General features: G+C 40.1%; 3 protein-coding genes across 12 annotated transcripts in view; 1 reads left to right on the top strand and 2 right to left on the bottom strand.

Moving 5' to 3' along the window:
* The window catches only part of Atg4a (autophagy related 4A, cysteine peptidase), a 210350-nt gene extending 202763 nt beyond the window's left edge, over positions 1–7587 (bottom strand). For 4 of the 6 annotated variants that reach the window (NM_174875.5, NM_001379682.1, NM_001379684.1 and 1 more), the window contains exon 1: positions 4461–4525. In NM_174875.5, coding sequence (NP_777364.3) covers positions 4461–4470 — 10 coding nt within the window. In that variant the 5' untranslated portion in view covers positions 4471–4525. Of the gene's footprint in view, positions 1–4460; positions 4650–7421 lie in introns of those variants that run through there. The other 2 variants (NM_001379681.1, XM_017318600.2) reach the window with 2 other exon arrangements.
* On the top strand, positions 4721–13007 carry Psmd10 (proteasome (prosome, macropain) 26S subunit, non-ATPase, 10). Of its 2 annotated transcripts, none has more exons than NM_001164177.1 (5): positions 4721–4878; positions 7534–7632; positions 8881–9027; positions 9119–9206; positions 12123–13007. In NM_001164177.1, the coding sequence occupies exons 1-5, from the start codon at positions 4765–4767 to the stop codon at positions 12128–12130; spliced, it is 456 nt and encodes a 151-aa protein (NP_001157649.1). In that variant the 5' UTR covers positions 4721–4764; the 3' UTR covers positions 12131–13007. The 2 variants fall into 2 exon arrangements, with proteins under 2 accessions (NP_001157649.1, NP_058579.2); NM_016883.4 differs by having other exon boundaries at positions 9119–9285.
* An 8952-nt stretch (positions 13008–21959) lies between these two features.
* Positions 21960–53824, bottom strand: Vsig1 (V-set and immunoglobulin domain containing 1). 4 transcript variants are annotated; one of them, NM_001359143.1, is made up of 8 exons: positions 53706–53824; positions 45081–45247; positions 41811–41918; positions 34911–35109; positions 28812–28967; positions 28306–28425; positions 25027–25165; positions 21960–23766 (listed from the first exon to the last, which is right to left on the bottom strand). In NM_001359143.1, exons 1-8 carry the CDS (start codon positions 53755–53757, stop codon positions 23376–23378), a joined length of 1332 nt encoding a protein of 443 aa, NP_001346072.1. In that variant the 5' UTR covers positions 53758–53824; the 3' UTR covers positions 21960–23375. The 4 variants fall into 4 exon arrangements, with proteins under 4 accessions (NP_001346072.1, NP_084457.2, NP_080379.1 ...); NM_030181.3 differs by lacking the exon at positions 41811–41918; XM_006528631.4 differs by lacking the exons at positions 41811–41918; positions 45081–45247; positions 53706–53824 and adding exons at positions 35375–35489; positions 38183–38266 and having other exon boundaries at positions 23207–23766.
* Between the last annotated feature and the right edge of the window lie 18265 nt (positions 53825–72089).

Genomic DNA, 72089 nt, shown 5'->3' with positions numbered 1-72089 from the left:
GTTAAATACCTAATAAAAAATGGAAAAAAAAAAAAAGAAAATGTAGGTATTTAAAACAAGCTTTTGGTGGTAGTAGCATAACTCTGTAAATCCTGATAATCATTACATTGTGGACTTAAAAATTACAAGAAAATTTACAAGAAAAAAATCAAGTAGTAGTTATCAAGAACAGTGACTGGGGAATAGGAGCAACCACAAAGGAGCATGTGAGAATATAGGGGAAGTGTGGGATATTACATATCTTGACTTTGGTGTTGGTTACACAACAGTGTGTATTTATAGCCAAGCACATTGAAATCGATTTAATACCTGAACACAATGAGATTTATTCTATACCAATTATACCATAACTGCCTCGTAAGAAAAGTTAAAATGGAAACAGTATCTCCAGTCACACACAAATTTACAACATATATATATATTTTTTTAGCTCATGCTGCAATTCCAGCCATAGATTTATACCTTTAAAACAAGTGGAAAGGTTATTTCTGTAGTCCAAGATCCATTTCCCTGTGCGGTTGAGGATCTTTCACCTAACCTTCTGATGGAAGTGATTAACCTGCAAACATCTCCCAAAGCAAACATATCAAGCAACAAATATGTTCAGTGGTAATCCTATGCTCTTGTACACTGGTCTGATCATAAGAAAAACAGACCTTTTAAAAACTACAACGTCCCTAACAAGTGCATTTCAAAACTACCAAGATCAGCAAGACAAATAAAATCTGAGAAACTGTCACAAGCCAAAGGCTTCTAAAGAGACAGGAATACTATGTGATTCACACTGTCTTGGATGGGACACTGCCCACAGGTAAATTAATGAACCTGGAACAAAGTGTGGGCGAACAGTCAATTAAAATAGACCAGTGTGTACTTATTCATTGTGATCACCATGGAAGAGTGCATTAAAATGGCAACTCAACTAATGCTGCTGGCACATGTGAAAAGAATTGATCTTCGCTAACTCGAAATGAATGCAAAAGAGAAAACAAAATTTCCAGAGGAAAACATGAGGAAAAAAAATCATTGAAATCTTACATATTACAGTCTTAGCTAGGTACAACACACACACACACAAAAGAGGAAAAAGAATAAATTTGAATTCATCAAATATCACAATGTGAGTGAGGCCTAGTGACTGACTCCAGGAATAGTAATGTGTGGGAGCTTGAAGCAAGGGAATTCCAAGCCTGGGCTACACAGTGAATTATAGACCAGGCTGGACTACAGAATGATACCTTGTCTTGGAAAAAAAAAATCAAAACCATCCCCTTCAAAACACATACCACCATGACAACAAAAAAGCTGAGCACTGTGGCCCACCCTGTAATAGCCACTTGGGAGGCAGAAGCAGGACAATTGCAAGTCTGAGACTAGCTTGGGATACATAGTGGGAACACGTCTCAACAACTGGAATAACACAAAGGAAAATAAAACAAAGCAAAAGGGCGGAAGACAGACTATGCCTGGGAGTATTTGTACATTATATACCTGACGGACTTGGATTTAGACTATGGAAATAGTTGTTACAACTCATCAACTAAACAACAACCCAATTTTAAAATGAAAAAACAAAAAACCACAGAAGCAGGTCCTTGGGTATAAAAGATACACCAACAGCTTACAAGCACATAAAACATGTTTGCTACACCCAGCCACTCCTTATGGAAAGAAACGATGAAATTATACTATATTATTTCATACCAATTTAAATGGCTATAATTGTCAAAGGCAAGACATACACCAAAAATTCCAGCATTTGGGAGGCTGAAGCAGGAGGCTTGTGAGTTTAAAGCCATCCTAGACCTTATACAAAGATCCTAAAATAAAATAACAAGAAAAGCACAGTCGCTAACAAATGTGCAGGAGGATGGGTTGCAATGAGAAGCCTCATACACAAGACTGCTTCTTCTGCTTTGGAAAAAAGTTTTGTAATTTCTTAAACTATTAAACATAAATTATCCTATTACCCAGGAATTCCACTTTCAGGTAACTACAACAAAAGAAGAAAACAAATGTTCACATAAAGATGTTTACATCAATGTTATAAGCAGCATTAGTCATAATAGCCAACAACTAGAAAAAATACTAAATTTCTATCAGTTGGTGAGCAGATAACCAAAAATGTATTACCATAAAGTGTAATATTATTAGGCAACAAAAGTAAGTACTTACATGCACAAGACTATGGTTAAGTCTCAAAACTATTAGGGTGAGTGAAAGAAACCAGACTCAAAAGACCACATATTACATTATTTCAATTAAGTATAATGTTCAGAATAGGCAATTTTATATAGACAAGGAATATATTAGCGGCTGCCTGGGCAGGAGATAAAGATTAACAGTAAATGGGCATGAGGTCTTACTTGAAGGTCAAAACATTCTATAACTGATTTGTTGTGATAGTCACATAAACCTGAAAATTTACTAATAACCAATTACATATCTAAACAGGTGTATTTTATTTAGTTAAGTTTAGTTTAGCTTAACTTAGTTTTGTTTTGGTGCTGAGGATTGAACGTAAGGCCTTGTGCATGTGAGGCAAATGCTCTACTACTGGGCATCCCTAGCCCCAGTTGAATTTTATGGTATGTAAGTTATCACAATCAAATTGTTAACATAGGGAGAAAATGTGAAACTGGGTAGAAAATATGTGGGAATTCTGTACTATCTTTGGAACATTTGTTTTGAAACAGGGGCTTGCTAGATGTACCCCTGGCTCTCCTAGAACTTGCTGTGTAGACCAGGCTGGCCTCAAACTCAAAGATCTGCTGCCTCTGCTTCCCAAGAACTAGGGTTAAAGGTGTGAGTCACTGCACTGGACTTTGCAATTTTTCTATAAATCTAAAACCTTTATGGAAAAATTATTACATTGATTTAAATCAAAATCAGAATTTATGGCTTTCCAGATGGTTCCATAAGTAAGCCCAATGTCCTGTGGTAAATCCCCAGGCCCAACATGCTTGAAGGAGAGAATCAACTCCCAATAGTGTTCTCTGACTTCCACACTCATGCCAGGCATCATGTATGTAAGTGTACACACACACACACACACACACACACACACACACACACGGAGGGAGGGAAGGAGGGAGGGAGGGAGGGAGGGAGAAGAGAGAAGAGGAAAGGAGAGGAGAGGAGAGGAGAGAAACCAACACTCTTAGAAGCTGAATCAGGTCACACACAATCAATAAGATGCAATAAAATAATTAGTATTTAAAAGAATATGTTCCTGGATTATCAATATTTGGACATAACTTACTGCATGAAAACATATTTTCAAAGAGTTTTCTAAAGATTAAAAAGAACATTTGGAATAAATTTTAATGATAGAAAATAGCAACTTTAAACATCAGCTAAGCAAACAGTACTTCCCTCAAAGAATTCCGTTCTCTTAGTATTTCTGTGTTAAAAATAAATTTCACTGGGGTCTGGAAAGATGGCTCAGGGTTTAAGAGCACTGGTTGCTCTTCCAGAAGACCTGAGTTCAATTCTCAGTACACACATGGCAACTCACACTGTCTAACTCAGATCTCAGAGGATCCAACATTCACACGGTGTACAGACACACATGCAGGCAGAAAACACACTCACACAAAATTTTAAAAAGCTAAAAGCATTATATAAACACATACTCCACTATTATTATATCCCGAATTTCATCAATTAACATTTGTCATAACTTGTGTTCTCGAGTTGGTTTTATCATCTGTCCTGCAAAGCTTAAAATAACTATGATCTGGCGTTATATAAAAAGTTTGCTAAGCCCTGTTCTATACCATAACAAAGGAGACAAACTTCATCAGTCACTTTAAAAAATATATCTTTAACATTTTTCTAATGTCTTTTTTGATATTTTCTATAAAAGATAAGCCTTGCATCTCTTCTGCTGCAGCACTATTTGGAAATTCACCTTTAAAAAAAAATCCACATTGTTAGCTTAGCAATCTAGCAAAGTCTCGATGGTAATTGCCATTACCATGTTATTAAAGTGACAACATCATATACCCTGATATCCCTAAGGTGACCGCTGTTACTCACTGAGGTCTCTTAGGTATCTAGTGGCTCCTATGGCATCACACCCTGTCTTTAGCATCATTCTGGCACATCACCTCTGTATGGTGTAATGTATAACCTGTGTTGTAGCAGAGCCTTACTCTGATGCCACTCCGGAGAAATGCCAGAGTAACTAGCCTGTGCTTCTTTCCACTCCTTAAACAGTGGTAGGGAGGGGGAGGGTAGCTACAGTCAATGGTTCAAGCTCAGAGGTAGTACTCTGCTCCAACTCTGTCCCTTCCGCCTGCCACTGCAAGTGAGGGCCCCGAGGGACAAGATCTGTAGGATCCCAGAACTCTCTTGCGCTGCTACAGTTTTCATTTCATGTGGCCAACTTACTGGCCCACCAAAGACCACCCACCCTAGCTTTTTCACACAGTACTACCAGAAGCCGCTCCCATTACCTGACTCCATTCTCCAGCTGTCATCCTGGGCCAATTCCACCGGCAACTTGACTACGGCTTTCTCTAAGGATTCTGGGACTTGTAGTTCCACTTTGCTAGGACCCGGAACTGAGTGACTTCCAAAGACGCCTCCAGGCCTGGATCTGCTTTCAAACTGCAACTCCCAGAAGCTCCAGGCTATGGGCGGGGCTACAAGGAAAACAAAGATCAGTGATTGGAGAATTTCTAGTACTTTGATTGGTCGCCGGAACAGGAAATGCGAGTGGGCGGGGCTTGAGTTTCACGGAGGTCTTGGGAAGGCGAAATGGAGGGGTGTGTGTCTAACATAATGATCTGTAACCTGGCCTACAGTGGGAAGCTGGATGAGTTGAAGGAGCGCATTTTGGCTGATAAATCTCTGGCTACTAGAACTGATCAGGTAAACCAGCCCGAGGGCTTGTCGCCTAGCAGCGGGTGTCAACGAAGCCCTACATGGCTTCCGGGTCCTAACTTGGTGTGAGGCCACTTCTGCGCTCCTCCCGCCCACTCCTCCCTCTAGTAGCCTTGGGTTAAAACACGACTCCTGGTCCAACTGTAACCCCTCAGAGACTTTGGGACAGGGTGGGGAGGGGAAGCTAAGCTTGCTGAATTTCATATATTTCTAGAACACCCACCGCTTTTCTCAGAAATTTCCAGAGTTAAGAGACAGCGCGATGGAGATCTGTGAAAAAAGCTTGTTAGGTGGATTTTTCTTTAGTTGTAATCCCAGTCAGTGGCCCACGAGTAACCAAATGCCCTTTGTGTGTATGTCAGGAAGTTTGAGAGGAGCTGGGAATTTCAGTCAAGTCGGAAAAAAACAGGCATAAATGAAATAACGGTACATGTCTTATTACATATTTTAAATCCCCCAGAAAGAAGTTTACATCATTTCAGAACATAGAAGGAGAAGACATGATAGGAATAGTTGGGAAGGGCTTTGTATAGAAGGGGAGGTGATTTACACTGTGAAGAAAGAATGGGGTTCCATGTGGGGCGAGTGAACTGTGGCAAACAAAAGAGAATGGACATTGGGAAGTATTTCTGTTCAGATCAACTAAGTCTCAGGTTTTTATTGTGACTTTCCAAATCATAGGTTGCCTTCTGTGTTGAGAGGCAAGTGTTAAACATTAGTAAGACAGTACATCATACTTCAGAACTTCCATGTTGTCTCTTTTAGAAGAGAAATCGGAGAGACTGCTTTTTTTTGTCCTGGAATTTTCCTTTATTACTCAACAGTAGAATTCCCCTATGTTCACCGCGTTTGCTTTTGTGATGGTCTGGTGATGTGGTTTAAATTTAATAACGTGTATTAAGACTTAATCCACTAAAAATAAGGAGTCAGTGACATAAAAGAGACTGCTAATCAGGATTAAGAAGTTAAATACAACAACCAAATGCAATTAATTTATAGACTTTATTTGCATCCAGATGTAAACCACCTGGAAATGGGCTTATAGGAGACTATTGGTTTTAAGTGGGATAATTTTTTTTACTTTATGTAAATTTTTTGTTGTTATTTAAGATATGATCTCCCTATGTAATCCAGGCTGTCCTTCCAATGAAGATCCTCCTGTCCAGCCTCCCAAGTTCTGGAAGGTTTGCATTACCACCATGACAAAGAGTTAAGGAATGTCACTTTAAAAGGTCCAATAATGATCTTGTGCTTGTTTGTTTTACAAAAGTGATTTTATTTTTTAGGTGCTGAAATAATTAGAGGTGAACAGTCATGGCCTTTAGGATTCTGTTTTAAAGAAACCTCGGCAGGACTGCAGAGGTGGCCCAGTGGTTAGGAACACATACCTTCCTTTTTTCCCAACTTCCTGTAACTCCAGCTGCAGGGGGATTCATTGCATCTGGCCTCCCCACGCCCATGTGGTCACACGCACATACCCATCCACATGCACACAGTTCAAAGGGAAATAAAACGTTTGAAAAGAAAATTCAAGTAATAAAATCTAGAAGTAAATATGGCAAGATTTTGGTTGTTAAGGCTAAGGAATAGGGCATGTGATCGCTGTCATATCTCCTCTATTTTATGTGTATTTGAAATTTTCATAAAGTTGAACGGCTGACTGGGGACACTGACAGGGAAGGCTGTGGACACTTGTGGCTCCTTTCCTGGGTACCAACAGCATCTCCTCCCAAAGAGACACCTCCCTAAGTGTCATTTAAAGGCTGTATAAACACTCTTATACATACACTCTCATACACTCGCATTCACACTCATACACATACACACAATACACACATACATACAACCATCACTTTATATTTACTCAGGACTAAGAAGAACAGCAATAGGCACAAATAGGAACTGTCTTTAAGAATCATGATACTTAACTTAAAAAATAATAATTTTGTTGCACTGATTCTGTGGGGTGTGTTATAAAATACTCTCAACTATTTGTATAAACATTTCTCATTTCATTCACTGTAACCTTCATGTGTTCAGCACATATAGTGGCATATGCCTGTAAAACTAGCACATAGGAGGAACAGCATTGAGAATTTCAAGCTAATGTGGGCTACATAGCAAGATCAGAAACAAAACAGAAATTCACGTGTTCTCTGTAGAGCCTCTCACTTGAAGTCTGGTGGTAATAGAGATTTCATAGGCCCAGACCATGGGTAAATTGCATGACCCTGGATAAGTTGCTTATGTGAAGTAGTCTTAGTTTCTTGATGTGTTAAATGGGGGATAGTAGGCGCCATGTAGACTGGTGGGAGTCAAAAGAAATGGTGCACAGAAAAGTAGCACTGCTTCGCAAGGGCAGGCAAAAGCCTTGTGAGCCGCAAATCTCCATTTCTGCCCATGTATTGGAACCAAAGCCTTCATCCCTATCCTGCCCAGAACTTCTTATATTCGTGGATGGTATTCACCCCATGTTACTAATACCTTGGCTTCCCAAATGCTAGCAAGTAACATGGTTGAAGGTTACCTACCTGATGACCTGGTGCTCTCCATTTCGTACTATGGGTTTGCCAGCATCAGTATTTTTCCTGCCCATTTGTCTTGAACACTGTTGACAGCTTTGCTCTCCTGTTTCCCATCTAGGACAGCAGAACAGCTTTGCACTGGGCATGCTCAGCTGGCCATACAGAAATTGTTGAATTCTTGCTGCAACTTGGAGTGCCAGTGAATGATAAAGATGACGTGAGTACTAGGCAGCGTTGATAAGTTCTGGGTTATCTTTAGACTCCAGCCTTGTATTTACTGAAGCCTGAATATTAAGCTCATAAACAAAATTGTAAGGTTTATAAGGAAGACGTTACAATATGACCTTTGTGGATAGGCATGGGGTTAATGATGCCATTCTTTTAGACTGCTAATGAAACTATAATTCAGGGTGAGAATACAGGTCAGGGCTTATTACTGTGAAGTTTAAAAGACTAAACATTGAATGTTGAAATTGTTGGTGAATATTGCCAGAATAATAAAGGTTTAGGTGTATGTGTGTTACATAGAATCGTTTATTCTAATGATATTGGTTCTATTAAGGAGCTATAGAGATGGTTAAGAGTGCTTGCTGCTCTTGCAGAGGACCAAGGTTTGGTTCCAGTAGACATGTTGGGTGGCTCACAACCTCCTGTAATTCCTGCTTCAGAGGAGCTGACACCCCATGTTGGTCTATATGCATATATACATACATATATATATATATGTAAATCCTTTTAAAAAGATAAGGCTTACGGAAAACTGGGAATGGAACCTGTTTTATAGACACAGACTAATTTTCAGAGATATTTACTGAAGTAATGTTTATAAGAGAAAATAACGATTTTATGGAAAAATGATTGAATAGTGCATAGTGTACATACTTTGTAAGTTAATATTCACTCTGTCATTCCAAAGGATGACAGAAAAATTCCCACAATATAATGGGAAGTAGAAATTGTGGAAAACATACCTCGCAGAACTTCATATACTCTTGATTTTCATTTTTATTTTTAAAAGTTATTGTATGGGAGAAAATGGATTAGAATTAATCTAATATGCCATACCTGTGTTACAGGATTGTGGCTATTTTTAAATGACGTCCTTTGTTTTTATTGATGTATATGTATGAGTGCATGCCATCTCTGTGCAGCTGCCTGTGGAGGCCAGAAAAGGGCCTCAGCTCCCCAGAGACGGGCATTACAGAGCACTGTGAGCTGCCGCCTGAATGAAACACTGGTACTTTGGAAGAGCAGTAAGTGCTCTTCACCACCGAGCCGTGACTCCAGTTTAGTTTTTCTTTTCCGTACATTTTTGTTTCCAGCTTTTCCACAATGCTCAGTGTTGATTGGGAGGAGAGTTTTGTTAAATTATTCACTCTGTAACTCTGTAAACCTTGAATGCATGTGAATGCTCATACTTCTGTCCCTTTTTCACCGTGGCTTTTGTAAAAACTCACCTACACAGGCAGGTTGGTCTCCTCTTCATATTGCTGCCTCCGCTGGCCGGGATGAGATTGTAAAAGCCCTTCTGGTGAAAGGTGCACATGTGAATGCTGTCAATCAAAACGGCTGCACTCCACTCCATTATGCAGCTTCGAAGAATAGGCATGAGGTATGGGTCTCTCCCTGTGGTGGTTTCCTTTGAGTTTTAAACCTGAACAGAAAAACAGATTTCTGCATTGTTTTCTTGCTGTCCTTTCCAGATTGCTGTTATGTTACTAGAAGGTGGGGCTAACCCAGATGCGAAGGACCATTACGATGCTACAGCAATGCACCGGGCAGCAGCCAAGGGTAACTTGAAGATGGTTCACATCCTTCTGTTCTACAAAGCATCCACAAACATCCAAGACACTGAGGGTAACACTCCTCTGTAAGTGACAAGTAGCAGTCGTTTGCATTCTGATTATAAATGCAATACATGCTGAGAGCAAAAAAAAAAAAAACAAATTGAAAGGATACCAAAGCATAATGACAAGAATTAAAATTGCTATCATTTTGCCACCCAAAAAAATACTGATATTATATTAAAGTATTTCCTTCCATTTGTTTATATGCAGCTATGTATACGTAGCATATAATAGCAAAATTGAGGTCATATAAGTAATTTTCTGTTTGAATCTCATAGCACATTGTAAGCATTTTTCAATGTCATTGAATTCATTTAGAACATTTATGATTGCTACTTACAATCCCACTTTATGGATGTACCATGCCTTAATCATTCCTGATATTGGTCATTTAAACATCTTTGAGCTTTGGACTATTTTAACTAAGGACACATTGACATTGGCCAATTTATTTCAAAACCTTTGTACAGATTGTGGATTGTGAGCTTAGTTTAGAGTCCTAGAAATTGAATGATTGTTTCAAAACGAATACACATCTTTCAAGACAAATTGCTTCCAGAGGAGTTGGCCCATGTTCCCTCCCAACAGCATCTTGACAGTAGCTGTTACCTCCCCATCAGCACCAAAATTACCCTCATGTTGTACATTTCATGGTTCAAGACTTACATTTTTGCTACTGATTTTGAAATGTATTAATCCCTAAATTGTAAGTTTTGAAGTCTTTCTGTTCCCTTTTAGAAGAATTCATTCATTTTGTCAGAATTTTAAGTGTTCTTGACAGAGGAAAAATAGGATTTATACCATATCAGTTGAAAATATTTTCTCAGTTTGTCTCTTCATTCATGAGTTTTCAACTATCAGAAGTTATCAATTGCTACGTAGCCAAACCTATAATTTCCATCACATCTAGAAAGCTTTCTCTAATCTAAGACTCTTGGAAATCCACATAGGACTTATTGATGTGGATAACTTGAAACCAACTTTTACCTTGATATATTTTTTTTAACATACCTACTTTTCTCCTTTGTTGAATAATGACCACTTTGAATCAGAAATTCTGGGTCTTTTTTGTAGTTCAGAATAAGGTACAGCCTTTCCCCCTCTGACATTAAGACAGCCTTTTAAAGCATTGTTTTCAGGGGCTGAGCATGGTGGCACATACCTTTGATACCAGTACTGGGGAAGCAGAGAAAGGCAGATCTCTGAGAGTTCCAGCCAGCCTGGTCTATATTTCAGGCTAGCCAGGGCTCCATAGTAAGACCCTGTTTACAAAAACAAACAAACAAACCTGGCCAGCTGTGGTGGTGTATACCTTTCGTTCTGGCACTTGGAAGGCCAAGAGACAGACAGAGTTCAAGGCCAGCCTGGTCTACATAGTAAGCTCTTGTGGTAGCCAAGGGCAGATAGGGAGATCCTGACTTAAAACAAAAACAGTATTTTTTTTAATTAAAAATAGATTCTTCTTTCATACAATACATCCCAGCCGCAGTTTCCCCTCCTCGTCTCCCCACCTTCTCACCTCATCTTCTCTCCCCAAGATTCACCCTATCTCTGTTTCCTCTTCAGAAAAGAGCAGGCAGGCCTCTATGAGACAGTTACCAAACAGAACAAGGCAAGATACACTAAGACAAGGTGAAAACCCTCATATCGAGGCTGGACAAGGAGGAAAAAAGGAGGAAGAGAGTCCCAGATGCAAGCAAAAGAGTCAGAAAGACACCCACTCCCATTGTTAGGAGTCCAATAAAAAACCCAAGCTAAACAACCATAACATGTATGCAGAGGGCCTGGTACAGCCCTTTGCAGGCCCTGTAACTGAGTCTCTAGGAGCCCATCTGTGCCCTGCTTGTTGATTCAGAGGGTCATGTTCTGGTGGCCTCCGTCCCCTCTGCCTCCTGTAGTCCTTCCTCCCCTCTTCTGCAAACAAGTGGAGGAGCCTGATAGAGACCAAGAAAAGTATTATTTTCTTATTCTTTAAAAATATTTTCTATAGGCCCATGTGAGTTTTTAAAATGAATATTCTAACTATTTTCTCCATGACAACCACATTTGTCTGGAAATAAGTCTAGGGGTTGTATAGTATAGGGCCCTTGGCAGAAAGTGGGACTTAGGACACAGTGGATTCTGTTCTTCAGTATAGATGCTGCCATTTTCAACTACATTAACTACAAATATTAAGAAACTTAGCTTTTCTTCCTCATAATTTCCTCATCTGTAATAATATAGTAATAATGTCTCCCTCTCTGGATTACTATGATGTTTTAAAGAAAATGCTGTGTTAAGTGCCTAATAGTTTGCCTGTCAAACTGTATAAGTGACTGGCAGAGGTTAGTTTCTTTCATCAAGTGGTTAACCGTTGAACTCTCCCATCATAATGAGAACTTTAACCTGTGTGACAATTTTTACTATAAAACAGTGCTAATTATACCAGGATTTGTCAATGTAGATCCACCGATCAAGCGAGATCAATCTTTTCAATTATTTTTCTGCAAGTCGCATGAATTGTTATAGAGGCAGGACATAAATTGAAACATTGCTAAATTCTAACCCTGAGTTATTATTACCTGATGTATTTGGAGTAAATTACCATTAATCTCTGTTGAAAGAGGTAGTTGTGCCTTAGGCTAGCATGTAAGAGCCAATCATCTATTTTAATCGGACCAGGATTATGATTTATGATCTGGTATTGCATAGCTATTCTAGTTAACTTTAATTTACAATCTTTCTCATGCCAATTGAGTTCCCTTCCATGATTAAATAACTTTCCAGTATTAGCCCTGTCCAGTGATAAGCATTTTGGAATGGAAACTCGATTCTGTAGAAGTGGTAGTGACTAATTAATCTTTGCTATCCTCAATTTTAGACACTTAGCCTGTGATGAAGAGAGAGTGGAAGAGGCAAAATTTCTGGTGACTCAAGGAGCAAGTATTTACATTGAGAATAAAGAAGAAAAGACACCCCTGCAAGTGGCCAAAGGGGGCCTGGGTTTAATACTCAAGAGACTAGCAGAAAGTGAAGAGGCTTCTATGTAGTCTGTGTGCGGTCTGTGGTCCTCAGTGTCCGGAAAGTGTTGGACACATGAAGATGTTTCCTCACCTTCGTAACTTGATAATGTGTGGTGTTGCTCCTACTGAAGTACCGGGTCTATGCTTTCTACCCACTTTCCAGGGTTGAAAAACTGGTCAGCTTGTTCTACTGATGCCATTCATTAAATCTTGATTACTTTGGAGTAAGTGGTTGTGGCTGTCCTGTCTTGAGCGTCTTCCATGCACCTGCTGACCCACCGTGGACCGGAACAAGTTCAGAAATAGATTCCACTTGGGCCAGGTTGTTCTAGGGAGCTTTCCTCTGTGCAGTCAAACCAAATCCTGACCTGTTTTTTAAGTTCACTCAAGAGACCTATGCCAAACAGTTCTTTTTTTTCAACTACAAGGTTAATTTATTTTTGTTACAGGAGGAAGTTGTATATTTTAGAGGAGCAGGTTTTAAGTTGAATTGTATGTTCTTAAAATAATGAAGAACAAGAGTTTGTGTCCATGTATCTTTTTAACTAACTGTTCTCCTCTAAAATAAGACATATCATTTTTAAAAAAAGAAATAAAAAGTGTCTATAGTGACTCACCTTGTGTTGAAAAGAATTGTCAAACTTATTAAAGAGATGTATAACAAAAATTATATTTTGATTTGTATTTCAAGTACTACAGACCTGGATTTCAAGTATTACAAACAATAAACTGTTGAAAGAATCTCCCAATTTCTCATTCAAGTCAGTTACACATTCACTTAAATCTTAATATCTTGAGCTAAGATCTATTTCTCAGCTTGGGATAGTTCTGAAGTCAATAAAATTAATGGAGCTTAAACTGCAACTAAAATCCATCAAAAATAGTAATCTTTTGAATTGCTAAGTTAATGTAGAGTGTGGCAAAGTTAATAATTATAATCTTGGACTCTATTTAGAGAAGCATTTTATTTGATTAGTAGTCAGCAAATGCAGTCCAAATGACTCTTCAAATTAATTTTAGGTTTATGTTTGTGCCTGCAATTATTGCTTGAAAGATGCGATCCAAGTATATCCACACACTTCCGTGAATTTGGGGTTAAAGATTTAAATGCCTAGTAACTAAAGTGAGTTCTGTACATATGAGCTGTATCATTGTTATACAAAACTGCACATGAATATTCTCAGTGCTGATCTTTATTAGACTGAATCAGGGAAGGACTTTTTGAAATAAGAGTTTATTTAATGTTAGGGCTAGAATTGATGAGGAATTATTTATTGCTAGTGGTTTTCTTTGATTTTTTTATTTACATTTCAAATGTTATCTTCCCTTTCCCAGTTTCCCTCCCACCCCGAAAGCCGCTATCCCACCCTCCCGCCCCCTGCTTCTATGAGGGTGCTCCCTCACTCGTCCACCCACTCCAGTCTCCATGCCCTCGCATTCCCCTACGCTGGGGGCATCGAGCCTTCTCAGGACCAAGGGCCTCTCCTCCCATTGATGACCAACTAGGCCATCCTCTGCTCCATATGCGGCTGGAGCCATGGGTCCCTCCATGTGTACTCTTTAGTTGATGGTTTAGTCCCTGAGAGCTCTGGGGGGTACTGGCTAGTTTATACTGTTCTTCCTATGGGGTTGCAAACCCCTACAGCTCCTTCAGTCCTTTCTCTAGCTCCTCCTCCACTGGGGACCCTGAGCTCAGTCCAATGGTTGGCTGAGAGTATCCACCTCTGTATTTTTAAGGCAGAGCCTCTCAGGAGACAGCTATATCAGGTTCCTGTCAGCAAGCACTTGTTGGCATCCACCATAGTGTCTGGGTTTGGTGACTATATGGGATGGATTCTCAGGTGAGGCAGTCTCTGAATGGCCTTTCCTTCTGTCTCTGCTCCATGCTTTGTCTCCGTATTTCCTCCCACGGGTATTTTGTTCCATCTTCTAAGGACAGAAGCATCCACACTTTGGTGTTCCTTCTTGAGCTTCATGTGGTCTGTGAATTGTTTTGGGCTAATATCCACTTATCAGTGAGTGCATACCATGTGTGCTCTTTTGTGATTGGGTTACCTCACTCAGGATGATATTTTCTAGTTCCATTTGCCTAAGAATTTTATTAATTCATTGTTTTTAATAGCTGAGCAGTACTCCATTGTGTAGATGTACCACATTTTCTGTATCCATTCCTCTGTTGAGGGCATCTGGGTTCTTTCCAGCTTCTGGCTATTATAAATAATGCTGCTATGAACATAGTGGAGCATGTGTCCTTCTTACCGGTTGGAACATCAGAAGATGTATATACATTTTCTGTATATACATCTTAAATAAATGTGTGTGTATATATATATATATATATATATATACATCTTATTTTAGAGGAAAACATCAGAAGGATATATGCCCAGGAGAGGTATTGTGGGATCCTCCGGTAGTACTATGTCCAATTTTCTGAGGAACTGCCAGACTGATTTCCAGAGTGGTTGTACAAGCTTGCAGTCACACCAACAGTGGAGGAATGTTCCTATTTCTCCACGTCTTGCCAGCATCTGCTGTCACCTGAATTTTTGATCTTAGCCATTCTGACTGGTGTGAGATAGAATCTCAGGGTTGTTTTGATTTGCATTTCCCTGATGACTAAGGGTGTTGAACATTTCTTTAGGTGCTTCTTGGCAATTCGATATTCCTCAGTTGAGAATTTTTTGTTTAACTCTGTACCCCATTTTTAATAGGGTTTTTAATGGCTGAATAGTATTTCATTGTTTAAATGAACCAAATTAACTTTATCCATTCTGTTGACGGACATCTGGGTTCTTTCCAGCTTCTGGCTATTATAAATAAGGCTGCTATGAACATAGTGGAGCATGTGTCCTTATTACCAGTTGGAACATCTTCTGGGTATATGCCCAGGAGAGGAATTGCTGGATCTTCCAGTAGTACTATGTCCAATTTTCTGAGGAACCATCAGACTGATTTCCAGGGTGGTTGTACCATCTTGCAATCCCACCAGCAATGGAGGAGTGTTCCTCTTTCTCTACATCCTCACCAGCATCTGCTGTCACCTGAGTTTTTGATCTTAGCCACTCTGATGGAGAGAAGATGGAATCTCCTAAGTGGTTCTACATTCCCAGGTGCTGCCTGTACACCAGGTCAGAGAGGGCAGGGCAAAGTCCACAATGGATGGGGTCTGTAGTCTGCCCCTTCCCTCTTCCATGTCAGGCATCACTGTATGCTAGACAGAGGAAGGTGAAGGAGAGTCTGGGGGGAATAGAGTCCATAGGACTCCAGCCAAGCCTGGAATGCCAGGAGTATTACATCTCTTAGAACAGGAATAAAAAGGTTTGGGCAGTCAGTGTTGGGTAGGTGGCCAGGGTCCTGGGTGCCCATGTGGCTATGGCATCAGCCAGGGTAATGTCAGAAGCCAGCACTCTGATGTGAGCCTCTGTGAGCAAGGAGGAGCCTTGGCCAATCTGATAGGTCCAAGGTCCAAGAATGAGTGCTTCATGGGAGAGAGCCTTCCCTCAAGTGTTACACGTCAGTAAAAACAGCCAGTTTCTGAAGATCCTTGGTGAAATAAATTGTGCACTTTATTCCATGTGGACGGGGACTATATGAACCTTGGGGAGTGGAATGAGATTTGGGGGTGGGGTAAATTCATTTTACTAGCTGAGGCAAAGATGCTAGTGATGCTCAACTTACATGGGGAAGTATTCCAGGCACTGTGCAATGTAAGTCACTGCCATTGATTACCTAGTTGGGGATCATGGTTATGTGCCCAAAGTAGGCATAGAAACAGGGAGGGAGTTTAGCTTTACTCTTGCTATCTCAAATATCTGAGATGTCCAGGGTTTGAGCATGTTCCACCTTGCCAGGCCCATGCCCATTTTTCTGGTGGCATCAGCCACATGCCCTATACTCCTAGTTGTTTTGATTTTCATTTCCCTGATCACTGTTGAATATTTCTTTAAGTACTTCTCAATCATTAGAGATTCCTCTTTTGACAATTCTGTTTACCTCTGTATCCCATTTTTAATGGGTTATTTGGTTTATTGATGTCTAATTTCTTGGGTTCTTTATAAATTTTGGATATCAGCCCTCTATCAGAGGTTGGTGAAGACGCAGAAGTAAATCCACATACCTATGGACACTTTTTTTTTTTTTTACAAAGAAGCCAAAACTATACAATGCTTTAACAAAAAAAAAGTATCTTCAACAAATAGTGCTAGACAAACTGGGTATTTGCATATAAAAGAATCCAAATATATACATATTTATCACCCTGCACAAAACTCATGTCCAAGTGGATCAAAGGCCTCAACATGAAACTGAATACACTAAATCTGATAGAAGAGAAAGTGGTGAATAGCGTAGAATCTTTTAGCACTGGAAACAACTTCCTGAACAGAACACCAACAACTCAGGCACAAAGATCAACAATGAATAAAATGGGACCTCATGAAACTGAAAGGCTTCTGTAAGGACAAAACAGTAGCCTACAGAATAGTGGTTTTTAAAAATAGGATCAGAATGTACAGCCTTGTCTCATAAGGTCTGCTGGGGTAAAAGCCCTTTTCTTTTTTATATATTTTGAGATTTCTTCAAGAAACAGTACAGACTGAACCAAGCTTGAGGAAATAAGTAGTCTCTTAGATCAATAAATTATATAAGCTAGGATAGTAATGATTCTGATATTGATCAAATTGCTACCTGTTCCTTTAAGAAACAAAATAGCAACAAACTTCAATCAGGTCAGTAGGTCTTGTAATAGCAGAATGAACTGAGAGAAGATGATAGTTCAATTATGACATTAACACAAGAACATAATGTAGAAGAAATAGGTTAATGGAAACTGGAAACAAAATCTAAGATCTTATTTCTGTGTGTAGATGTACTTGTTTGAGTCTGAGCTTATCCATGTGAATGAAGTGCCTGCTGAAGCCAGAAGAGATATCATCACCTTCCCTAGAGCTGGGATTTGAGCTGTCTGACACGGGTGGTGTGAACTGAACTTGGGTCCTCTATAAGAGGACCTGCTGTTAACCACGGAGCCAACACTGCAGCCCTGAAACTGGAAGATTTTACATACTTAATTTTCTACTATAGAAAATTTAACATTTCAGTTAGGTTCTATATTTGAGGTCAGTTTTGTAGCTCATTGTGACAGGATGTCTTGGTTTATCTCTATGATCCCCAGTAGTTTTATTCCTTAATTCCTCAACTACACCAACTACAATGAATTCCTTACATGGCTATATCTGTTCTTGTCTGTTTTCATATTCTTTTATTTTTAAGCCCCCAAATCCTTCTGGTGGTATGTTTGCTGTAGTACAAAACACTTCTTTATTTGAGGGTTCAGGGGTTCAGCTTTACATTTCTATTGACTGCCTAAAATTGAAAGCAAAACTTGCTGTATTTTTCTGTGTTTAGATTTTTTTTCTCAAGTCCTTAAAGGGAAACATGATTCCCACAAAAGTTCCCCTGAAATGACAGTAATAAAAACCACTGAATCAATTGTCAGAAGATATAGTTCAACAGCAGTATACACTTTCTCTATTTTCTAAGATTTTAAAATTCTATTCTTACTATAATCTTTGAGAGAGAAATCTTCATTTCATAGATAAAACTTCCAGACCTATAGGAACAGCCAATCACAAAACCCAGTTTCCATGGAACCCAAATCATTTGTGAGTGAGTGTGTGTGTGTGTGTGTGTGTGTGTTTGTATTTGCTCGGGGGCACTTGAGCACGTGCACACGCACCTCTACTTTTCTTAATCACTGAAATTAGGTGTAACACCTACCTATCTATGCATTTTTACTCCTGTGTTTCTAACACGCAACTCCTAAAGCCCCTCTGGTTTCCTAAGTGCTAAAAGTGAAAAAGTACTTCATACATAGCTCCTACAGCCTCTTGAATTTCCTGGGTATGAGGAGCAACCTGTTCCAGTGATCAGATCTTGATGGCCTTCTGAACTTCAGGGTAAGTAGGGACTGTTCAACAGAATGGCCTAATTATGATCAAAATCTTGGAACTCTGCGTTCCACCTTTTTACAACTTCCCCTATCCCCTGGTACTGGACAGGAGGTTCACTTAAGTTTATGCATGAAGAGTCTACTTTAAAAACAACAAAAACAAAACAAAAAACCCTCTAAACTGTAGAGTTTGGCAAGCTTCCAAGTTGCTGAACACATTCACATTGAGGGGAATTACGGACCCTGACTGTGTAGAAACAGAAGACAGGAGACCCTATTGTACCCCACCCGAGGTACCTTTTTGGTTCGTTGTTCGTGTCTTTTGCAATGCCCTTTTCAATAAACCAGTAAATATAGTTCAAATGTTTCCATGAGTTCTGTGAGCCATCAGAAAAGCATATTGAGCCTCAGAAGGAAATGACGAACATTTCCAATTTGTGCCCAAGTCACATGGACGTGCTGATGACCTAGACAGTGATTTTTGAATGGTACCTGATAATAGAGAACTAGAGGACAGTTCTGTGGGAATGAGCCCTTGACATATGGGGTCTGTATCAACTCCAGTAATGGCAGTATTGAATTCAATAGTGGAAGACACAGTTGGTGTCAACGGCAAATTTCAGTATTGTTTGGTATGGAAAATTTGCTATCATAAGTTTTTCAAGCAGATATAATACTTTTTCCTTTATTGACGTATCTTTTAAAAATAACCTTTCCTGGAACCCTCATTATACTCTGCATCCTTGTATTTTAAACCATAAACCTTTATTTAAACCTTTAAAGTCCCTCAATAGGGTTATTGTCTGTTTGTTTCTTTTGATTCTTTTATGATGCCATGAAACTTATTTTCCAGTACTTATATACATTGCAATATAAACTTTGTATTTTTTCTGTTTTGTTTTTCAGACAGGGTTAAGCTATGTAGCCTTAGCTGCTCTGGGACTGATTATGTAATCCTAGGCTGGCCTTGAACTTCTGGCAATTGTCCTATCTCTCCTGAGTACTGGAATGAAATGCATACCCCGCCTTTAATCCCAGCATTTGAGAAGCAGAGGCAGGTGGATTTCTGAGTTCCAGGCCAGCCTGGTCTACAGAGCAAGTTCCAGGACAGCCAGGGCTACACAGAGAAACCCTGTCTTTAAAACCTTGGGCTTTAAGACCCTTATCCTAGCTGCCTGGACATTAGTATTCTGCTATCTGCCTTTGGAACAAGATGTAGAACTCTCAGCTCCTCCAGCCCCATGCCTGCCTGGATGCTGCCATGTTCCCCACCTTGATGATAATGGATTGAACCTCTGAACCTGTAAGCCAGCCCCCAATTAAATGTTGTCCTTATACCAGTTGCCTTGGTCATTGTGTCTCTTCATAGCAGTAAAACCCAAACTAAGACACATGTCTTCAGTGACTATTGTTGAGAGACAATGGGAGAAGTTGGAAGAACTAAAATACAGTCTCAATGGGCATGGCAGCACTTGCCTGTAAGCCCAGAAAGCTGAAATAGGAAGTTTATAAAATTGAGGTCAACCCCAGCTTCTTGATGAGACCTTATATTGAATCAACAAGATGGAGCTGCTTATACCAGCCCTTTCAAAAGGAAGGTGAAGAGATTATGGAACATGGTTCTTATGCATGGCTACCTAGCATTAACTAAATGTATTCTAACCTTGCTCCCTAGTTACATTCTGTTTATTTGTCAGACACAGACATCTTGTACCTCAAGACCAAAGTGTTAAGACAGAAAGTGGGGAATTATAACCAGCTTAATGGAACCAGGAATGAAGATATTCTATAGAGATACTTGTGTCACCCAATCTATCAGACTACTGAAATAATGGATGCCAAAGAAATGGGAATATCCCCAGGAATCTTATGCTGTAGGAAGAAAACGGGTCCAGCCAGAGAGAGAATGTTATCACCAAGAAGGAGATTTCACACAGTTCTAACAATTTAGCAGACCACCTTCAGGATGAGCCTGAAGCCCAATGATGAGTCAGTTGTAGGCAAGACTACATTTTCATAGAGAATGTTTTAAGTGTGTGTCTCTCTGTGTGTGTCCCTTTATTTAAATTTTAATCTCATTTCAAGACACTAAAGACAAACTTGGGGGATTCGTTGGATCTCTTTGTCCCTCTTCCCAAAGTAACTACATTGAATAAAACTTCTTTTTCTGCTTTCTATTCTTTAAAAAAAACAAAATACAAAAAACAGATGGCCTTGTCAGCCATCATTGGAAAGAGGGGCCCATCGGTCTTGCAAACTTTATATGTCTCAGTACAGGGAAACTCCAGGGCCAAGAAGTGGGAGTGGGTGGGTAGGGGAGTGGGAGGGAGGGTATGGGGGACTTTTGGGATAGCATTGGAAATGTAAATGAAGAAAATACCTAATTAAAAAACCCAAATACTTCTTGAGTGGATTAACTTATTGACCTGGGTGAGATCACTGGATAATGAAATTTCATATTCATCAGAGAATAGTTATAGAGAAGCCAGGGCTGAAAAGGCTAGGGTAGATGTAATTCCTGAGAACTGAATCTTGCCTCTATATCAACCACCCAAAGGCTCAGGGAACATATTAGAAGAAGGGAACAGAAAGGATGTAAGAGCCAGAAGTCAGAGAATACTGGAGTAAAATAGTGGCCTCTAGATATGATAAGACCACAGCACTCATGAACATACAGCTGTGGTTACCTGCATAAGACCTGTGTAAGAGCAATTCTGAAATCTGTCAACATTCTAGCATAAAAGGGAAAGGTTTATGAGCTCCCACCGTTAACTGAAGGTCTATTGATAGTTAATGGCTTCTTGGGAAGGAAGAGCCAGTTTTAAGGGTGTGGCTTCTGATGGGCTGACCATACTCCAGTGAATGGCCCCACACCCAGAAGTATATAAGCACCACAAAAATGGACTTGATGTGTTATTTTTAAGGGACATTAAGTTAAGAAGAGAGGTTATGTAAAGGTGGATCTGGAAAGCTTTTCTGAGGGAGTAAGATGGGATGAACACTACCCAAACATATTCTATGGAATCCCCAAATAATAAAAATACTGTATTAAAAAACGCAAATAAACTGCATGTTGACACCTTATGTGTGATAAGCATTTTCAATGGCTAGGGGTCCATGGTCTTCAGCTGACTCCCAAGGTGATCTGGGTTCTCAAAAATGTGAAAAAAAATCATTCATCCGACTATTCATCAGTATTCAAATAGAAGAGTTCTAGTAAAGACAGGGCTATTTAAATAGTGACCTCTTCCCTAGTCAACACTGCTCCATCAGAAATTTGGGAGTATAGTCATTGATTATCACAGGTCAATCCCTCTTCCTATGATTTACCCAATAATAGAGATGAACAAAAAATTTCAGCTACTTAGCTGTTATAGCAATTTTAGTATTAGTTTGCAGTTTCTAAAAATGAGGTCATTCCCAGGACCTTCAGAAATTTGCTTCCTTGTGCACATTAGGCACTAAGTATCATGGCACTGCATTATAGTTCCGCTATTAATGGAAACACTGATGGCTTCAAAAATCCCCAAGAGTGGCTACCAATTGACACATCAAAGAAAATACTCAAGTGAAGCTTGATATCTCTTTTCATGGCTTGGTGCAAGTAATAAATGTTAGTTAACTTCATTTCACCTTAAAATGTCTGTAGACTCTACCTCAATTGATAAATAGGCAGGATCTATGCAGAGAAAAGTTTTCAGTTAAGGGAATCCTTTATATAAATCCTGATGTGACAGAAATTCACTGAAAAATATTTACTTGAGAAGAAAGTCAGACACAAAAGTATATACTATAGGATAACATTTGTATAAAAGGTCAGGAAAAGAAAAAGCTAACATTTAGAAATGTAAAACAGATCAGTGGACATCTTGGTCCAGGGCACAATGGGATTATAAAAGGGAACAAAGAAGCACTTTGGGATGGTGGAAACCATCTACTTCTACATAGGTATGGTGGTTTCATGGGTGTATGCAACTGTCAAAACTCATCAAATTATACAGTTTAAATGGATAGAGCTTATAATGCATAAATTATATGACAATAAAATTACTTATTAAAGAATTTATCTTAGTAGTCACTAAATGAGATTTCATTAAGGATTATTTATTGAGCCTTAAAATTATATTTCATTTATGATTGATTACATATGTTTTAAAAAGTAAATCTCCATGTAAATTTCTTCAGAGTGGGATATCAGTGATATATGACCATGAAAAAGCATTTTAAAGTGAAGAAAGGATTTTATCAATGTATTTACTTACTGCTTATCATTTATTTAAGAGTGATATTTCCATTAACATGGACTACAGACACAGTAATACAGAGTATTTAAATGGCCAGTTTAGATTATCTAAAGTAGACCAAAGTGTTCATCTGGAAAACCATCCCAGTCTGGTGCCAAAACCACATAGCATCCGACAGTAATAACATCATAGCTTAGTCAAAGGTTTACTCTGAATCGCCTCCAATACCAACACTTTATGCTCACCAAAGAAAAGGTTTATTCTAAATTGTTTTCTTGTACACTATTTGGTAGTGAAAAAAAAAAGTTACAAAAATGCTATGCTCAAATGTTGCACGCTGAGGTGATTTATTAAAGACCTAATATGATAAATTATAAGACTTACTTAGTTTTAAATTATATGTACCAATTGATACATACCTTATTTGGAGGAAATTATTTTTTTTCTAATTTATGGGCCAATGGTGCCAACTTTTTTCTCAGTGGTAAATACAAAAGAAAATGAACAGGAAAGACAACCAATCATAAAATTAATATTCAATCAAATTAACCCTATCTTATGATATTTACAGGTGATCCATGACAAAAAAAATAACTATAAAATGCGTTATATACTTTTGCAAATATTCTTCCAAGTAAATTAGAAATAAACCACGTGTCTTGGCCTTGGCCTTTGTTATGTTACATATTAGTACAGTTTTAAGTAAGCCCTATACTAAAAAGGCAGAAATCACGGCATTTCTTCAGTAGTTGCCTTGATTTTTTTATTTTGGATTAATGGTTGGAATGAATACGTTGATAGATGAGGGTTGTCTATGATGGACGGACAAACTGGGGGCTGGTTAAGTCAACCAAATTTTAAAAGCCGGGAATGGGTTCTTTAGTGGGAATTGCCATACTAAATGCCGTGCCTATTTATGCCTTAACTGTATCCTCTCCCGCCTTGCTCAGAGGCTCAATTATTACTCCAGACTGGGGATCAGGCTCAAGCTCAGGTTCCGGCTCAGGCTCAGGCTTAGGCTCAGGCTCAGGCTCAGGCTCTGTCTCAGTCTCCGGGTCCAGCTCTGGGTGTGGTTGAATCTCTGCCTCAGGTGCTAGCACTGGCACTGAACCCTCTGGTTCAGGGTCAGGCTGTGTGGTAGTTTCCAGTGGAGGATTAGGCTCATATTCTGGCTCCAAGACTGCTGTAGTAGTAGGTTCGGTGTTGTGGCCAGCATGGATGGAAGATGGCAGAGTTCCTTCTAGCTGGACGCCATCAGCTGAAATTGCCTCACTTTGTTGGGGATGGTGTACCTTTGTCATTGGCCTATAAGAAAGAATCACCAGAAAAATATTAGGGAAGATTCACAGTGGAAAATTTCACATGAAGCCATACCCTGTAGCTTTAGTATCGAATAGGCCCTAGACCACTGGTTCTCAACCTTCCTAATACTGCGACACTTTTAATACAGTTCCTCATTTTGTGGTGACCTGCAACTATGAAATTATTTTAGTTTCTACTTCATAATTGTAATTTTACTACTGTTATGGATCATAATATAAAGAGTTTCGGAGATAGCCATTTGCTAAAGGGGTCACAACCCACAGGCTGAGAGCCATAGGTTTAGAACACCTTGCTCATTCTGATATTTTGACTTGCTGTCAGACCAGATGAATCTGTTCTGGAGTTTAGAAAGGATTGATTTCAGCATTATGAAAGTCCACGAGAGATCCACCATCATTTTAAAAGTAGAAAACTAAAATAAAGAAAAGGTCTGAGAAATTAATAAGGTATTTGAGGGTCAAATCCATGGCTCAGTTGTATCTCTATCTCCAACTTCTTAGTACTTGGCTCCTGATTCCTTTTTTGGAATCAAGAAGATGGGAAATCCAGGGAAGGGCACGCCAATTGATTATCTAATACCTAGTGGCTCATCCATGAATATTTGCACACTGGTGTCAGTATATGTACTTAGCAGGTTATATTTGGGAAGATATATGCATATAAATATACATATAGGCACACAATAACAATTAATGAAAGAAATAGGCCATGAATTTGAAAGAGAACGGGGAAGCATATATGGGAGGATTTGGTGGAAGAAAGGGAAGGGGAAAATGTTGTAATTATAATCTCACACAACTCAAAAGAAGTTTAAAAGGAAGAGGGAAGGGAGAGCAGGTAAATGAGCAACCAAATTCTGACTTCCCTGCGCCCTATGTACTTCTGCTTTTGTAGGTCTCCTGTTATAGTAAAATATTCACAATTGTGTCTATGATTGTGTTGGTATAAAAGTAAACATGTTAATATTACATCCTAAAACATTGTCTCTGACCTAAAAGGACTTTTTGTGATGAGTAAATTAGTTGATATCCGTACTTAGAACAGAGTCCAGCACACAGGGCTCAATAAACAGGCACCATCGTGCTTAAGGTACAAACAGTGAGAACAAGCAGATAGTTAACCTTGATAGGTCATGCTGAAAGGGGCACTTAGGGGGAGGTTAGCGGAAGCTCCATCCCAGGAATGCTTGCATTCAGGTTAAGACAACAATGGAGATGTGGCTGGAAGTCAAAAGGGGCTTACTCAAGTTCTGTGCTGGAATTTAAATTCTTCTGCTGCTTGGATTTAACTTTGTTCCTGGCAAAGTACACCACACAGATGATAACAGCAGCTCCTATCAGGGCACCGACCAAAGCTCCGATGATGATCCCAACTTCTGGATCTGGAGGGCACAGATAGATAGTAGGGAAATCAGAGCACATCTCCTTCTGACATGCATGCATTTGAGACTGGTGAGAACTACCTGGAAGATTCACAGAGCAAGAAAGTGACAGGCAGAGGTAGAGGTTAAAGAAATCCCCAGAATTCTGCTACTTAGGTTCCTGGTGATGGAAGAAGGGGCTGTGTAGTTTCACGTTGACATGTGTACAAGGGAAGAAAGCCATGGCCACTTGGCAGGCAGGTTTGTTTTTAGAGCAGTATTTAGGGAACAAAGTTTCCAGTGTACCATTTATGTGACCAGAGATATGTCATGGCAATCTGGTAACCAGAAACATGGTCTGTTACGGGAAAGAACATTGAAATAATCAGCGTTTCCAGGGCTAAGCGAAATCGAAGAGCTTCCCTAAAAAGCTTCTCTACACACTCCTTGCTCCTGAAGAGGCTGCCTGGGAAATGCTATGCCATCTGGATAAACAAGCCTCTGCTTTACTACATCAGTCTATGGAAAAGTTTAATGAGTATGAGACAATCCAGCTGAGCACCAGACCTTCAAGCCCAGAGGTGTTGTCCCTGACAGAACATGTCTGGTTCACAGACCAGACCATCCCTGTCGATTTCCCCTTAAGTAAGGGGCAGCAGTTTATATTTTGGAATGAAGAATAAAGTTTGTATTAAAAGTCCTTCAACTTCTTATAAATAAAGGAATCCATGTAGCCAGTCACAGCAGTGCAAGCTTGTGATCCTAGCACTCAAAAGACTGAGGCAGGAAAATCCTGAGTTCGAAACCAGCCTGGGCTATACACATAGAAAGACCTGTCTCAGAAATGCTAAGTGGAACAGCTATGTCACCAGCGCTCAGGGAACACTGCAGAAGAGGGGGTGGGAAGAGTGTTAAGAGACAGGATGGGGAGCTAAGGAGCAAAAAGATGTCTTCCAGATGTGACATAGCTACTGCACTCATGAACTCCCTGCAGCTGTGGTTATCTGCACAATAATCAAACAAGACTGAGCCCTTTACATTTCATCATGGGTGAATGAAAGACCCATGAGGCTCAACCCTTCCCTGGGAAACTACTGACAATCAGCAGTTGTTGGAGGAAAGAATGTCATTTGACTTCAGTGGCATACCCACTGATAAACTGAGGTTGCTCACGTAAATCATCTTCCACCAATGCTTAGGCAAGACACTCTAATTAAACTCAATAGGCCGCACACCTAAAGAAGACATCAAGGGAGAAGAGGGACGTGTTGGGAAAATGAATTCTAGTGGGAGAGAGAGGCGGTGAGAGAGGGGCACAGGGATGTGTGAAATTCATTATATAAATGGGTGAAAGTATAAGACAATAAAAATAAAAAAGGAACACACATGAATAATTTTAAATTTTAGATGACTCTAAACTTTTAATAAAACAACATTCTCTTCACCCACTCTGACCACTCTTGATATTTTCCAAAGCTGCTCTTGCCTCCATATTTCTATTATGCTTGCTCTCAGATGGCCTGCCTTTCTCCAACATTCATTATTCCTTTCTGAATTTCTATGCTCTCTTCATCTCCCACTGCATTCTCCTAATACAATTACAGCACAATTTTAATTAAATATTCAATTTATGAAAATTAAATACTGTTCACAACTCGGGAAACACCCGTACTATAATTCTTTGTTGGACAACATTTTAAAATGTCTCCCCCATTTTACAGAAACAATAGCCTTTGTTAGTACCTTTAAGTGCCAGCTCAGCTGCTCCAGATCTGTAGCCCTAAGTGTTCCCTTTTTTTTTTTTTTTTTTTTTTTGGTGTCCTATATATTCTGTGTAGACCTACCCTCTAGCATTTAGTACATAGAGTCTTTGTTTGCCCTCTAACTGAATGATGAGCTCCTTGAGTGAAAGACCTATTTTTTCTTAACCTCAGGCTCTTCATCAATTATGACCATCTATAGTAGATATCTAACAGGTGACTGAGAAGGAAGAGAGGGAAGTGGGCAGAGAAAGGAAAGGAGGCAAGAAGGAAGAGGAAAGGAAAGGAAGGGAGGGAGGGAGGGAGGGAGGGAGGGAGGGAGGGAGGGAGGGAGGGAGGCCAGGCAAATGCTGCAAAGAAGACTAGAGTACTAATCTTAAGTGGCCAAACATCTGCAAGGTGACTCTGGCTGTAGAAGGGCAGACAACAAATTGAGTGAGAAGTACTGAAAGACAACGGGGATGAAAGAGCTGAAAGTGAGAATGGAGGACAGACAACAAGGCTCTAGGAGTTATCAAGTGATCCCAAAGAGGCTTGACAAGACATCCCTCAGAAGGTTTTGTCCCAGAATTTGGCTTAATCTGTCAGTACCAGGGCTTAAGAGCCTGGATATCAGAGAGTAAATGAAGAGGAAGAGAGTTAGAGGCATCTCAGCTGTCATATAACGGGTGAAATAGAAGCTCACCAGAATTCTGATGTGCACTTTCTGATGGTAAAAACACACTGAACATTTTTCTCATACCTTGTTGCCTAGTTGTAATTCTTCTGAGACTTGTCTGTACAAAACATCTACCTATTTATTGATTGGATTATCCCTGGATTTTTTTTAAAGCTCTTCATATATTCTGGGTATCAATCCTCAATGGGCTAAATGGCTGGACAACATTTCTTTCCATTCTCTAGGCTGCACCTTATTTCAGTTCGTTATTTTCTGTACTGTACAAAAGCTTTTAAATTTTATACAAGAGCAAGTTCATTTATCTGTTCTTGCTATTATTTCCTAGGCTGCCGAAATCCTTGTCAGAAAGTGCTGCTTGCGCCTTATCTTCAAGTATTTCCCTGAGTTTTCTAGCAGCTGATCTTAAGCAGGAAGTCTGTAAGCTGTAAATTTGACAAAGATAACCAAAATGTTACATAAGAAAGAACATCCTAGACTGTTAGTAACACCACTGTTTTTATTTATCACACAAGAATGCCTACTTTCTAATGATTGTGATGCTTAAGTGAAGGATTTAGTGAAGATATTATGTAGATACTAGAGACTGGGATGGCCATTCATCATATCACCTTACCACTAAAGCACAGAAATCCCCAGGGAGGCGAGAAAGACTAGAGAGAGCTCCTAGTAAATGTGCTTGACTGACTCAAGGATAAAATACGGAAGCCATATGGTCAACTCACGTGAAGACGTTAAGTCAATTTCACAGGAACTATTGCCAAGACTGTTGATGGCAGTACACTGGTAATAACCTTGTTCAAAATTTGTTAGATTTCCAATAACTAAAACTCCAGTGGCCGTGTCTGTCAAAACCAAGAAACAGATGTTTAAGATCTCTTGTCATCTCAGTTTACATTGCTTAACTCCAACCTCCTTTCTTACATCGGGCCTCTCCTGATGGATAAGATCCAACTAAGTCTCTTGACATACTCTAAAAGTAGCCCAACAACACAGACCCTCCCCACTGACTACCTCTCAGATGAATTCCGCATTCAGAGAAATAGACATGCCACAATCATCATGTTAGGAGACAGGCATCATTTTAAGCACACCGCTAACCCACATACACACAAACACATACACACAGTGACATTAGGGGAAGAAATGTTTGAGCTCTTCAGACGAGCAGCGGACAGCACACACACCCAAACACCAGTCCAATCCAGAAGTTCTGAAAGAAACTACTCACTGAAACTTTCTTTTACTGGCACAATGGTGTTCCCCTCAATCTTATACCAGTAATACAAAGGAGACGGTGTTCCAAAGGCAGAAAGGCAAGACAAGGAAATAGGATGGCCTGCTTCTGGTCTTCCTTGGATGGTACAAAAGGGCTTGGAAGGTTTGACTGTAAGGCAAAGTCAAAGATTAAGATTCCTGCAAGAAAATGACAGTCCGTGACCATTGCAGTCACTTTCTCGCTTTTATGTCACAAACCAACAGAAGGTACATTTATTTATTCTGTTCAGTTTAGTCTTTAAAAAGGGTTTTTGGGGGGGGACAGTTTTCTAATTGTACCACCAGATGGGAGTAGAGCACTTCAGCTGCAAGGGCCATCTAGTCAGGAGCCCATTAAGATTCAAATAGTGTCTCTTCTGTCTGCTGCTTCCCCGGATTTATAACCATGCATTTCCTCATTGTATCCTAAAATATGCCTTTATTAAAACAGCCAAATGTAAGCAAACTCTGAGTAGAAACATAGCTTATGTTTTAAAAGCAGTCTTAACTGAAAACAGAGCCCTTTTGAGAAAATAAATTTTAAAATATTCCATCAACATTACATTCTCTATTCCTTTGTGAGGCACTTTTTCATGTATTCTCCTATAGGTGACCCAAACCTGCTGGGAGGTTTTGAATTTGTCTGTGTTTCTCCTCAGCAGAAGCCCATTTTGCATATGTGCTATACAATGCTGCAATCTTTCTGTCACTCAGCAAGCACTTAGCTATGTGCCTGCTATCTGTCTAGAACTGAACTAGGCATTGAAGATTCTAAGTTGATCACAGTTTTGAAATGGGGTTGAGGATCATGGGAGATGAGGTTACAGAACATTGCGGGCCTGCACCTCTGTATTATATGTGTTTTGCACTGGCAACAGTGAGACCATGGAAGGAGTTTAAGAAAGGTAGGAGTTCTCAGATATTAAGGGTTCCTGAGCCAAGTGAAACGCCATTCAAGAGGTATTAAGAAAATGGAGTCAAGAGGAGCTAGTGGCCAGCCAGTTACAGAGGATGACAAAGAAGGGAAGAGCTATGGTTAGTTCCAGGCTTCTGCCCCTGGGTCCCTGATCAGTGCTTCTGCTGAAGATAAAGAATTCAGGTGGAAGAATAAGTTTTAGAGGAAGGGATGAGAAAGAAGAGTGACACTGCAGGCTGTTTGCTACATGCTGACTTATTTATGTCAGCTATTGATGACAGCACTTGGATCGAGATGTTCTATAGACAGCTGGGAGTCACAATCTTCACATCCTCCTTACTTTGTGTCACTCACTCGGTCCCAAATGAAATGCACAGATAATGATCGTAAATTCTACACATTCCAATTAGCATTCATCCTTTGTTTTATGTTTGGTCAGTTAGTTGGTTGGTTGGTTTGTGGGTCTTTTGAGGCAAGGTCTCATGTAGCCTAAGATCACTTTGCTATGTGGCTGAAGATAAACCTTCAATTCATGATCATCTGGCCTCTACCTCTCAAGTGCTAGAATTGCAGACATATGTCACCATACCTAGCTCTTCTTCCTTATCTTAAATTAGATTATAAAAACTATCCTTCTAACGGTTAGAAGGACTCAAACTTCTGAAATTTACATTTTAAATGCTTCAGACTATTCATGCCTTTTGTTCTCGTTGGACACAGGATCACAGAGCTAGATTCAATACCCACAGTTTATTGTTCAAATTTCTCTGTTCTGATACAGAGGCTATAACATTTGGACCATTTTTTAAAACATATTAAGTCTAGTCATAGTTAAATGATGTGGTTAAATGGCCTACATTAATGCAGGTAAATCAAGTTTTTCCCATCTCAGAAAGCCAACTCTGCAACTTTACATGATAGATATTTGGGCAAGTTGCTTAATTGAAACTAAACCTCAGTTTGACTCATCTATAAAATATAAATAAGAAGCAGTCTAAGTTCTAGCTAGTGAAGTGAAATACCATAAACAGGTACTTGTACATGGAATTGGTGATGGCTGTGGATTAGACTAATTTTTGCTATTGAAATCAATCTTTTATAAGCTTCTGGTCTGGTAAGTTGTCTCAGACTTAAACCCTTGTTACACACAAAGAAGACAGATGTGTATAAACACAACTCTTCACACTGCTTCACTAGTCTTTGAAAACTACTCTTTTAGAATATTTTCTATTTATATTTCATTCTTCTCTTCCATAACAATGGCTTTCTGAGATAAGAAAAATTTGATTTACCTTAACCTAGGCCATTTAACCCTATCGTTCAACTATGATGAGGCTTAGTGTCTTAAAAAAATAGCCCCTGTATTAGAGCAAAGCAATCTGAACAATAAAATGTGGGTATTTCAACATTAAAAAGCCAGGCACTAGGACTAAATTATAGACAGCAACCTAGAATAACTGGCACTTGTTCATTGATCCCAAATTCAAACCCAGTTTAGGCCTCTTCTTTTCTCCTTCTATCTCTCTCTTTTTATTATTAACAAAACACTAGGTGACTCATTTTGAGACAAGTTGTAAACCTATATATCTTCTAAAACTACTGAATCAGAATTGAGCTGACATTTCATCCAGTTAAAGTCCCCCAAAGAGCTAGAATGTTTTATTGACAAAGCCATTGATCTACCCTTTGGCTTTATTGCTTTCATCAGAATTGGGATGGAAGGAAAAGGTTCATCTCAAAAGAAAAATGAAAGTGCTTCCATGTGTTCACAAAGCTCCTCTAAATTAATAATTTTCACGTGGCAAACTGCAGAATGGAGATGGTGTTCATCCCAAATGTACACATAATAATTATTCTGAGTTGATCTGGGAATTTTTCAGAGATTGATTTTCCAAAGTTGTCATAACTAATGGAAATCTCTTAAAGGAATGACCATCCACCAAACCACCTGCTTCTTTGTTCATGTCTGCTTTCTTTATGTGAATTGTAACCTGCCACTCCAGCCTGTGCTCTGCTGGACACACTCTTGTGTCCTTCCTAGGCCAGCACAAAAGTCTCTTCCTCTGATAAGCCTTCTCTAGCTCCCCTTCTGAAGTTACTCCCCACCCCACCCCTGTGCCACCACAGCTCTCCCTTCAAAACACCCATTGAAAGCTTTTTTGCAATCTGTCTCTTTCACTGGATTGGATTTCTGGAGGACGGCGACCCTATCTTTGACATCTTACTATTTCCATTGCTTAGAACAATAACTGAAACATGTTCTCAGGCTTTTAGAAATTCATGAATGCAAAGTAAATACACAGAATTTATAGCCATGTTGGGCAAGAAATGTCCCTCAAAGATGCATTGCTACACTATACCTACTGTCACAGCTGTTTACCAATGAACATATATACATTATGGGTATAGTCTAACATTTTGCATAACATACACAAGGGTGTAGTGTAACATTTAGAAAGGAGACCACAAATGGCACTATTAGGTGACAAGAAGGGATGGAATGCAGGCAATCTCCAAATCTCTCACATGAATCTCTAAAGAGAATATAAAGCTAACTACTTTCCTAGGTTCAACTCTCCTAGATATTTTTCTTTTTTGTACCAAATCAAGTTCATAATAATATAAATGACAGTGATAGGAGAAAGGCCTAAGCAAAGCCCCCTGGGTTTAGCATGGTCATTCTAACTTGAGTTTTCACTGGGCTTGGGCCTGGGCAAGTGTTTGTATGAATGGTTACCATAATCTACATATGTGGCACTTCTATTTGTGAGTTCATTATAATAAAGAGGTTTTTTTTTAATGTAGTGCTATAAAGAGCCATCTTCAATGGAGTATCATTAATTCTCCTGCCCAGCTGGTCTCTCTGACTCACCCATCTCTACTTCACCCAGGCCCAGTCAGGGTGTTGTTCATATGCAATGGGATTTGAGAACTGCAAACCAATTTTGAAATTTTAGAGATAATTTACTATCACTACTTCTGGAAGGTTGAAAATCATAGGATAATTTTTATTAATAAATATACAATATTTTACTGTTTTTAGATAAGGAAATCTTTAGATTGTTCAGCATCTTCAGTTTATGGATTCTGGCTGCTTCTAGAAAATAATGACAAAGTCATAGTAACGACCCACAGACTCATAGGGCAACAAACCAACCAAAATCTAGCTTAAGGTAGCCTTAGCTTGTGGAAATTCACTGGGAATCCTCTGAACTTCAAATTTAAGAAAATTAACCTTCCTGTGTAGCTTAGCTCAGGGCTATTTCCAAGCCTTTTCTTGACAATTGCTTCTGCTCAGATCACCACAGAGACATAGCAGCAACAGAAAATCATTAGAGGATTAATCCCTCAAATTACTTGAACATTAAAAGGCCCTTTAATCCCCGGCACCTAATTGAATTCTCATAATAAATCAGTAAAGGAGACAGACTTAAAACCTGTCTTACAGTGGCCAGGGAGTGATGGACTACATTGCGTGAGGTTACTGAGAACAGAGAAAGGCCTTCTAGAACCCAAGTTTTCTCATTTCCAGTCTCATGTTTTCTGGCATTTTTGCTTCACTATATTCCCCCATACCTGTGACTAATCTTCTGACCTGCAACATAAGCTGTTCTAGGAATGGGTTCATCTAGTCCTATACCCTAATGCCTAGCACAAGGCTCAGCATAATAAAACACAACTGATTGAGAAACCACTCTTAAACATTACCTGAGAGGCCATTGGTCTTGCGAAGATCATATGCCCCAGTACAGGGGAATGCCAGGGCCAGGAAGCAGGAGTGGGTGGGTTTGGGAGCAGGGCAGGGGGAGGGTATAGGGAACTTTTGGGATAGCATTTGAAATGTAAATGAAGAAAATATCCAACAAAAAACAAAACAAACAAGCAAACAAACAGAAAACCCAAAACATTACCTCCTGAGTACTATGTCCCTCATTTTCAGGACAGTAGATGCAATGACAGAGTTCACAGTAAGTATCAATTGGTTTCTTTGAGTATCACATGGATAGCAAGACAACTGTGGATAGTTCTTTTAGCTGTGCACCTTTTTGTCATTTGCCACTTCTTTAAGGCCCTCAACTACATAGTCATTGATTTGGCCTAGGGTCTCCTTTCCTAAGATACACATACTCAAACTCAAAACAGGAACAGCAACTAGACCAGTTCCATTTGGGACTACTTGTAAGTGTTTCAAGCCCTTCTTTCCCTTCCTCTGATGTTTTCTTCTTTACACTCTGCAACTAGGTCTTTAGTGTTCTCAAGAGTTGGAATGATCCCTTGAAATCAATCAGCCAGTCAAACAAACAAACAAATTACAACAACAACAACAAAAACATTGTGTAATCTCAAGGACAAAAAGTATTGCTCCATCACTGCTAAGCTTATTGTTCTGTGCACAAAGGAGGGGCACCATAAATCCTGAATAAATGGACTTCTCCAAGTCTATTCTGAGAGATGATATGATTTGTCCAATGTCACATAATAAATATGTGTTCATCATATCTTAATTCTTATAATGACTTAACAAGTATCATTTTTCAAAATAGCATTATCATTTTGAAAAGGAAGCCCCGCCCCCTTAATCAAAATTCAAGATCATACTATGTTACATAGCAAGCTCAAGGCTGGCTATGGATCCAGGAGACTCTGCCTCAAGACAAAATGAAACAAAATATAAAATAATGATAAATAAATGAATGGCTAGACAGACAGATTTAAAAAGTGGACTCTTCTGTTTGAAAGAATGATTTCATTGTGAGAAAGGGAATAAATAGACTGACAGCTATTTCTTGTAGCTAAGTGTGGCTCTAAGTACAAGTTCCTCTTGAAAGAGTTACTGGCGATCATTTAGTGGCTCACTGTGTTCTTCTGAGCTATAGCTGCATAGAGGTTATGTTACTTACCCTGTCATTTTAGTGGCCTCTTTTATCTGGTACCACATCTTTTATATGGTAATTTTTAGGTATTACTATATGGATTGAGTTGGAATGCTGTCTCTATTAATAAAAGTTAAATTAATAAAACTATCTCTGATAATAAATGGAGCAGGAAGGACAATTATCCCTGGAGATATAATTGATACTGTAGCCCAGAGACTTGATTCATTCACTGTCCTAAGTTGCTTCAAGAAAAGAAAAGGCATGAAAATAATGTCCATACCTAAGACAGTGACGTCAAGGAGGCCTTGGTTTTTGCCCACAAAATCTGGAGGATTGTTGACATCACAGATGTAAATTCCACTGTCTGCTGGCTGCATATGCAATATGGTGATAGATGCATTACCGGGATTAGTAGCCCCAATTATTCGGTCTTTGAATTGCCCAATAGCTGAAGCCTGTCCACCTTCAGAGTAGTAGATCTAAAATAGAAAAAGCATTCAAATGAGAACCTGAGAGGATCCAGAACGAGGATAAGCTACCAGGAAATCCCTTCTATATGTGTTCCTGGGAGCCTAGATTTCTCAGTTTAGTGAGGCTTTTAACTGTTTGACTCCTCATTTGCCTCCCAACAGCTCTGTGATGTCACTAGGGCAGGAACTGCTAAGCTTATTTTGCAGAAGAGAGCACAATTGGAGTTCAGAGGATTTAACTTCTAACCTTGGGCTGGGAGAACATGACACTCACCTGCTCAGTTTGTCCAGTAGAAGCTCTTCATGTAACAGCAGATAAGATACATCTCAAGAGATATTTACCACGTTATGAACTTCTGATTCACATTTGCCCAATGAGACTGCTTTCCCTAGAAGTTTAAATGTTCGAGTCCCTTTCATGCACACACTTTTAGATAAGCACACCTGGATTTTTTTTCCTGTTTATTAGAAATATCAAACTTCAAGGTAGAATATTCCTTGAGAAATCATTTAGTCTCTTTAGTCTCATTCTTTCCTAGTGGTAGAATAAATCCACATAAACTCGTAAAAAAAAAAAATAGGGCTATAGCCCCGCCCCCCAAGTCAAAACAATATTTGTTGAAGTAATAAGAATTAGACCCCATCACAAAGTGTGCTTGGTCCATGTTAGCTACCATCTTCCTCTCCATGTCAAATAGGAGAACTAAGAACTTCAGATGACTCATCTGAGGGGACAGGATTCATTTTGTTTGGCATCATTACAATATACTGGATTTGAGTTAAGCAGTGGCATAAACCTAAAGTCTCATTCTCTTGGGAAGCTGAAGCAGGAGCATGATGATTTTGAGAACCACCTAAGTTAGATAACAAGATTGTCTTTTAAAACCCTCTCAAACACGCTCAAGAAAAACCAGATCCCAGCATGGAGAGAAAAGGGGGCATGAAGTCCACCCCTAGCCCACAAGCAATTGGCAACTGATGGCTGCTGGCAGAGGAAGAGTCAGTTTTAAGAATACTGTCTCTGATAAGTCAGTCCACCACACTCCAGTGGAAGGTCACCCATTCAAGAACAGGCTGGCAGTACAAACTGGATTTGATGGGTAGAAAAAAAGAGAGGGCACAAAATGGAGTGGCTAGGGAAGGAGGTGGTGGATCTGGGAAAGTGGACAGGGGGTGAATATGATCAAAACATACAAAGAAGAGCTCCAAGGACTGAGGGGAGAATCAGGATGCCCCCACGATGAGCCCTCTAATTGGTTATTTAATACCAAGTGCCCAACTCTAAAACTATATACATATGATAATACTACATGGACTCAGTGGGTTGCATTTATATATTTATTCATATATAATAATTATGAGAGAAAAATTACCATGAATTTGAGAGGGATCAAGGGGGAAAGGAAAGATGTGGGAGAGGTGGGGGGGGAGAGTAATGATGTAATACAGTACACATATACCAAATTTAAAAATAACAAAAGATACTATTATATAGCAAAATTATTTTAAAAATAAATTTTCCAATAAAAACCAATTAATTGGATTTAAGAAAGACCCGAATTCTACTCCCATATCCATTAAATAGCATGTATTTTAGGTATCAGAGGTAATCATGGACTAAGAATCATGTGGTACAGAGAAGTCTGGCTTAGGTGTCATATAATCTAGGTTGGTCTACAACTCTGCCTCTGACTGTGATGTGGTCACATGAGGTGTCCCCTAGCTATGCCTCCATAGCAACTTGCTGAGTGATAAGAAGCAAAGATAGCTAATCTGTCTAACCTTTAGTTCACACCTGAGAGCAAGGAGCCAGAGCAATGTGTTCCAAAGTAGGTCATTGATTTTCAATGATGTCTAAATTAATGCCTACTAATTCTACTGTTGAAGAGAAACACATCTAGCGTACTAAATATGTAACTTTATGGATATTGTTGCTTAGGTGACATTAAGGTTTAAAGGTTTTTCGTTTTTTTTTGGGGGGGGGGGGTTGGGGTTTTTTTTTTCGAGACAGGGTTTCTCTGTGTAGCCCTGGAAGTCCTGGAACTCACTTTGTAAACCAGGCTGGCCTCGAACTCAGAAATCCGCCTGCCTCTGCCTCCCAAGTGCTGGGATTAAAGGCGTGCACCACCAGTCCCAGTCAGTACAGAAACTATTAACTAAAAGAAAAGTTCTGGGAATACACAAATCTGAAAAAAAAATTATGAGGCTGGGGCATGAATGACTGCAAGTTGAGAATTACTAGATTAGGTAATAAGACCTGAGTTCCCTTCCCAATATGTATACTCTGTGTACACAGTTTGCTAAATTAATATAAATATGTGTCATTCAGTGATTCCAATGTATGTCCTATAAACTGGGATTGCTTTCATCTAATGAGACAAGTTATTTTCATAAAATCTTCTAGATGGTTCTTCTGGCTCATTTAATTCATTAGCCTCACTTTATAGAAGAAACTGAAGCCAGGGGAGGTTTTAAAAATGGCACAAAATCAGCAGTTGAGGGGCTGGGTGGGCTTTCGATGGCAGAGCACTTGCCTAGCATGGATGGCCTTCTGTGCTCCACCCTCAGCGGAATAAAAATGGCGACACACAAGCAAAACCAAGTAAACAGAAGGAGAAGCAGTTCCCCTAATTCCTTGCCCAGGGGTCTTTACCTAATCAATCACTTAAAAAGAGAAAAGGAGTCAGAAAAAAAGAAGATAGTGAGTATCTAGTAGAACTCAAATGTGTCTTTCCAGTTCTGTGCAGAAAGGCAATATATTTTAAAGCAAGACCAACAGGGGGATTTTCCAAAAAAAAAAAAAAAAAAAGACAAAGTGAAAACAATTTTCTCTCTCCATTGTTTTCTCTAACATTATTCTATGCCCTACACATGCTGCCTTATAGTTCATTCATTTATGCTACACCTTGCCCAAACTTAACCCAAAGCAGTGTTTGACCAACCAGAAAGCTACCAGAATAATTCAAGATATTCAAATGAGCTAGGTGTACATTTAACCTCTCAAAAGGCTTTACTACACTGACAGGCAACACTCCATCTATTTACTTGCTAATGGGTAGCATGAGATCCTGGTGTGTCTTACCTGGAGCCCAGCCCACTGCCATCAAGACAGCTCTTTACAACCTATGCCTCTGGCCAGTTCCTCTACTCCCAAGAAGAAACAGTTCAGCCCTGCTTTATGATGTGTGATGACATCACAATGAGATGCAACATCAATCCTGTCACAGAAAGTTCTAGAGGGGCTAGGTGAAAGGACCTTGATTATGCAGAGATGAGGCTTCGAGAGGACCTTTTAGGCAGGGACTAGGTCGTAGAAGGGTGCAACTGAGACTGGACATGGTGGCACGTGCTTGGAATCAAAACGATCACAAGTACACAGCCAGGCTGACTTAACAGGGGAGACTTTGTCTTAATAAACAACAAATAAATGAAATTTGGAAAAAATTAAATGGAGAGAAGCAACTGTAAAAGTCTCCCAGTGGGACCTGAATCAAGGGGGAAGTGGCAGGCAAGTAAACAATGAGGTCTCAGACACGTAATGTATCCATCATTCCTTCCATCCAGCTCCTTCCACTGCAGTCTGATCAATATTTCCCTCACAGACAATAGACACTAAAGGGATGAGACAGGAGACTTGGAGTTCAGGCTGTTGTCTGAGCAGGAGGGTTGCAAGTGTTAGATAGCCAGCCATGTAGATGAAGGGGCTTTCTGCTTGGGCGAGCCTGCTGTGTTATCATAATCCTTGGGAAGAAAACATGAAAAGAATGTTTTCTCCAAACTGTTTATCTAATAACCACTCTACAAGTTGATTTCACTCTCCACAAAAGAGTAATACTTAAAAATCAAAGCTAAGTTAAAAAAAACAACTTAAAGCTGAATAATGACTATATATATTGTCAATTTGGAGATCAGAGCAACTGAGGCCAAGGGAAAACCTCATGTATTCAACAGGCCACATCCTTGTCAGGGATGAGAGAAGTCCTGCTTTAAGAAAATCCTTGTCAATATTTCCTAAAGTGTACTTGTTAAAATTATACCCATTGCTGCCTATGCCATGATCATGACTGAAAGCCCTGCTTTCTCTCAATATCTCCTCTTCCTGTCCTCTTTGTTGGTGGCTGGTGGGTAGAGTCACAAGAGCCTATTAGTGATTACATCCTCTTTGAGATCACTTAGTTCCTGTCACAGAGGTTCAGGAGCTGTCAGGGGCTGTCTGGACCCTGGAAATATGAGAACAAGCTGGGGCAGGGTCTACAAGTATGGGTAGGCTTAAAAAGGCCAGAGGGGACCATGATATTTACTACTGAGGAGCTGGCATAGCCTGTGGAAACAAAATGCTGGCCTAGCCAACCCAAATACAGCTGTTGGCCAAACCAGGCCCCGAAGCCCCAGTTTGCAAACTCTGATTCATTCTCATCTATAACAGACGACACTGAGGCCCTAAGAGAGGAAGTGATTTTTCCCAAGTTCACACAGTCAATTTACAGTCAGACCTGGAATCCAAGCCTCAGGATTCCCAAGAGTATGCCTTAAGAGAACACTCTGAGTCCTGCCCAAGACAAGGGGGGTCATTTACCGTCCCGTTTGGGACCATTCCATTGTGAATGCCAGTCTCCCTTTCACCCTCGTGCCAGTCGCTGCCTGCAGTTCCCTGGTCTGGTGCTTCTTATACTGAACAGTTGTGCCACATGATGCGCTTGGCGTTCTCCTCCTCTCTCTGCACAGCAGCCTTCCTCTGCCTCTGAGGCCAAGTTTCTACTCACACAAGGCTGTGCAGCTGGTAGCCAGTTGTTGCCTCAAATTTTGTACCACTGCTCTCAAACTAGAGGCTTGATGTATAAGCAAGAGGGCGTGAAAGGATCCCATCTGCTTTCTATTTAAGTCAGAGTTGGATTTACTAAATGCCTTTAGCTTCCAGAACTGCTTTCCAGGTTCCTTTGGGAGATATGGAAGCCTGGGACTCCACAGCTAAACCGCACATTCTTTCCTTTTCCCCTCTTCCAGTTCCTTGCTTTTGCTCCTAAAGCAGCTAGACATGGATTGGAAAGTGGCAAAGGGCTTCAGGCCCAGAAATTTCTCAGGTCCATGCTATGGAGGCTATGGCTATACACAATAGAAATAGAATACCACAAAAAAAGATTCTCTTGCTATTTTCTTGAGATGTCCACCATTTGAGTGACTATTTTTGGATAAAATCATGGAAGATCCTTGCTTGGGTACATGTCTTCAACAGATGAAACGAAGCCCAGAATATATAAGCATTAGTACAAAGATATGGGTGATTTGTAAGGTTCTCTGATAGCAACAGTAGCACTTTGGTCAATTTGTTGGGTGGCTCTGTTGCATGTATTGCAGAGCATTTAACATCTCTAGCCAGAACTCACCAAAGGTCACTAAGGACTCCAAGTCCAGAAAAATCAAATCAATGCCCTCTCCATTATTGAATTCCCCTGAAATGATGAAGCACCTCCCCCTCGAGGTTACAGAAACATTCGAAATAATGTTACCTACAGAGGACAGAACAGGTTTAAAAATGTAAGAAGCAAAAAAAAAATATATGAAGTCATTCAATTCTGGGGAAGGAGTTGTCCAAATTGGAGACATGTTGTGGATATGAGGATGGTGAAGGATTTTTTTCTATTATATGTGTTGTAAGAAATAGTTGTCTAACAAAACCATGCTAAGCAGTGTCAGTGTGCATTTTGTCCATGGGTAAGTGTTGTCTCTAGTTTTAGCAATAATAATGCAGACAGAAAAGGGAAGCATCTATGGACAGAGAGGTACCAGATTTCCCAAAACTTCCTTGTTAGTCCCTTTGTAGCAGGTACATTTTCAGAGATTATCCCCTGAGTGATGGAGTGAAGCTGTCCATAATTTTAGACATAGGACATTTCTGAAAAGAAGACCAAATGAACACTGTGCCCTCAGGATCAGAGGGCTTATGGAAAGAGCAGTTTCCATGCACCAAAGGGACTTCCCTAGAGTGGACATTGAGACACAGTATCTGGCCCTGGGTCCTGGGAAACACTGGGCCTTAGAGTCAATTGCTTTTTAATGCAATGATTTTGAAGAGAGGAAGATAGACACGGGGCAAAAGCTGGCCACTAGCCTGGTCAGAGCAGCTATAGGCCTTGAAGTCTTTTGGAGGGGGATTAAGAAATCCAGGCAAGGACATGAGAAGGGAAAACTAAAAAAACTCTCTAGGTTTTATTTTATTTTTACAAATGTATTTATGTGTGTGAATGTATATCTATGTGTGGTTGTGTGTGCACAAGTGCAGGAGCCCAAGGAGGCCAGAAAGGGGCATTTGGATCCCACAGGCTTTGAGTTACAGGCAATTGTGAGCCATCTAACATCATTGCTGGGAATCAAACTCAAGATTCTACACTCTTAGCAAGCTTTCTTAACTGTTGAGCCATCTCTCAAGCCCATACTTCTCTCATTTTTATCAACACAAACAATACACATCCCAGTACTTATAGGCTGAGGCAGGAGAATATTAAGTTCAAGGCCAGCCTGCATTCTATAGCCAAGACGCTGTCTCAAAAACCAAACTACAGCAATACAACCTTCCCCAGAGTTATATAGAACTTACATAAATCTCTATTGCTATCATACAGAAACACTTCCATCCCACTCCTAAGGCAAGCCTAGTGTTCTAGATTGCAATTAGTGCAGGGGTCTAGTAGTACACCAATGGGTTTTCTTACCTGAGAGGTCCAGCTACATCTTCCCCGAGCGTCTCTTGCATGCATCATTTTTAGACACTGACTGACTGCCTTTTCCTCCATACCCTCAGTTTTGGGGTGCGAGACATGCTGTGTTTGAGCAGAAATGAGTGGATCTGAGAGCTGAATGCTACATGCTATATTGCCATATCAACCTATGAGCTGAATTAAACCCCTCAGTGGTCAGACTAGTAACATTTACTCCCATATACCACACAATGTCCTAGAAACAGCAGTCTCTACTATATGTACATGAGTGGGGGTGGAGAGGCTTGAGAGGAGATTTCCTTTATCATGGGCTGGCCTTGAACTTGTTAGAAACCCATGAATTATCTTGGTTTTCTGATCCTCCTCCTTCCAACTTCTGAGTTTTATTAGTAAAGGCATGCACTACCATGCCTGGTTTATGTGCTGCTAGGGACTGAACTTGGGGCTTCAGGCAAGCATTATACCAAGTGAGCTATATCTCCAGCCTAGCCATCTCAACCTTCCCAAAATACCCCCTGCCTCAGCATTCACTAGATGAACTTACAGTGTGTTCTACAGAAGTTTGAATTCATGGAATTGCTTAAGCAAAGAAGGTGCATGAATAAAAGCTAAATTCTATTTTGAAAACTACACTCTCAACCCAGGATGTCTGCAAAGTCTTAGCTGACTTCATAGGAATGAGTGGCAGCAGAGAAAAGGGTCTGGATTCCCCCTCCAATCCCTGGGGATCTGGTAGGGAGAGCAACTGGGGGCCCAAAACCAGGAAATTCTTAGACTCTGTCTCGGCTGAGTTATATAGTTAGATTAAGTGTATCTTGTTGGGCTGTTTTCTCTAGTCCCTCCAATATAGCAGGGGCATGGGTGATAATTTTGCAAAATAAATCTTATGAATGGTGATGTTAATTATAATAGCTCATATTCACTGAAAGTTTGCACTAGAACTCTTCCTTGTGTTCCACAAAAACCATCTCATTCAATCATTTCATTAAAGGTGTCAGCGAGGTGAGTAGCCCTGTTTTACAAGAGGGAAAACTGGATCTCTAAAAAGTCAAGTGACTTGTCTAGAGTAATCAAGCCAGCAACTAGAAAGGCAGAATTGACATCTATCCAGAGGTTTCTACTGGGACTCTGACCTGATCCCAAAGAAAAGCCCATGTATGCATGGTATGAGAAGAGGACAGGGAAGGAAGGGGAGGAGAGGAAATCCAGTTATCTAGAAGTAGAAGCTAAAAGTGGGCTGTGATGGGGATATGGCAAGGGTAGGTAAACTGAAACAGGATGGGAAAACAAGACAAGGAACTGTGTTTTGGCAAGTGTTTTTCATCCTCCTCCTCCTCCTCCAGGAGGCCCGTTCTTCCTCAGCATGGGCACTGCACAGGTTTCAAGCATTTTTCATTTGATCTAGCAGCTCAGGAGAACAGACCTCATTTGATTTGGCAAGGAAAGAATCAATTCATCAAACACTTGTAAAGAGAGGGTTTTTAAAATTCATCTAAGAGAAGTCCTGAGCTCAAGCCATACTCACTATAATTGCCTAAAGCGTTTCCCCTTGCAGTCTCTTCCTGAGAAAAGTTCACTGCTAGTCATAGTTCTCCCCTAGCTTTTAAGTGGCTAGAGTTCAATTAAGAGGTGGCTCTTTCGATGCCAGAATCTGAGGATGCAAAGTGGGGAATTGGCACTCTTGAGCTCAGATTCACTTGGCCTGGTCTCCAGGAAGTGGAGGACATCTTGAATTGAGTACTGAGCATGAGACATCCCAAAAGATGCTGAAGCCTCTCTCAAATCAGCCACCACTTGAAAAACTGAGCATTGTTCAAGTGTATGAACAATGTGTTTGAAAAGACTCCTAAGAAATCAAATTTTAAAAAGAAGAGATCGTGTGATTATCTTAATGAAAACAACCTGTGGGGAAAAGCAATTATTTCTTAGTTGACATAAATATGTCCAGATATTTTGGGTGATGGAAATTGGTTGTTATTTTCTTCTGATAGTCCTCCTCCTGCTGCTGCTGTTTGCATGGGATAAAAATGTGAGCGACTTATGTTTTTTCAAGTGTTTTCATATGCCTTATGTCATATCGTTTCCCATGAATACTTTCATCCAACTGTATTTTGAAGAGAGGCATGGAGTGATTCCCATATTGTCTACCATAACCAATATTAAACAAAACTGTTTAATTCTGAATACAGTGTAGCACTAACAGAATCTCCCTGTGCGTGATGTTTTCTGATAAGGAAATGTTCACAATCTCATGTAGAGAAATTCATTACCTACAAAGAGTCAGTAGGAGTTGAATCATAGCTGGCCAAGAAATGGCTCCTCTGAGCTCATGGCTTCCTTCTCCTCCACTTCTGCTTCTAGGCTTCACTCCCTTATCTCTCTACTACTACACCAACCTCCCCTTTTTGGCAAAGCCCAACTCAGGTGCAGCTGGCTATTCCAAACCACCAGTGTTGGTCTCTTCATTATTTTGGACCATGAGTTATTCTGAAAAAAAAAGTTAACTGTGGACCTTTTTCTTCAAGGGATGTATGGAGGCATGAATAATCTATGAGTTTGCATACATGTGTGCACAGATGTATACACAACTTTATGTAATACAATTTTAGCTCTTGGGACAATTTTCAATAGGAATTACTCTCAAGGCCAAATGAAGAAAATCTGGTGCTGGGCAGTTTGCCTATGGACTCATCCTTTCACATGGGTGCTCACCTACCCTCTGTTGGCAACTTCTCCCGAACCTTTTGTCCATCCCTTCCATCTATCTTTTAACTTCATGCTGCCCTCAATTACATGGGTTTCATTACTACCATGGTCCTTCTCCATCAATCTGGGGGATTTCAAACTGTCAGACTCAATCAGGAACAAGGTGCCAAATCCCTTTCCCGACAGATCCCAGTTATTAAATTTGGTAGAGCTCTTCAGATCCGTTATGATTTACATGTGAACTGGGATGTTCTGAAAATAATGAGATATTTGTAGAATGTCCTTTAAGAGCTCCTGCTTATTTCACCTATGAGAAGGCCTGTGGCTATTCTGGAATACCTGACACACATGATGCTGACTATACAAAATTGAGATAACTGATATACATAGTCATGTGACTGTCTTCACTAAACAGCTACCTAAAAACTCCGTGTCTCCAATTTTGTCATTGTTCTCAGTAGCTCCTTCATACTTCACTGTTCCTTCATACTCTTATGCCAACAGTTAGTTTCCAGTGAGAACTACTAAGGGAGAATAATTTAATTAGAGAATCCTTACAGATATTGGCTCCTCCATTTCCTTATTGTGGAAGAAAGACCATTGAATTGAAAGCTTTTCCAGGGACTTCTCGGTGGTGGTATAGAGGCAGAGAAGAGTAACATTAGATCCAACAGTCACATTCACGAAAGTGTCTGGGATGGTCACTTGCACCATACTGACCTGACCTGAAATTATAATCATCACATAATTAGTAGTACATACTCACATTCTGATGACATTTTCATCACAAATACACACATCTTGTGTAGCGACTCTGTGATAGGTAGAGAGCAGAGTGAAACATGCAGAAGATCTGAGCAGACAACAGGCATGAGAAAGAGGGTTTCTATCAACAAGTTATTGGCATGAAGATGGTCAAACCATAGGCGATGGTGAGTTAATAGCACTGGGCTGGTAATTCCTATAAAAGTCATATTATATACAATGTCTTACAGTCTTACCCAGAGACACTAAAAGGTCTGGATATGGAGAACCAACCCAGATTTCCCATGATCAAAAGTGTTCCTTGAATATAGAGCATTTATTTAAAAACCTGGAGACGTCAGAGCCAAGGCCCAAACTAGGAAAATTCTAGGCAAACCTGGACAAGCTGGTTGTTCTATCCCTAGACCACTGTGGGGGAGGGGGTATTGGGGGCAGAGTAGTGATGGACTTACTGAAAGATCTAAACTATATCCACAGTAGTACAAAGATGCCAGATTACTTCTAGACTTTCGTCCTTTTATGAGTATGTAGTGGAGTGAACCAAAATCTATATTACAGGTAATAATGCCATCAATCTGGTGACCAGAGGAATATGTGTTGTGTATTTTTTCTCATTTTTTTTCAGTTTTAACTTTTAACACAGTAAATGTTGGTAGAAGTATTTCACATGGAGAAAACTCTTTTGAGGGACCTCAGTACCCGTTTGTGGTATTGAAGATGGAAAACAGCTTGTGCATGCAGAATAGGCACTGCACCTCTGAGCTACAGACTCCTCCCCTCATTACTAGCTCACAATTTGATTGCTTTGCATTATTTCACTTATTTTACATTTAGGTTTTACAGCTGAAGTCTCTTTTAGTCAATGTTCCACAGGTGCTTGGGGAAGAAACAGGCACTATGCTGTTATTGGGTTGTGTATTCTACATAAGAAGATATCATTCAAAGTACCATGATACGTCTAAAATATACAAGACTCTGGGCTCAATAACCAGCACTGGTAAATAAAAGAGAAATCAAACCACTGTCAACACTGGTGTCAATATTTTACTAGGTCCAGTGGTTTGTGTAAATTTCACTTCCATTTGGGTCCACTTGCCTTCTCCACATTTAAATGTCACTGTCTTGAGTATAAGATAATGGTATAATGTTGTTTTGTTCAATCATCACATATGATGCACAGAACTCATGAGTTAAATCAATCACCTGTATGTGTAAGTATTTCTGCCCTTCCTTTTGTCCCTTTATTCTTCCTAATTCTTCAAAATCCTTCCTTTCATCATCTTCTGTATTTCAGAAGTAATACCTTTAGGTGTTTTTCAAGAGTAGGCCTAAGTAAAGATATTCCACCCCCTTAGACTGGGAATCTCATGATTTTCCCTTAATTCTTGAGATATAGCTTCACTAGATACAGATTCTATTTTCTGTCATCTCTGCTGTACTACTGAATGTATCAGCATGTTTCTTCTTTTTATTATTGTATTTTGTTAGTTCTATAATTTCCATTTGGGTTTCTTGGGAAGACAAATAATCTAATTTTACTTAAAAATAATTCAAAGTAGCAGAAAGGAAATTGAGGGTGAAGTTATACATTCAAACAGTCTTCAGGACTGGAAATATGTCTTGGGAGTAGAGTACTTGCCTTGCATGAACAAAGCTCTGATTGGAGAAAGTCTTCAGAGAAATAGATGACTGCAATGTCTGACTTTTATTTGACTTCTTTGTTTCTTAATTTAAAATTAACTGAAAAATATTTGTACATGTAGTATGCATATGTGGTTTGTTTGGTATTCAGATATAGTACAGAATAATTATATTATCAATTGATATATCCATCATTTAATGCATTTATCATATTTTGGCAATGAAGACATTTAGAAGTGGCAACCACAGAGCTTGCATAGATCTATGCCAGGCCCTCTGCATACATGCCATTGTTTCCTTTAGCTTGGATTTTCTGTTAGACTCCTAAGAGTGCATGTGTATGCGTGGAGGAGGGGTTGACTCTTTTGACTGCTTGTAGGATGTTTCCCCCCTACTGGTTGCCTTATCCAGCCTTGATATGAGGGTTCGTGTCTAGTCTTATTGCATCTTGTTATGCTGTATTTGGTTGATATCCCTTAGATGCCTGCTCTTTCCTAAAGGGAAAAGGAGGAGTAGTGAATCTTGGAGAAAGGAAAGGTGGCTGTGGTTGAGGTGTATTGTGTGAGAGAAGAATATATTTAAAAGAAACATATTCTCTTAGCCATTTTCAAATACACAGTATGGAACAATGGAGGAGCTAGAGAAAGCACCCAAGGAGCAAAAGGGGTCTGCAACCCTATAGGTGGAACAACAATATGAACTAACCAGTACCCCCTGGAGCTCTTGTCTCTAGCTGCATATGTAGCAGAAGATGGCCTAGTCGGCCATCATTGGGAAGAGAGACCCCTTGGTCTTGCAAACTTTATATGCCCCCGTACAGGGGAATGCCAGGGCCAAGAAGTAGGAGAGAGTGGGTAGGGGAGCAGGGCGGGGGGGAGAGTATAGGGAACTTTCAGGATAGCATTTGAAATGTATATAAAGAAAATATCTAATAAAAAAGGCAAAAAACAAACAAACCGAGGGACTGTGAATTTGAAGGAGAATATGGAAGGGTTTGGAGGGAGAAGAGGAAAGGAAGAAATGTAATGAAATTATAATCTCAAAACACTTTTATCCCAAAGAAATATATAATATACTAACTATCGTCACTTTATTATGCAATAGGTCTTAAAAATACTCCTCTTGTCTAATTGGAACTTTGAATCTGCTGAACATCAATTTGTGCTAAATACTGGAGAGACAATATTGAACTAGAAGTTCCAATCTCTACCTGCCATCTCTCACAGATCAGTGTGGTAGTGGATGAAACTCAATGACATAGGGAATACAAATCTGATTTAAACATTCCCTGATGTTTTTTAATATTGGAAGACAGATATATCTATAATAATTTGAGATCTGTAAAAGCTCAAAAATACATATCAGTATTCAGGTAGTATTTTCAAACTATAAAGTAAGACATTTTAAAGGATACTGCACATTTTCTCACAATAGTAAGGCAAAACTTCCAGAGCATTTTTTATTGGCCAGATTGCCAATATTAAGAATCATAACCAATTCTCAAACTTTGACAAAAAGATAGTTTTCAGGCATTAGCTACCCTTAATACAGTAACAACAAACATCACAGCTTCAAGCTATGGAACTTGGTACTAGTTTTTAATTTTTCAAATAAACTTCATTATATAAACCTTAGCCCATGTTAGGCCCAGTATCTTTCTGCCTGCTGCCTGTGGATCAAGATGTAAAGCTCTCAGCTATTGCTCCAGTGTCATGACTGGTTGATGCTGCCATGATGAAAATAGACTAAGCCTCTAAAATTGTGCTGGGACAATTTGAGCTCATTCAGGTTGGCTTGCATCCATCCAAACTTTATCAAGGAACACCATTTACACACTGGTTTTAAGCTTTAACCTTTTGGATATATAGAATGTTTGGTTGTTCCAGACATGCCTGTAATTAAGTGAATCTTAGGCAGTTGTATGGTTTCTCTGCTCTAAAGAAATCAATGAAACCAGCAGGGTGCCTGCCTGAATGTAACACAGAAAATGATTTAGTAGAAGTGGATTTGACAGGTCATGAAAATGCTGAGTTTGTTAAGAATTAAATAAGAAAAGAGAGCATAATAATAAAGATGACTTAGTTTTCCCAGATAATATAAAACTCATTCACACAACAGACACAATCCATGTGTCTGAGACAGAAACACCTTTATTTTCCTTTTTCCTTTAAGTGGAGTTGGATCTTTCTTTTTTAAAAAAAGATAAGAAAAACACGGAGTATTTCAGGTACAAACAACAGCATCAAGCAGAGACTGTGTCTTATTCCTTCACACCTGAAGATTACTCTCTGCTGGAAAATTTAAGGAGTTATGATTGGGAATGAGGTGATGGGAAGAAACTCTGCTCAGACCAAGGAGCACTTAAAAATGTATACATCATCACACACTGAAAAGTTTGAACTCCCAAATGAAAAATCAAAGGCTAATGAATAGTCTTGTTTGTAAAAACTAGCTCTTCCAGGGTGAGAAGAGATGTGTACAGAAGTTAAAAGGCATAGGTTCCAGAAGACTACAGAGAGACAAGTCAATGTATAAATGATCTCATCACAGAAACTGCTTTTCAATGACACTGACATAAATGGAAAAGAATATTCAAGAATATTCCAAAGAAATCTGATGACAGAAAATATCTAGAAAAAATAAATCACTGAGAAACAAGAATCTAAAAAACCAGGTACCTATACTGACACTTCTGATGAGTATTTAAAAATAGTATTTTTTTATATTTTAATAGGGAACCATAAATATCCTTAACATACTTCCTTATTGGGGGCTGGAATGATAGCCCAGTGATTTCGTGCATTTGTCATTCTTGAAGAGGACGCTAGCATCCTTTCCACTACCCATATGCTGACTCACAAAACCATTCCTATTATTCTAGAGGATCTGATGCCCTCTTCTGACCTCTGTAGGCAGTAGTCACATACATGGTCCACACATATTCATGTAGATAAAATATTCATGCACATTAAATAAATAAATAAACAAATGTAAACACTTTTAAAAATACTTCCTGAAATTAAATATTTCAGTGCTTTGTGAAACACTAAACATCAATATTTTGTCTATTTTTAAAAGCATCATACTAATTTATAGAACATGGCACATAATTTAGAGGAAGTGTGCACATGTTGCTTACTCCATAACATCAATAGCATACTAAGAAGCATATAATAAAGTATAGCAAGTGTGGTGGTTTGAATATGCTTGGTCCAGGGAGTGACACTATTTGGAGGTGTGACCTTGGTAGAGAAAGTGTGTCATTGTGATATAAAACCCTCCTCCTAGCTGTTTGGAAGCCAGGCTTCTCCTAGCTGCCACTGTCTGGCCTTGATGATAACAGACTGGACCTCTGAACCTGTAAGCCAGCCCAGTTACATGTTGTCCTTATAAGAGTTGCCCTGGTCATGGTGTCTGTTCACAGCAGTAAAACCCTAACTAAGACAGCAAGAGTCTTCAATAGCCATAAAATAGGATTAGTTGAGTGGAGTGACACCAGCTAAATGGAGCAGATAATTCTAATAACAGCAGTCATAATAACAGAGTCACTGAAATACAACTGCCAAAATCATTTTGATATCATGGGAAAGGAAACACTTTATCACTGTGAGATATGTGCATATATACATATATGTGTGTGGATATATATATATGACAAGGTGTTTCCTAAAAGGAAAGCTCTGGTACCGCCATTGAATTTAAAGGCATATTGATCTAGTACTACTCAAGTAAACTCAACTTTCACTATGACCTTCACAGTCATTTAAACTCCTGAGATGCAGTTCTTCATCTTTGAATAGTTTCTTATGATTTTTGTAAGGATTAAATAAATATTTTAATATTTTGCCCACTATGAAGAGGATAATATGTGGATAATGAACAGGGCAAATGAGGCACTAACCAGTAAGCAGTTCTACAAACATCAGGAGAAAATTTTTTCTTCCCTTGGATTGATTCATATATTTTTACTTGTTTTCTTATTAATCTAGTCACCCACTCTACATCCTGATAGCAACCTCTTCTCCTTCCTATCCTTTCAGTCCCTCTGTCCCACCTTTCCTCCTCTTACTCTCTTCTCCCCTTTTTCTTAGAGAAGTGAAGGCTTCCCAGATATATATATATATAATTTTATAATAAAAATAATATTTAAAACTGAAAAAAATTTAAAAATCCACATTAATTGAATAATGAATAAATAAGAGGCTAAAGACTAAAACACATTTATGAAAATCCTAGCTTACAATTTTCTTCATTGACTTGACTGAATTAATGAACAAGGCAAAGCTGAGTATATGGTTGAAATGTACATGACTGCTTATGTTTAAATGAATCAACATTCTAAAGGTTTTCAATGTGCCCTATTTTGGTGATGATTATTCATTCATTTAATGCCTACTATGTGGGCAAGGTCTTTGCCTATTTGGAGGATTACTGGATCACTACCATGCTATGGCAGAAATACTGCCCAACTGGCTTGATTTCCTAGGTGCATTTCAAGTGATTTCATCTCTATCCACTTGCATGTAAAGATGCTCCATATTTTAGTTACAAAATGATATAACCAAATGATCCTACAATTTTTGTGTTTGACTTCAAAACCAACATTAAAAGACATTTCTTTCTCTCAAATGCATACCTCCACTAACTGAAAACAAGAGTAACATATCTTTCCAACAGGTGACAAATACATATCACCAGGCGCTAAAACCATACTTTATTTTTTGCACAACAAAGTTTTAACGAAAATTCATTTTTCTGAAATGGAAATTAAGACCTCAGACATCACTGAGAATATTTTGATTAAGATAACATCTTCCTGATTAGCTGCACAGAAATATGATTTTAAATATGAGTATGAAAATCATTTCCAGATGTCTGGGTTTGGGGGTGATGAATTATTCTTTCAACACATTTTTACTAGAGTCCATGTATCATGCTTGATACAAAAATAGCCTTTTTATGGAACAAATGCAGGTTGAGCACAAAATTGTACATTTATAATTGTACATTTATTTTTCCTACAGCTATAATACCTACCGATGGCTCCTAATCAGCCAAGGGACTTGGATCTCTGTGAATGACAGGTATAGATTACCCAAATCTTCCTTTGTATGCCTTCCATATGAATGTGACTACAGCAGATCCCATCCTATCATACCCCATTTTCATACCACCTCCTGTGCAATCAGATTTTGCTTTGGGCCAGCTAAAACATATATCCATAAATACACAGCAAATGTCAAACAATGACAAAAAAAAAAGTCACACAGCTGATTTAAGAGAAAATACCCAGTTGTTGTGGCTCCCTCTGATTGGGGCCATCTACTGAAAGTTACAATCAGTATACCACCATTATGCTAAATCATTGTTTAAATAATAGGAAAAGTGAGGTACAAGGCATAGGCCCCATTTGAATATAATATACATTCTTACATAGGAAAAATAATTTACCCAAATCTGAGTGGTAAGATTATATTTTTATTTATAAATTTCTGTATTGTCAAATACAGTAAATATCCATTATATTTATCATCAGTAAAGTTATATAAATGTATATTTATTTGTAATAAAAGTCGTTCATGTACTTGTTATGATCCTGTGTCTAATATAGAACAGGGTACAGCTTTACAGAAAGAATTATGTTGACTAAAGGTGTGCTCCCAGAGGGTTGGTGCATAAAACTCAGTGTTTGACCCAACTAGCTAACAACTGAAGAGAATGACAGAGATTTTCCTCATCTATTAAGTAGAAACAAAACTCTAAGATCAAGTAACTAACACATTTTCCACTATATGGCCAGAATAGATCATGGGATAAATTTAATAGTTCTTTCTGGCGACTTTTGACTCCATATAACATCTTTGTTTAAGGATTTCATAATAGATATTTAATTTTTTTCTATTAACCACATGACAGTATTTAAATGAACATTTTCCCTATTCCTAAAAAAGTTAGGGAAAGAAAATGGAAACATTTAATCACACCACCCAAAAGGAACCATGATTATTATATTAACTTTGTTTAATTTATTATAATTAATGCTTGTGTATCTTGACTTTTCACTCATTTTATCTTAGCATGTTTTTGTACCATTAAATGTGCTTATAAAATTGCATGCTAATGATAGCTTAACATTACACACGACTTAAAAGTGCACCCTTGTTTTATAAACAATATGATTGTAGCTACCATAAACTTAACTTACCATCAGAACAGATTCAAAATTAGTTTTAAAACCCCAGCCAAGGGACTTTCCAAACCAATTGGGCCTCTCTTGAGTGTAACAAACACTGGGGTGTGGGTCTCTAAAAATGGTGTTGTTCTGCTCAAATCCCTAAACTCATCTATATTATCCATATTATGGTTTGACTATTCGATCAGTGAGTCTTTCTCTAGTGTCCCCACACATATGTTCATGCGGTCTTGAGGCTTTTCTTGCCCTGGCAAAATGACTCAAACATAGTGAGCTTAGGGGAAACACGGAACTAAAACAGAAATTTTATCTTTAAAGTGCAAACTTTGCTTTCTGGGTAAAATTGCTTGTTCACCTCTCAAACTAAAGAAAATGGGAAACATTTCACAAGGTCTGTAAAATAATTTGGCTGCAGAATGACCTCCCAATCATCAACACCGAACACATTTATTAAACAAGAGTTCTGAAAATAGACAGCATATTTACTCATCACGATCTCTTTGAAGTCTAGGAGACAGAGATCTTTGTAAATATCTGAGATTTTAGTCTAAAAGGAAATTCGACTTCCAGTTGCCATTCCTTACCTGCAAGGCAGTTTAAGATCAGAAAGACCTTCCAAAATGCAAACACCATCATGCTGAAAGTCGCTTGGAGCAGCAGGTGCCAGTCCGAAGGCTGCCTGAACTAGGCTGAGTTTCAAATTGGCTTCTTCAGTCACAGCCTGGCTTATCGGCTGGGCATCACCAAGCAAATAGGCCTCCTTACGCTTGCTTATTGGGCACTGAGTTCTCTCTGAACAAATCTGTGTTTATTTGAAACCCTTTTCCCCCGGGGTGTGTCCCCTTGATATATTTGCTACTGTGTTAATAATAAACCACGCACTTAAATCCTTTCAGTTCTTTGTACACAGATTCTCTTAGGTTACATTGTTTAAAATCAACCCTTTTTAAAAAAAGAAAGTTGTACTTGGAGGGCCTCCTCCAGTTCTTCCCATAAGATATCTTGGTCCTGCTGCTTCTAAAGTGAATGGTAGATTTGTCCCATCTCCAACCTGCTGCTTCCATTTTGTTCTAGATATTACGTTAGCCTAAAGCAACAGCTTCCTGAATGGTCTCCTGGGTTTCTTTCTCCTTCATCCTATGTAATAATTTGTACCAGTCCCAGGCTAAAAATCTCAACTCTAATAAGGCATTTCCAGTAACACTTTCCAGTGATTGGACTGTCAGCAAATCCAGGGTCCTTCATCTGGATTCGCAGCTTTTCGTGATCTCGTCTTCATTAAATCTGAACTACAGTCATAGTAAATGCTGAAAAGATTTATTGAACTAAGTGTGTTTAGTCAGACAAAAAAAACCCACTCATTTCAAATGATGTTTTATGAACTTTAATTTACAAAAAAACAATTTCACTTCCATCTTGCTTTAGCCAAGTGAATTCCTCCCTCTTCAGAAACCCCTTTCACTTCTATAAAACCGAACTCCTCCTTCCAGACTTCCCTATCCACATCTATGTCTGATGCTAAACCTTAAGGACTTCGGATCCTTAAAATCTTCTATTCCGTCATCTTTATGTCTGAGCATATTCTCAGACTTTGTAAATGTACACGTCAGTCCTCCCTAGGATACCCCTGTCATAAATTCACATTTTGCTTGCAGGCAAATGGTATTGGGCGGATGATACTAGATTGCTCCCCCATAGTTTCCTATTATTAACTGAGTCTCGCCTAAATCCAGCAACTGTGACCTCTTCTAGGGAGAATGAGCCTCTTCAGGGAGAAAGATCAATTCTTATACAGGAAAGTCCTAACTTAAGAAATAGTGTGTCTCAAAATATACCAAATAACTCATAGTCTTACAGAAACAAAACAATGAGTCACAGTCTCTGTCCTGTACAGACCTTACTTGAAAACCAGCTTAATTCTGAGTATCATGCCATAAAGAATGATGGTAAACAGGCGGGGGGCGGGGGGGACAACCAGTGGCAGAGAAAAACACATTTTTTTCCCTTCCTGGCAGGAATTATGCACAAGACACTTTTTTGCATGCCCTTGATACCTACTTTCCTTTCTGGGCCCAGCCCCTTAGTCCTGTTTCTAGGCTGTCGTTAAGGGGAATACATTTCCTCAGAGATCTCATACTCCAATTTTCTTTTTCCTTTCTATTTGTACTCCTCCGGGAAACATCACCATTTGTAAAATCCTAGTACCAAGGCAAGAAGGAACATTGCTATTTATGAACAATATGCAATCTGTTCCCACTATTGATGATCAATGGCTGGTGTCCTCCAACTAAATTTCTGATCAGGAGAATTAATCAATGAGAAAAATTATAGGCAAAGTTCTGCACCAGAGGACAGTTTTGTAGGGTGGCTCTTCTGAACCTTTGTTCTTAAACCTTGGCTTCCAAAAGACCCACAAGTTTTTATCAAAAGCCATGGACATTTCTGTTCGCATGAAGGTCAAATAGAGAAAGAGAGCTTGTTTAGATATAGCTATTTTCTGTTTTTTCTCCTTTGTTGTCATTGAAAATTTCAATATACGAACACTGTATTTACATCGTTTCCACATCCCTTTCTCCCCACTACAATTCCTCCCATTCTCCCTCGCCACTCTCTCTCAAACTCCTTGTCTATTCTTCCTCTTAGGTATGGTGTTTGTCAACCAGGGGCTTATACATTTCTTCCCATGTTCCATACATGGCCATAGTAGACTAGCCATATAACTGGTTGTCCTGGTTGTTTTTTGTCATCTTGACATAAACCTAGATGTATCTGGGAAGATGGACTCTTAACTGAGAGCTCATGCCTTTAATCCCAGCATGTGGGAAGCTTAAATAGAAAGATTTTTGTGAATTCAAGGCCAGCCTGGGCTACAGTCAGAGACCTCATCTCAAACAAACAAACAAAGAAACAAACACACATAAGCAAAACCTAGAAACAAGATCCTTTCAAGAGACACAATCATTTTTAACAGAAATTTGAAGATGTTACTCGTGTTATTCCATAATTCGATTTTTCCTGCATAAAAAGAATCTCTATTATCTTTGTCTTTATGTCCAATTACATCTGCAGATTTGTCCTATTTGTTTTTAAGGCTATATAATATTTCACAGTAAAAGTGTACTATATTTTTTCTGTACCAATAAAGAATTATAGAATAAATCATTTTCATTTTTCACTACTATAAACAATGGTGCAAGGGACATCTTTTGCTTAGATTTTCCCCATTTATATGACTATTTTTGTCAGTTGGGTGGTGGCTGCAGGATGTAATTGTTTCTATAGATTGGACATGAGTATTTAAATATTTAGTAGACTACAAACTTGTGCGCCAGAAATTGTTCATAAAACTATATCTCTATGAAAAGTGTGCAAGAGTACACATTTCTCACAACTTTGCTAACAATGAAAATGTCGCTTTCATGTGCACTGTTATCACAGTTAACACTTGATACTGCCTTAGGCTTTCATGTGTACTTCTGTACCTCAGTTCTAGGTTGCTGATGGAGCAGAATGGGCTCCAATTTGATGTCAATTCTAATGCTCTCTGTTTCTCTCACAGCTATATAGCCTCTAAACTCTTGCAAGACAGAAAGAAAGACAGACAGAAACAGAAATCCTGGGCTAAAGCGTCTCACATATATTGTTTGTTCACCAAAATAGTTTTGAGGACATTGAAGTTTATGGGACTTTTAAAAATGTTTTTTCATTCATATTTTTAATTATGAATAGGCATAATATTGTCAGTACTTAGGACTGTACATATTATGTTTCTGTTGAATGATTCCAAAGAAGGTGTTTCAAAGATCATATAACTGTCAGAGCCAGGACTTCCAAAGTCACCTGGCTTGGGGACAGATGCTCTTAACATGTGCTTAAATCACTATGGTTTCAAGGACCTGGTTTTATATTGGCACCAATTGGATGCTTAAAAGCAGAATAGTGAATTCTATCGTTCACATTCATGGTCTCTTAAACTTATTTTGAAGGATAACACTTATTTAGTTGCATTTGATGTGGCATATTAAAAACTTTAAAATATCATCAACCCCATAACAACAGATTGCCTTATTCCAAGCTAAAAATGAATTACCTTGCAAACAATAAAAGGAAGTATCATGTAGCATGTAATTTTACAGTTTTCTTAACAATAAAATTGGAACTTCAGGGTAGGAACTCCAAGTCAAAGTCTCAAGTGACACATCTTGTGGTGGTGTTAAATGAGATGAGTAATCCTTGCCCTGATATGCCCATGTTTAAGGCCTGGGATTTCTATCACTAATGAAACGAATACAAGCTTGCAGTTTTCAAATGTGCACTCTGTGTATTTGAGAATCTTCTAGTAACTTCTAGGAAAAAATGCTTATTTGTACTATGAAGCAGAGGCACTTTAGGTGTATATTTAAAGAGGGCTATGAGCACTTCTGTACAGTTGAACTTGGGAAATATTTTTTTTCTATCCTAAAGGGAAGAACTATGCATAAAGTTCTCATTTTACAAATCCTGTTATAACAGTGAGAATGAGTCAGCTTCCAATGAGTAGTCTGAGATTGCTTACCTAGCGATAGTAAAGAGGCTGGAAAGGGTTAGTACCAGGAACTCTATGTTAACTGATAGTGTGACTCAACTTGCTGTGTACATTAAAGGGTTTGGGGAAGCCTACTCCTAAGGAATTTGTATTGACACACTGTACAAACACATGTCATAAAGTCTGCTTTGGAAGAAAAATCACACGTAGGAGTAATTGCACAGCACCCTTGGGGATAACACATATGTGTACATATCCATATTTAACACAAAGGCATCCTCGACCCTTAGTTGTTTCCATTTAGAAGTCCAACCATGAAAAATCATATTTGAATGCATGGCCTTGATTTTTTTGATGCTTTTCTTTGTTTGTTTGTTTTTGTTTTTTATTAGGTATTTATTTCATTTACATTTCCAATGCTATCCCAAAAGTCCCCCACCTGCTCCCCCACCCACCCACTCCCACTTCTTGGCCCTGGCGTTCCCCTGAACTGAGGCAGATAAAGTTTGCACGACCAATGGGCCTCTCTTTCCAGTGATGGCCGACTAGGCCATCTTCTGATACATATGCAGCTAGAGTCAAGAGCTCTGGGGTACTGGTTAGTTCATATTGTTGTTCCACCTATAGGGTTGCAGATCCCTTTAGCTCCTTGGTTACTTTCTCTAGATCCTCCATTGGGGGCCCTGTGATCCATCCAATAGCTGACTGTGAACATCCATTTCTGTGTTTGCTAGGCCCAGGCATAGTCTCACAAGAGAGAGAGCTATATCTGGGTCCTTTCAGCAAAATCTTGCTAGTGTATGCAATGGTGTCAGCGACTGGAGGCTGATTATGGGATGGATCCCCAGATATGGCAGTCTCTAGATGGTCCATCCTTTCGTCTCAGCTCCAAACTCTGTCTCTGTAGCTCCTTCCATGGGTGCCTTGCTCCCAATTCCAAGAAGGGACAAAGTATCCACACCTTGCTCTTTGTTCTTCCGGAGCTTCATGTGTTTTGCAAATTGTATCTTATATCTTGGGTATTCTAAGTTTCTGGTCTAATATCCACTTATCAGTGAGTACATATAGTGTGAGTTCTTTTGTGATTGGGTTACCTCACTCAGGATGATGCCTTCCAGGTCCATCCATTTGTCTAGGAATTTCATAAATTCATTCTTTTTAATAGCTGAGTAGTACTCCATTGTGTAAATGTACCACATTTTCTGTATCCATTCCTCTGTTGAAATAAGGCTGCTATCAACATAGTGGAGCATGTGTCCTTCTTACTGGTTGGAACATCTTCTGGATATATGCCCGGGAGAGGTATTGCGGGATCCTCCGGTAGTACTATGTCCAATTTTCTGAGGAACCGCCAGACTGATTTCCAGAGTGGTTTTACAAGATTGCAATCCCACCAACAATGGAGGAGTGTTCCTCTTTCTCCACATCCTCGCCAGCATCTGCTGTCACCTGAATTTTTGATCTTAGCCATTCTGACTGGTGTGAGGTGGAATCTCAGGCAGTTACATCCAATACTCTCTGAAAATGGCATACCTGATCAGAATCCTAAAAACTGAGATGCTGAGGCTGAAATGAAAATAACTGAAACATTTCACAACTGTCCAAGTTCGTTAAGGGAATCTGAGATTCATACAGGCTACCTAATAGTAACAGTTTACTAGATGACAGTCAGCCACCAGGTTATTTTATATGCAGTGGTCACATAGCTTACCACTGGTGGAACAAGGAGTTGTGTTCAGGTGTGACTGTTATAAGACTCCCTTGGCATCCAGTAAGAGACAGAAAAACCCATCATCAGCACACAGTTTCTGCTTTCCAAGCTCACGTTGTTGCCAAGAAGACAAGACATATACACACAGCACAGAAATTAAAACTAATGTATTAATATAGGACTGTGATAGGCTGTGCTGTGTTAGATGACACAGACAATGCTAAGTACAAAACGGGTAATGTGACCTGTGTCAAAAGATGCTGGTGAATCCCCAACTATCTCCATGAGTTGCATGGAGAGCTATCTGGCAGGAAATAGGAATTCTGGGAGGATAGGAACAGGATATTATTTGATTAACTGACATGTAGTAATGGTACATATTTATGAAGTGCGATATATTATTTTTATAAATGCACAATATGCAATAGAACAGAACAGTGTTTTGAAGATGAAGATTGATAATGTTCAGGGAGGGAGAGAGAGTGTTTCTGAGGACAGGAATAACAGAAAGGCAAAGGTCACTCATGTAAAAGTCCTGGAAAGAAACCAAAGGAAGTTGGAATGGGACTCAGGCATGAAGAAGCTCACAAAGTACACAACAAAAGCTGTAGAAAATAGCAAAGTTGCTGAGTCCATTGAACTCACTTTACAGAAGAGATAATCAACGAAAGTCCTGTTTTGTTTTGTTTTGTTTTGTTTTGTTTTGTTTTGTTTTGTTGTTTTTGGGGGTTTTTTTGGTTTATTTGGGTTTTTTGTTTTGTTTTGTTTTGTTTTGTTTGCTTGTTGGTTAGTATGTTAGATGTTAATTCTGCATTCTGGGTTTTTTGTTTGCCTAAGTAAGTGTGTGTGTGTGTGTGTGTGTGTGTGTGTGTGTGTGTAACTGCATATATGTGTATATGCGAATGTGCATGCACGTGTGCCCTTGCATGTGGATGTCACGAGGCAGCTTAGTTCTACAAGTACTAATTTCCATCTATTTGTTTATTTGTTTGTTTGTTTACTTTGAAACAAGATTTCTCACTTGTCTGGAATTTGCCTAGCAGGCTAACCTGGGTGGTCAGTGAGCCTCAGGGATCTGCATTTCTCTGCCTTCTTGATACTAGGATTAAAATCACATACTACTGTGCCCCTCTTTTTTCATGTACTGGTGCTGGCTAGTTTTATGTCAACTTAATACAAGCTGAAATCATCTGAGAGGAGCGAACCTCAGTTAACAAAATGTCTTCATAAGATCAGGCTGCAGGCAAGCTTGGGAGGCATTGCCTTTAATTCGTGATTGATTGGGGAGGGCCCAGCCCATTGTGGATGTTGTCATCTCTGGGCTGGTGGTGCTGAGTTCTGTAAGAAAACAGGCTGGGGTATCCTCATCAAATCCCTTCCCTTAGAGCTCCGGAACCCCAGTCGAAGAGGAGGCAAAATGAGAGTGGGAACCAGAGGGGATAGAGGGTATAAAGAGATGAAGCTGCTCTAAATCGACTAAGCAAAGCTCATATTAACTCACAGACACTGAAGCAGGATGCATAGAGCCTGCATGGGTCTAGACCGGGCTGTTCATATATTATAGCTCTCAGTTTAGTATTCTTGTGAGATTCCTGAGTATGTGAATGAGCACCTTATCCGGGGGTTATTTTCCTTCCGTCGGTTTGCCTTGTCCCACTTCAATATGATAGTTTTTGTTTTTATCTTACTATATTTTATTTTGTTATGTTTTGTTACTATCTGTTAGAAGTCTGTTCTTTTCTAATGAGAGACAGAAAGGGGGTGGATCCAGATGGGAAGGAAGAGGAGGAGGAACTGGGAGGAGTAAAGGGAGGGGGAATCATAATCAGGGTATATTGTATGAAAAAAGAATCTATTTTTGATAAAAGGAATGACTACAACAATCATAAAGTGGGCTGAGCAAGCCATGGGGAACAAGTCAGTAAGCAGCACCCCTCCACATCCTGTGCATCAGCTCCTGCCTCCAGAGTCCTGCCCTGCTTGAGTTCCTGTGCTGTTTGAGTTCCTGCCCTGATTTCCTTTGATAATGAACAGTGGTGGATGTGTAAGCCAAATGAGCCTTTCCTCCCCAAATTGTTTTTGCTCATGGTATTTCATCACAGCAATAATGACCGTGAACCAAGGCAAGCTTTCTGGGGGATTGAATTCATGATGTCACGCTCTGATTTACTTCCCCAGTGACTGTACTGGGTTTTGGATGGTTTGCTTTTGCTGTGTTTGGTTTGTTCTAATGAAGCAGCAATATAATAAAGTGACAAAGAGCACTGAATCTATACAAGATCTGTCACCAATTACTGGGCCACGTACGTGCAAGTTACTTAACATCTTTGGCTTCCATTTTCTTAATCCTTAATATAAAACAAAGCCTACTTTCATAAGAAATATAGAAGTTATTATTTGCAAAATGCATTGGACAGTGTCTATAGATATTAGATGCTATCAACATGGTTGTTGTATAATTATAAATGCGATTCATTTTCAATGCAGAAATGTGAGAAATTTCTAATGTTTCTTACAAATATTTTTCTTTTGTGGGTAATAGAATACAAGGATTAAAAGAAAGTAGAAGCAGATACCAAGAAGGAAAGGAATCAGTTGAAGTGGGGGAGGAACCATGACAGGCAAGAAGGGAGGGGGATGGATGAAAGGAAGGTATAACAACACATAGGAAGGTGCTATGAGGAAATCCATTGCTTTCTATGCTAAATAATAAAAATCTAAAAAAAAAAGGTTTGGTTTCTGGACCTGGGTTATCTCACTTAATATAGGCCAGAGTTAAACCCAATGGTCCACAGAACAAACAGAAAAACAAAATAAGATATAAACATGGTAGAATAACATTGTAGAACAGTAAGAGGAAGAAGGTCTGGTGGGAGTGAGGGGATGAAAAGAGAGGTGGAGGGATACGTGTGACCATAATGTATCATATACATGTGTGAAATTGAATAAATTCATAAAAATATTTAAAGGACGCAAATTAAATAAATGTTCAGCCAGGAATTTTAATTAATCAATTATTTAATTCTAACTTATTCACTTTACATCCTGCTCACTGCCCCCTTTCAATTACCCCTCCCACAATCCTTTCCCCATCTCCCCTCCCCTTCTCCTCTGAGCAGGTGGGGACCCCTTGGTATCCCAGCACTTCAAGCCTCTGAGAAGCTAGGTGCTTCCTCTCCCTCTGAGGCCAGGCAAGGCAGCCCAGCTAGAAGAACATATTCCACATACAGGCCACAGCTTTTGGGATAACACCTGCTCCAGTTGTTCAGGACTCATGTGAAGACCAAGCTGCACATCTGCTACATATGTTCAGAGAGGCCTAGGTCCAGTTCTTTGGTTAGTGGTTCAGTCTCAGAGAGCCCCAAGGGTCCAGGTTAGTTGACTCTGTTGGTCCTCCTGTGGAGTTCTGTACTGGCTGGTTTTGTGTGTCAACTCAACAGAAGCTGGAGTTATCCCAGAGAAAGGAAATGCCTCCATGAGATCCAGCTGTAAGGCATTTTCTCAATTAGTGATCAAGGGGGAAGGGCCCCTTGTGGGTGGTGTCATCTCTGGGCTGGTAGTCTTGGTTCTATAAGAGAGCAGGCTGAGCAAGCCAGGTGAGGCAAGCCAGTAAGGAACATCCCTCCATGGCTTCTGCATCAGCTCCTGCTTCCTGACCTGCTTGAGTTCCAGTCCTGACATCCTTTGGTGATGGTCAGCAATGTGGAAGTGTAATCTGAATAAACCCTTTCCTCCCCAACTTGCTTCTTGGTCATGATGTTTGTATAGAAATAGAAACCCTGACTAAAACAAATTCCTATCCCCCTTGGACCACAATCTTTCCTCCTATTCTTCCGTAAGAGTCCCCAAGCTCCATCCACTGTTTGACTGTGGGTGTCTGCATCTGAGTCACCTGCTGGGTGGAGCCTCTCAGAGGACAGCCATGCTAGGCTCCCACCTGCAAGCATAACAGAGTATCATTAATAGTGTCAGGGATTGGTGCTTGTCCATGGCATGGGTCTCAAGTTGGGTCGTCAACCAGGAATTTGTATTCATTCTGAGAATTTCATGCAATCTATTTTGACCATATTAATCACTCTCCCAACTCCTTCCCATGTCTACCTTCTCATCCTTACTTGCCCAACTTCCTGTCCTTATTGTATCAATCACACCTGTGAGGAGCCGCCCTCACATTTGCCATTATAAGATGGCACTGACAGCTGTGTTCTAAGTGGTAAACATAGTCTGCACACATGCAGGGGCAGTTTTCCCACCATGTGTTCTGCCTTTCCCGTGATGACAACTGGGCCGATGGGCTGCAGCCAATCAGGGAGTAATACATCCTAGGTGGAGGATAATTCTCCTTAAAAAGGGATGGGGTTTCGCCATTTGCGGGCTTGCTCTCTTGCACTCTGGCTCCTGAAGATGTAAGCAATAAAGCTTTGCCGCAGAAGATTCTGGTTTGTTGCGTCTTTCCTGGCCGGTCGTGAGAACGCGTCTAATAACAATTGGTGCTGAAACCCGAGACGGGACGAGAAGACCCGGGACGGGACGAGAAGACCCGGGACGGGACGAGAAAAAATCCGGGACGAAAAAATACGAGAAAAAACTCGGGACTGGCGCAAGGAAGATCCCTCATTCCAGAACCAGAACTGCGGGTCGCGGTAATAAAGGTTCCCGTAAAGCAGACTGTTAAGAAGGATTCAACTGTATGAATTCAGAACTTTTCAGCTGGGGAACGAGAGTACCAGTGAGTACAGCTTTACGAGGTAAGCCTGGCCTTGAACTTTCTAAGGAAATTCAAGACAGTCTATCAGAAGTAAAGTGGAAAATAGCTTTATAAGGTATGTTTGGCCTTGAACTTTTTCTAGTGTTAAAAGCCCTTTTGTTCCTTTTCACATGTTATCAAGTGGTTAAGGCAGGGCGGATTCTAGATGAAATTCAGGACAAGCTATCAGAAGTAAAGTGGGGAGAGAGAGTAGGAACAAAGAGAAAATATGGTACACAAAATAAGTATACAGGCCTTTCCAAGGGTCTTGAACCCGAGGAAAAGTTAAGGTTAGGTAGGAATACCTGGAGAGAGATTAGAAGAAAAAGAGGAAAAAGGGAAAAGAAGAAAGATCAATTAGCGGAGGTCTCTAGGAAAAGGAGCCTGTGCTCATCGCTGGATGGGCTCGGGGAGCCAGCTCTTAGTAGCTCTGAAGCAGATGAAGAATTCTCCTCTGAGGAAACAGACTGGGAGGAAGAAGCAGCTCATTATGAGAAAAAAGGGTACCAGCCAGGTAAAGTGCTAGCTAATCAGTTAAGGAAGCCAAAAGCGGCTGGCAAAGGCCAGCTTGCTGCTTGGCCTCTTGGCAGTCGGCTTCAAGGTCATAGTGCACCTCCACCCTATGCTGAGCCCCCGCCCTGTGTAGTGCATCAGCCCTGCGCAGAGAGGCAATGGACAGAGAGGCAATGCACAGACTCGTTCATTCCAAAGGAGGAACAAAGGAAAATACAACAGGCATTTCCGGTCTTTGAAGGAGCCGAGGGTGGGCGTGTCCACGCTCCGGTAGCGTATATACAGATTAAAGAGCTTGCCGAGTCGGTCCGTAACTATGGAGTCAGTGCTAATTTCACTATAGCACAAGTGGAAAGGCTTGCGAATCACGCTATGACTCCTGGTGATTGGCAAACGGTTGTAAAAGCCGCTCTCCCTAGTATGGGCAAATATATGGAATGGAGAGCGCTTTGGCACGAAGCTGCACAAGCGCAGGCCCGAGCAAACGCAGCTGCTTTGACTCCAGAGCAGAGAGATTGGACTTTTGACTTGTTAACGGGTCAGGGAGCTTATTCTGCTGATCAAACAAACTACCATTGGGGAGCTTATGCCCAGATTTCTTCCACGGCTATTAGGGCCTGGAAGGCGCTCTCTCGAGCAGGTGAAACCACTGGTCAGTTAACAAAGATAATCCAGGGACCTCAGGAATCCTTCTCAGATTTTGTGGCCAGAATGACAGAGGCAGCAGAGCGTATTTTTGGAGAGTCAGAGCAAGCTGCGCCTCTGATAGAACAGCTAATCTATGAGCAAGCCACAAAGGAGTGCCGAGCAGCCATAGCCCCAAGAAAGAACAAAGGCTTACAAGACTGGCTCAGGGTCTGTCGAGAGCTTGGGGGACCTCTCACCAATGCAGGCTTAGCGGCCGCCATCCTTCAATCTCAGAACCGCTCCATGGGCAGAAATAATCAGAGGACATGTTTTAATTGCGGAAAGCCTGGGCATTTTAAGAAAGATTGCAGAGCTCCAGGTAAACAGGGAGGGACTCTCACTCTTTGCTCTAAGTGTGGCAAGGGTTATCATAGAGCCGACCAGTGTCGCTCTGTGAGGGATATAAAGGGCAGACTCCTTCCTCCGCAGTCAGAGAGGCGACCCAGGAAGACCCACAAGGGTGGACCTGCGTGCCGCCTCCGACTTCCTATTAATGCCTCAAATGAGTATTCAGCCGGTGCCGGTGGAGCCTATACCATCCTTGCCCCCGGGAACCATGGGCCTTATTCTCGGCCGGGGTTCACTCACCTTGCAGGGCTTAGTAGTCCACCCTGGAGTTATGGATTGTCAACATTCCCCTGAAATACAGGTCCTGTGCTCAAGCCCTAAGGGCGTTTTTTCTATTAGCAAAGGAGATAGGATGGCTCAGCTGCTGCTCCTCCCTGATAATACCAGGGAGAAATTTGCAGGACCTGAGATAAAGAAAATGGGCTCCTCCAGAAATGATTCTGCCTATTTGGTTGTAAGGAAAAGGGTTAGGACGTCAAGAGCAAGGAAGGACAGAGCCCATATCACCTAATATCTAATGATTGGGCAGTTTTAGTTACCTCCTTTTCAGGACAAATAGATAACCATTATCCAAAACATCCACTTTTACAGTTTGTCCAAAATCAATCTGTTGTGTTTCCACAAATAACAGTAAGAAACCCACTTAAAAATGGGATTGTGGTATATACTGATGGATCAAAAACTGGTATAGGTGCCTATGTGGCTAATGGTAAAGTGGTATCCAAACAATATAATGAAAATTCACCTCAAGTGGTAGAATGTTTAGTGGTTTTAGAAGTTTTAAAAACCTTTTTAGAACCCCTTAATATTGTGTCAGATTCCTGTTATGTGGTCAATGCAGTAAATCTTTTAGAAGTGGCTGGGATGTGAATAAAAGTTTCCAGGATTATGCGTTACTTCCATTCAGTATGAGAAATTTACTAGGGCAGCTAATTTGTTAAAAAGTCTTTCTCAGTATATGTTACAGAATTGGACGGCTGAATTTGAACAGACCCTTCGGGAATTGAGACTTGCCATCATTCAGGTCAACTCCACGCGCTTGGACCTGTCCCTGATCAAAGGATTACCCAATTGGATCTCCTCAGCATTTTCCTTCTTTAAAGAATGGGTGGGGGTGAGATTATTTGGAGATACACTTCGCTGTGGATTAGTGTTGCTTCTTTGGTTGGTCTGTAAGCTTAAGGCCCAAACTAGGAGAGACAAGGTGGTTATTGCCCAGGCACTTGCAGCTCTAGAACATGGTGCTCCCCCTGATATATCTATGCTTAAGCAATAGGTCGCTGGCCATTCAGCTCTTGCACCTCATTGCACGGGATAGAGTGAGTGTGCTTCAGCAGCCCGAGAGAGTTGCAAGGCTAAGCACTGCAGTAGAAAGGCTCTGCGGCATATATGAGCCTATTCTAGGGAGACATGTCATCTTTCAAGAAGGTTGAGTGTCCAAGTGTCCTTCCCCCAGGCAAAACGACACGGGAGCAGGTCAGGGTTGCTCTGGGTAAAAGCCTGTGAGCCTAAGAGCTAATCCTGTACATGGCTCCTTTACCTGCACACTGGGGATTTGACCTCTATCTCCACTCTCATTAATATGGGTGGCCTATTGCTCTTATTAAAAGAAAAGGGGGATCTGTGAGGAGCCGCCCTCACATTTGCCATTATAAGATGGCACTGACAGCTGTGTTCTAAGTGGTAAACATAGTCTGCACACATGCAGGGGCAGTTTTCCCACCATGTGTTCTGCCTTTCCCGTGATGACAACTGGGCCGATGGGCTGCAGCCAATCAGGGAGTAATACATCCTAGGTGGAGGATAATTCTCCTTAAAAAGGGATGGGGTTTCGCCATTTGCGGGCTTGCTCTCTTGCACTCTGGCTCCTGAAGATGTAAGCAATAAAGCTTTGCCGCAGAAGATTCTGGTTTGTTGCGTCTTTCCTGGCCGGTCGTGAGAACGCGTCTAATAACACACACCTAGCTCTCTACGCGGGCTGCCCACGAGTGTGTGGCCAGATACTAAAGTGTGGTCAACATACTGGGGGCCCCACCTTTAAAGAAAAACAGCTGTCCCTTTCACATCAGATATCAATTATCTCAACTGGGATGAGATGTTGAGCCCATTCTATACTAGGGGCTTTGTCTGGCTTGAGCTTGCTCAGGTCTTGTGCATGTTGTCAGCACCGCTGTGAATTCATGTGTAATGTACAGTATAAGGAAAACACTGTTTACTTGTAATCACCCACTGCTTCTGTTTTTTATATTCATTCCAAGCCCTCTCCCATGATGATCCCTGAGCCTTGTAGGAGGTGTGTGATATAGATATCCATTCAGGGCTGAGAATTCCACAGTCCCTTATTCTGTTCACTGTGATCTGTTGGAGGTTTCTGTGTTAATTGCTATATACAGCAAAAAGAGGTGGCTCTGATGAGGGCTGAGAGATAAACTAATATATGAGTATAATAAGTCATTTGGAGTCTGTTTAATATATATCCATTTAAGAGAAAGAATTATAGTAGTAGGTTGTCCCCTAGAGTGTATGATCTGTCTAGCCATAGGTTCTTGGCTCTAATAATGGAATACATTGTGGATTTCATCTTGTGAAGCAGGCCTCAATTATAATCAGAAAGTAGTTTGTTGCTCTCTTGACATATGTGTCATTATTGTACCAGTGGGGATATCCTGCCAAGCTAATTGCTACTATAGCTCACAGAGTTCACAACTGGGTAAGTTGAACATTCACAGCACCTTCTAGCACTGTGGAAACCTGGCCAGTAGAGATGAAGCTTTCAGGTGAGTACCAGCTCAATTTCTCCACATTCTATGGCACAAGTACATGGTATATTTCTATAGCTGGAGGTCTATGAGAATTTTCTGACCAATGACTCAAAAACGTGTAAATAATTCCTGGCTCTTGGAACACACACACACACATATATATACATATACATACATACATACATACATACATACATACATACATACATATATGGGAATATACATATATATATGTATATATGTTCCCACAGTATTATATTTCCATATGGCCTTTTCAAAAGCTCTGTAATAACTTAAATATCACTTATAAACTGGGAATGGTGGCACAAAGCCCTTTACTTTGGAGGTATAAGCAGAAGGATGCTAAGTTCAAGGTCACCCTTGGCCACATAGCAAGTTGAAGGCTAGCCTATGCCACATAAATTCATATCACTCATATGCATACATGCACACATACACAGAGGCAAGAAATATTTGTCTTAAAACAAATAAGTGAACAAACAGAACATAAATGGGCCATCCAGGTGGGTTGCAACATGGCAAGGATGAGTCTAGCTGAGTTGTGGCTGCTACCTTTAAGACAAGTATGGCTCCCACAGATCCAGGTAGTTCTTCGTGCCATTCGATGTGACTCATGACTTAAAGTAAAAGGAACATCCTGGTTCCTACTACACTTCAATATTTACAAAGAGACTTCACAAAGGAAGTTATTTGAGCCTGGAACCTGGGCTTGGCCAAATTCACCAGCTGTTTGAATGCCTGAGAGCATAAAAGGAGTTTCTGTCCTCCCTCAACTGAGGTATGTCTTTGACTCCAGGTTCTAGGCCACTGGGTTACACAAGCACCCTAGTTGCAAAAGCCAGTCTCATGTCTTTTCTGCTCTGTTTAGTACCTCAGATAAGAAAGGCTTATGGGTCCCACAGTGCTTTGCGGCAGCAACACAGGAAGAAGCCAGAGCTGAGATCAGCATGAACATGTGGCATTCTTCTGAGGTGTCAGGCCCTGACAAATCGTGTCCTCCTCCATATGTCCATTCCATTTAGTGGATTCAACTGTGCATTGAGGCCCGAAATACCCACAGCTCAGAAATCTTTTGCACAGTAGCATGTTCCAGAGCAAACTGCTAGATCAACCAAGTTTCTCTTTAGAGGAACCATCTGGTAAAACTTATTCCCAGGCAGTGAGCTTCCTCCCCGACTGATCTTGAGAGAGAGAGTGTGTCATACTTGAGGCTCTCTGGAGGAATTCTAATATTCTAAGTCTGTATCCTTTACCTTCAAAGAAATACACTTCTTCTGCTTTCTAGGTGAATGAATGAGGTGTATTATCCCTAGAGAGCATCCTAGCCTTGTCTGTGAGACATAACTAATGAGTCTGTCAGAATATGCAGGAGAGAAGCCAGGGAAAGGGAGCTTAAGGAGAAGAGACTTTGGGAGTTCAGTTGAAGTCCGGATCTGTTCTGCTTTTGAATAAACAGTCCAGCTAGGCTCAGCCACAGGTGGGGCAGCCTGGGGAGAGGCTTAGCAATCAAGTGATCCACCATGAAGAAAGCATGACCGGACAGCATTGGAACACGGAGCTCAGGTCTTTCATGTTACAGGACGCCAGTCCCAAGACTCATCATGGCTTATTGTTAAGGCAAAGCTAGGGGAGTAGAACCTGGGTCTCCCCACTGATGGTATGACCTCCTGAGAAGGAAAGAGAGAGGTTCACAAGTGGGAAACTTGAGTGACTTATTCTAAATTCCAGCGTATCAGATGAATAACAGGTCTGGAGCCCTTTCCAACTGGGTGGAGGTACATAGTCTGTTCCCAGCCCCAAGCAGCAGGAAAGAACTTTGGCCACTCTCCACCAGCCCGTGATCCTCCCAAGGCAAACAGCCCCTGCTCTGCTGTGCTATCTATATCTGAGAGCCTGTTGTGGGTGGGAGGGCTCTGGGTAGGAGACATCTAAGGGCAGACCGTTTGGGCCCCTGGAGCCCCCATCACTCATTCTAACAAGGCAAACATTCCTCATCCCGATGCTCAGCTAGGCTTTGTGTTCAGTGGCAGTAGCTTGACGGTCAGATGATCTGACCCTTTGCTTTCTCTCTTGGCTCTTCTCTCAACCACACTCTACCCTTTTCTCTTTTTATAATCCCTCTGGCCTCTTTCTGATTCCTCAAACATAGGAAACTCGCTCTCACCTCAAGGCCTTTGCGCTGGCTGTTCCTCCCCCTGATATGCTCTTCCTCAGTGGTGGTCACGAGTTAGCTGTCTCAAAGATCCTGTCCTCAGGTCCGCTCTCTGCAAGTTCAAAGTCTTTTCTCCTTACAGGTGTTATTGCCATCTTACATTATAATACACACTGTGCTTAGCATCTCCCTGCTGTGTGAGAGTCCAGACATTTTCTAGTGTGGTCAGTCCTGTATTCCCATGCCCCAAAGTAAGATGGCACACAACAGGTTCTTCAAACTTTTTTTTTTTTTTTTTTACTGAATAGATGTATGAGTTTCTAGAAAAGGGGGTTTCTGTGGGGTGGGTTTTTTTGTGCATTTTCCAACGAGTACATAACATATTATTAATTTTTCAAACAAATATTTCTTACATCTTCTTCTGACTCAGGCTTGTGCACTCAGTGTAGTGGGAAAAAATGAGTAGACAGAAAATGACAAAATGGTAGACTAAACACTACACTGAGTTTCAGAAACACAGAGGAAAAACCTGTGGAAGCTTCAAAGGTGAAGAAATGCAACACATTAGGCAGAATTACATTGAAGTGAAAATGTGGAGAAAGGCAATCATAGAAGACACAACATATATAAGAATATTCAGGGTTATATGGCCAACAGCTTCAACTGTACTGGCCATTAAGGGTCAGTAAGGAGAGATGTAGGAAAAATGAAGGCTAGTGACCAAGAAAAGGCTGTACTTTGAGACCCTGGACTGCTACTCTAAGTATAGTGCCCCTCTCCTATCTATACAGAATATGTCTGGAGGTCTCCAGTGGATACCTAAAAAACAGAGATAGTGTCAAGTTCTAGTGCTATGATTTGAATATGTAGTATTCTCCAAAAGAATTATGTTCACGTCTTGGTCCTAAGCTGACTGGTCCAATCACTGAAAGTGGGCAAGCTCATAAGAGCTCTGCTCTGAACAATGGGTCCATCTCTGGTGGATTCATAACCTGGTGACATTATTTGGAAGTGCCAAAACTCAAGAGGTAGTGTCTAGTCTGAGAAAGTATGTCATTGAGGACATGTTCTAGAAAGACATACCTTATAACCCTATCTGTGTGTCTGTGTGTATTCTTACTGATAGAATTTTCACATTTATTTTCTTTCTGCATCCTGTCTATGAGAAGGTGAACAGCCTCTTCCAGAGTCTCTTGCTGCTGTGATAGATAGTCAGCTTCGCTTTTGGCCTAAAGCAATGAAAGCAGCTGACAGACATCTTTGAAACTGTGAGTCAAAATAAATCATTGCCCTTTTAAGTTACTTTTCTCAGATATTTTTTCATGGTAAGGTAAATACAAATAATGCACTTATATATGCTGTGCTCTTGCCCTGTTCATACTTCTATGCTGAATTTTAATTCATGGAGTTTCAGAGTTGGCTCAGCAATTAAGATCTCTTCCAGTGGACCCGAGTCTGGTTCCCAGCACACACATAAGGTAGCTCTCGAACACCTCTAACTC

This window comes from Mus musculus, chromosome X (genome assembly GCF_000001635.26).
Source record: "Mus musculus strain C57BL/6J chromosome X, GRCm38.p6 C57BL/6J".
NCBI classification, from domain to species: domain Eukaryota; kingdom Metazoa; phylum Chordata; class Mammalia; order Rodentia; family Muridae; genus Mus; species Mus musculus.
The sequence above is the reverse complement of the archived record's forward strand: the minus strand, read 5'-3'. Positions and strand labels throughout refer to the sequence as shown.

Coding starts and splice junctions, on each gene's coding strand:
- Psmd10 (NM_016883.4), top strand. CDS start 4,765: ATGGAGGGGTGTGTGTCTAACATAATGATCTGTAACCTGGCCTACAGT. Junction 7,633..8,880: donor CAGTGAATGATAAAGATGAC/GTGAGTACTAGG, acceptor TCACCTACACAG/GCAGGTTGGTCTCCTCTTCA. Junction 9,286..12,122: donor ACTGAGGGTAACACTCCTCT/GTAAGTGACAAG, acceptor CCTCAATTTTAG/ACACTTAGCCTGTGATGAAG.
- Vsig1 (NM_001359143.1), bottom strand. CDS start 53,757: ATGATGGTGTTTGCATTTTGGAAGGTCTTTCTGATCTTAAACTGCCTT. Junction 41,919..45,080: donor AAATGGAGGAGCCAATATCT/GTAAGGATTCTC, acceptor GCTCAAACACAG/CATGTCTCGCACCCCAAAAC. Junction 35,110..41,810: donor GATGTAGCTGGACCTCTCAG/GTAAGAAAACCC, acceptor TTTCTATTTTAG/ATCTACTACTCTGAAGGTGG.